This window comes from Dendrobates tinctorius, unplaced genomic scaffold (genome assembly GCF_039654945.1).
Source record: "Dendrobates tinctorius isolate UK_male_01 unplaced genomic scaffold, ASM3965494v1 ptg000046l, whole genome shotgun sequence".
NCBI lineage: Eukaryota > Metazoa > Chordata > Amphibia > Anura > Dendrobatidae > Dendrobates > Dendrobates tinctorius.
This window is the reverse complement of record NW_027361714.1, coordinates 51163464-51235552: the sequence shown is the minus strand read 5'-3', so window position 1 is coordinate 51235552 and position 72089 is coordinate 51163464.

Sequence of the window (72089 nt, the reverse complement as noted above, 5' to 3'; positions counted from 1 at the left end):
CCTGGGAGGTGCTGGGATTACTTCTATGGAGATTGTCAGACTGTGCAGGCTATAAACATAAAAGCAAAACATTATGTTGGATGTAGGCATATGTTTTGTGTGAACTGTGATGTATGATGATCTCTTTTTTATGTGTTGGGCGCACTGTGATGTCTGTAGGATCAGTTTCAGCAAAACTTACACTCTGCACGGCCGCTGCGGTTCCCACACTGTGACCAGTGGTTAAAAGGTTTCCTCTAGTCACACACATTGGCTGATGAGAGAGTACTACTTCCATCAGCCTACTCCTGCTGTTGCTAAGAACAGCGAGAGCTGCCACTGCTGAAGAATACAGTGGTCTCCACACAGTTTTTTTAATGATTTAAATAAATAATTTAAAAAAGGCATGGAGTCATCCCTCCATTTTTGACAACCAATCAAGCTAAACCAAACAGCTGGGGGCTGGTATTCTCAGGCTGGTAGCACTGATCAAAAAGAGCTATGTTACTTTTAACTGTATTGGAGTGTATTATACTACAGTATATGGAGGACAATGGGGTGCATTATATTGTATTTTGGGCTAAGGTAAGTGGATTATACTATAGGGAGGATAGTAGTATACTATATGGAGGAATATGTGTAGAGCATTATACTATATGAAGGACTACAGGGTACATTATACTATAGGGAAGGCAATTTGGAATATATTATAATATCTGCAGAACCATGTGGAAGTCTTTGCATCATATGCAATAAATAATATAGTGTGAAGCTTTGTGTAGGGTCCATCATACTGTGTGGAGTGCTGTGTGGAGGGTCATTATACAGTGTGGAGAGGTGTGAGGCCATTATTCTGTATGTAGGCTCTTTATACTGAACAGAGGGCTGGCTGGGGGTCATAAATGGGGTATCATACTGTCTTGGGATCACCAGACTTTTCCAGAGGAGTTAAGAGGTGGAGTATAGTAGGGTCATGATACTGTACAAAGTATAAAGGCTGTGGAATAATTCACTTAAGGGGTACTGTGGCACCCCTGTGGTCTCAGTCGCTACAGGGTACTGCACTTAATTCAGTGGTGTGGTACTCAGTTCCGAGGTAGGGAAGGGAGCATTGCCAGGACTCACACACTTACATCCAACACCAGACCTCTCAGAGCATGGGGAGTTAGGTAGAGGGTGTGGGTGGAGAAAGTTAAAGGGGGAGGAGTCAGAGTGTGGTAAGCAGAGAGCTATCAGACTAGAAGGACAGTCTAGAAGGGGAGCTGAAACTGACTGCAGCTTGTTTCCAAACTACAGAAAGAGAAGCAAGAGAGAGAGAAAGGCTCCAGTAGTGGAGAGGAAGAAGAGGTCTCAGGGGCATGGATAGTGAGAATCCATCCGTGAGGCCCGTATCCACCTGCCCTCACCAGGTAGAAGGACCAGGTTGCAGTAAGGGGACCGGCCCCAAAACTATTGGAGTAACTAAGGCATCAAGCAAACAGAAAAAATTAATAGCTATCATTGCACAAACATATCTGAAAGTTTTTTGCTTTCTCTTCTGTCTTGAACAATGGTAAAAGAAGATAACATTCATGTATAAAAATATTTTATGTGATAATAGGCATAATAATTGTAAAATAATAGAATATGAATGAAAGCTGAGAATTACAGGATAACCCTTACAGTCTCCATCCATAGCTCACAAGATGGACAACTCTTTTTACGGCAGCACTCTAGCTATAATGGATCATATAACAACTCCCAGCCTCCCATTTTCAGCGTTTGTATCTTGTCTCCCAATAGCATTTAAGAGTTTGTGATCCCGCTTTCTCATAGAAATATACTGACATCACAACCAACCATTGCCACCTACTGATTATTGCTGGTAGTGTGAATAAACCCTTATTCCTGTCACCGAGTAAGAGTAAAGAGTGAGAAAGTTATCTGTTCTAAATCAACAGAAAATTATACTTTGGCATAATTATCAGTGAAATTTTGCTTCTTACACACTGATTTACCTAATTTTTTAATGTGATGGCTCGTTCTGTTATGTGCAGTGTCTTAACATTTTTGTAACACTAAATAATTAAAATATGTCACATATTTTTAAGTAATAGAAAGAACAAGTTATGCAAAGTTGTTAAATCTTTTAAAGATTTAACAACTTTGCATAACTTGTTCTTTCTATTACTTAAAAATATGTGATACATTAGATTAATCTTCTAGATCATTTTATGGCTATAGTTTTATAATGTAATCTTCATGGCATGAACTTTAAAGGGATAGCTGGGGAATAGAAATTATTCCTTTGGGGAGGACAATACCTCTAATTAAACTTTACAATTTGATATTTAGCGACTGCACCTTAGATGGATGTTCTGGGGAATAAAAAAAAATTGTAGCTTTGTGAAAGCTATTGTTTCTTCTAATTTTTTTTTTTTTTTTTTTAAGAAAAAAAATGAACAGCACTCCCTGGTGTCTTACTGCAGAAATAAATAAGACATAGAGGTCCAATTTACTGCTCATCTCAGGTAGCTCTGCTACCAGCAAAACACCAAAACCTATGTCAAAATTCCAAAAAGGGATTCTTCTCTTTTTACACATTGGTCAATAAATCTTAGTACCGATCTATTTGTAGTGACTCAATTAAATATGCAAAACCAGAGAACTAAGAGTCAATGCTACTGTATAAAATAATTCATTTTATTGTAATTTACATTAAAAAGCAGAGAGAGAAGAAAGGGGCAAGAGGGCATACTTCCTGTATAAGTGAAAGATCCTAGAAAAAAGGGGTTAGCGATGCTGCTAAGGTACAATTGTGTCATATATAATGATGAATGAACCCGAACTGCAAAGTTTGGGGTCCGCACCCGATTCCTAGCGTTTGTGCACGGACCCCGAACACTAACATTTTCCTAAAAGTATGTCATATTGTTTGGGCTCACCAGCCAAATAAAGCTTGTTGAAAATCTGCTGTGCAACCATTCAACAAGCTTTCAGGCTGTGGCATGGTTGTGATTGGCAAGCGTACCATGTGACACTGCCTGTATAAAGGCTAGCTCATGGGTTGCTCCACCATTCTGTTCCTCATGCACTGTTAGTGTGGTTCTCTGTGACATATATGAGCCTCGTGTTGTGTGCCATATAAGCCTTGCGCTCTGTGCCTGAAAAAACTGTTCATGTGTGCCCAAACCTTAATGTGTAGACTGCCCTAGCAGCCTGTTGCTGTGTGCCATAGCAGCGTCTTGTAGATTGCCCTAAAAGCTGTTGATCTGTGCCATAAAAGCCTGTAGATCTGTGGCAAAAAATCCTATTGCTCTATGCCTTATAAACCTTGTTCTCTGTGTCAAAAAATCCTATTGCTCTGTGCCTTATAAACCTTGTTCTCTGTGTCAAAAAATCCTATTGTTCTTTCGCATAAACACCTTGTTCTCTGGCAAAAAATCCTATTGTTCTTTTGAATAAAAACCTTGTTCCGTATGGCAAAAAACTTGCTCTGTGCCATATAAACCTTGTACTATGAGGCAAAAAAATCTTATTGCACTGTTGCCTAAAAAGCTTGTTTCCTGCTGCAAAAAATCCTATTGCTCTGTTGCATAAAAACCTTGTTCTCTGTGGCAGACAAATAATATTGCTCTATTGCCATGTTAATCTTGTTCTCTGGGGAAAAAAAAAATATTGCTATTTCCCATATAAACCTTGTACTCAGAGGCAAGAAATCATATTCATCTACTGTATAAAAAGCTTATTCTCTGTTGCAAAAAAATCCTACTGCTCTGTTACATTAAAACTTTATACTGTGTTGCAAAAAATGCTATTGGTCTGTTACATAAAATTATTTTTCTCTCTGGTAAAAATCCTTTTGCTCTGAGCCATATAAACTTTATACTATGAGGCAAGAGGTCCAGACAAAGGATAGTTTTGGAGGCTGAGGAGGACTTGAGGAACCATGTTTCAAGAAGAGTGGGACTCCAAGCTGCTCAAGGGCAGAGTGGATACAGAGGACCCAAACCATACACTACCCATCAAGGACAGCTTGCCATTGACTCTGGGCACACGCCCCCAGAAGAAGCGAGCAGCGAAACGGCGCCCGTAGGGTGAGAGAGAGCCCCACTATACCTATTTGGCTAGCACCACTAGCCCTAGCCACATGATATATACTCTACCTATATCAAGTTAATATACGCATTTTAAGGGGACGTACTTTCAGCCCCACTCATCGGGACCTTGTGGCACCAGGTGCATAAAAGTATTAGACCGCACTCTTTAATCAGTTCTGGATAGACACCATATTTGGCATTGCTTATACTTTTGAATATAAATGCTTTTGTCTCTGCATTTTCTATGACTTATTGAATGTCACTTATGGATCTTTGTATGGAATACATCTGCATTTTTTGATAATTTATAGAAACTGTCTTTACTTACATAGTGGCTAAAACATACTTGCCATCAGTGTTATAATTAAACATATACAGGTGCATCTCACAAAAACAGAATATCATAAAAAAGTTAAGTTATTTCAGTTCTTCAATGCAAAAAGTGAAATTCATATATTACAGTATATAGCGTCATTACAAACAGAGTGATCTATTTCAAGTGTTTATTTCTATTAATGCTGATGATTATGGCTTACAGCCAATGAAAACCCCAAAGTCTTTATCTCAGTAAATTAGAATACTTTATAACACCAGCTTGAAAAATGATTTTAAAATTCAAAATGTTGGCCTACTGAAATGTATGTTCAGTAAATGTACTCAATACTTGGCCGGGGCTCCTTTTACATCAATTACTGCATCAATGCTGCATGGCATGGAGGCGATCAGTTTGTGGCACTGCTGAGGTGTTATGGAAGCCCAAGGATGCTTTGATAGCTGCCTTCAGCTTGTCTACATTGTTGGGTCTGATGTCTCTCATCTTCCTCTTGACAATACCCCATAGATTCTCTATGGGGTTAAGGTCAGACGAGTTTGCACGTCAATCATGCATAGTGATACTGTTGTTTTTAAACTAGGAATTGACAGGACTTTTGACAGTGTAGACAGGTGACAATTCCTGCTGGAGAATGAAATTTCCATCTCCAATAAGTTTGCTGTCAGAGGGAAGCATGAAGTGCTCTAAAATTTCCTTGTAGACGGCTGCGCTGACTTTGGTTTGGATAAAACACAGTGGACCTACAGCAGGAGATGACATGGCTCCCCAAACCATTACTGATTGTGGAAACTTCACACTAGACCTCAAGCAACTTGGATTATGGGCCCTTCCACATTGATTGTGGATACTTGACTGACCGATCACAGCAATCTGGGTGCGGGGACCGACAGCATGGGTCCCTGCACCCGTTACCGTGCCTCTCAGCTGTCACAGACAGCTGTTGGCACTGAACTACCACTGCGTGTTTATACGCAGTGATAGTTTGAATGCATGAAGGGCACAGTCCATCCTGGTGCGGGAACTGATACCCTGCTATGATGGACTGTGTCCGTCAAGGGACGTTAAGGGGTTAAACACAAACTTTTTTATTTTCACAAGGGTTACAAGTAAAGTACAAGTAAAATGGACCCTAAAATATGTTGCACAATTTCTCTTGAGTACTGTGACACCCCATTTGCAGAGGAAATCTAGTTTTGGGGCACAGCAGTGCTAGGAAGGAGCAAAATTAGATTTTTTTAACTCAAAATTTCCTGGAATCGAAAGCGGATCTTATGTTGCATTTGACAAGTCCCTGATGTGTCTAAATGGTGGAAGCACCCCACAAGTGACCCTATTTTGGAAATCACACCCCTCAAGGATTTTATCCATGGGTATACTGAGCACTTTGAACCCACAGATATGAGACAGAATTTGATAACATTAGATTGTCATATTTAATATGTCATCATTAGTGTTGAGCGCAAGTGTTCGCTACTCCAGTTTGTATCAGTTTCTCGGGTATGCACCGAATATCACGGGTGTTCAAGTGACAAGATTGAGTCCCTGCCCCACATTTTTTGCTTCTTTTAGGCTAGTTTCATGCCAGTGTTCTCAGGCGCAGCGCAGGGCCGCCGCTTAGCTCTGCCACCGGCTGCGCCCCCTCCAGTCAGCTCCTCCTAGGATCGCATGAGGCTGCATGCGATCAGCGTACCCTATACTTAGCATTGGGTACGCTGACCGTGCACTTGTCGTGCGCTGGTATGATTTTCCTGGTGCTACATAGTTTTGGCACTGTGCCCAGCACACAAAAATGTGCTGTGTTGCATATTTGTGTGCTAGGTGCAGCGCCAAAACTGCGCAGCGCCAGCACAATCATACCAGTGCACGACAGCGCACGGTCAGGGTACCTAATGCTAAATATAGGGTACGCTGATCGCATGCAGCCTCATGCAATCCTAGGAGGAGCTGACCGTAGGGGGCGCAGCCGGGGTGGAGATAAGATCAAATGGAATCAATAGGAAAAATTCCCTATTGTTGCCAGGTACTGGCCTGCAGATCTCGGCGGGCACACTGTTCATGCGCCTGCCATTTTTTTCCAGGAAGGTGATGCGAAGGGCTGGGATATGGAGCAGGAGGAACAGGAATGGAGGAGGTATTGGGGGTTCTCGTGGGAACTAATTTTTATCTTCTCTGATATGGTATGTTTTGATTGGTACAGTTTTTAGAATGGTGTCACATTTGGGTATCATCTGTCAACTAGACCCCGCAAAGTCACTTAATATGTGACATGGTCCCTAAAAAAAATATTTTTATAAATTTTGTTGGAAAAATGAGAAATCGCTGGTCAACCTTTAACCCTTCTAACTTCCTAACAAAAAAAATTGCATTTCCAAAATTGTGTTGATGAAAAGTAGACATGTGGGAAACGTTATTTATTACCTATTTTGTGTGACATAACCCTCTGATTTAAGGGCACAAAACTAACTTTTGAAAACTGCTAAATTTTCAAAATTGTTGCCAAATTTCTGTTGTTTTCATAAATACAGGTGCTTCTCACAAAATTAGAATATCATCAAAAAGTTAATTTATTTCAGTTCTTCAATGTGAAACGTGAAACTCATATATTATATAGACTCATTACAAACAGAGTGATCTATTTCAAGTAGAGTTGAGAGAAATGGGTTGGTCAATTTCAAAAATCGCCGACTTTCGCCAAAATCGGGTTTCATGAAACGAAACCCTACCATAGCGTGAGGTCGGCCATGATGTTGGCGACCCGAGCGCCAAAGTCGCGTTTGAAATGATGCTTCCAGCGCCTTTTTTCAGCCAATGATGGAGGACACACACTGTGGGCAACACGATGACATAGGCAGCAGCCACCACCATCTTAGAGAAGGGCATTGAAGTGATTGGCTGGCTTTGTGTGGCGTCACAGTGGGTATAAAAGGCTGTGACCGCCGACCGCCATCTTACTTCTGCCGATCTTAGCATAGGGAGTCGTTGTTGCTGCTGATTCTGAATAGGGAGAGCGCTAGGCAGGGAAGAAGAAAAAAAACTGCTTCTGCTGATAGCGCTTTTCACTGTACAGTTAGTGTGCAGTGAAAGGGGAGGATTTTTGCTTTTGTGCAGCAGCGCTGGTGGTGATTAGGCTGCATTGTAAGGCTACCTGCTATCTGCATTGCTGTGTGCACACTGGTGTCCAAACTGCTTTTTTCAAAGCACTCCAACTTTTATTATTTTGTCCTGGTGAGTTACTGAGCGTTCATTTTTTCACAGACCGTATAGCGGTGTACGCTCCTCACACACTACCGTGTACCGGCTGGTATCACGGACAAATAAAAGCTATCTGTGTGTTACTCTGGAAAAAAAAGCCGAGGAGTTTTTCCGTATTTCCAGTCCTACTCCTTAGAGTGCTGTCCGCTTTTCAAACAGTTTCATATATCTGCTGTTTGATTACGGTGAAAACTAGACAGAGACAGCGTGTGTCAGTCCCTATACAAATAAACGGAGATTGACAATTTTCCTTACAGACACCGTATAGTGGTGTACGATCCTCACACACTATCGTGTACTGGCTGGTTATAGAGCTGTCTGATTCTCAAACAGTATTGTATATCTGCCGTTCGCATTACAGTAGCATCTATGCAGAGTCAGCGTGTGTGTGTGAGACACTCCGTATATGTAGTTACACAAAAAACATATACAGCTGTACACTTCTGATACAGTTCCGTATATCTGCTTGTTGGATTACGGTCCAATACATACTGTGAGAGCGTCAGTGACTAACAAAATATATACGTAGATTTATTTTTTTCATACACCTTACACAGCTGGACGCTCCTCATACAATACCATCTCTCTGCTGGTATTTTTGGTACATTTTCCCAAACATGAGGATCTATGGTGGAAGAGTCCGCGGAAGTGGGCATTGGGGCACAGCTGGTACTGTTGGTGGTGGTGTATCGGCTGGTTCTCGCAAAAGCACAATAGCAGCTAAGGCAGGAAGTGTTGAGCCTGCATCATCGTCTGGCCCAAGAAGTCCTGTAAGGTTGCCTTTTCTTGGAGTAGGAAAACCACTTTTGAAGCCGGAGCATCAGGAACAGGTTTTGGCGTACATTGCCGAAACAGCCACCAGCTCTATTGCCTCCTCTTCTGAACGTTCGAAACCTGCAAGCACGGAGTCGTTAGTGCAGGGTACTGGTCAGGAAAAACACCTTTCCTTGTGTCCTTCACCCCCACCAAAAGTTAAGGATGCAGCAGCCCACACTTCAGATTACTCTATGGAGCTCTTTTCACATACCATGCCTGGGTTATCCAGTCAAATACAGAATTACCCAGTCCAGGATGAATCTGACATGGAGTGCACTGATGCACAGCCACTGCTAGATGATTCTGCTGGTACATTGACCCAGAGCACTACATTGCCCTCGCAGTCTACTGAGCCAGAATCTGACCCTGATGAAACCCAGGTGCCCCTTCCCACATACTATACCACCTTACATGGTGACACAGAGGAAGGTAAAGAGGAAGGTGCAGATGACTTTGAAGAGGAGGTGATGGATGTCCCAGTTCTTGACCCGGATTGGCATCCATTGGGGAGGAGAGTGGCGCTGGCAATAGTTCAGATAAGGAGAAGGATCCGCAGCAGGCATTGTCATCGCAGTAGCGGTTATCTGGCAGGCCCGTAGCTGTCCAAAAACGTGGACCAAAAACTAAAAGAGTTGCAGGGCAGCTTGGCCAGACGGTCAACTTAGCCCAGTGTGCAAGGCCAGAAAATGTATACCATAGTAGGAAGAGTGCAGTGTGGCACTTCTTTGTCCAAAATCCTACTGATGAGGCAAAGTTTACCTGTAAGAAATGTGGAAGGACCTTTAGCCGAGGTAAACAAGTCAGAAATTTGAATACCAGTTGCATGCTTAGACATTTAATCAACATGCACTTGCAAGCGTGGACGAACTACAAAACCTCAGGTAGCTCATGTGCACCTGCTCCGACTGAAGGTAGCCAGCAATGCTCCATCGCTTCCCCCACTGTAAGACCACCTCCACCGTTAAGCACACCATCAGCACTAAATGTGGAGGTGTAGTTGCAAGGCCAAAGCACTCAGGCAATCACAATGGTTTTGCAACACAACACTGAATCTAGGCTATCACCACCAATACCTTCACCAACCCCCTCTCACTCCATCCAGTCCACCGCTACTTCCCCATATGCAGCTCTCCAGTCTAGCTCACCCTACCAGACACTCTGAGTAGGATAAGAAAGTACTCATCGTCTCATCCGCGTACACTTTGTTTGAACGCCTACATTGCCAAACTAATCTCGTTAGAGATGATGCCCTACCGTTTGGTTGAAATCGAAGCTTTCCACGACCTCATGGCCAACACTGTCCCATGCTATGACCTACTCAGTTGGCAATTCTTTTCTCGAAAAGGTATCCCTGCCCTCCACCGCCATGTGAAAGACCGCATTGTCCATGCACTAAAACAGTCAGTGAGTGGAAAGGTGCACCTCACAACAGATGCATGGACCAGTAGGCATGGCCAGGGCTGTTAGGTGTCCATCACTGCGCACTGGGTTAATGTGGTGGATGCAGGCTCCACTGGGGACAGCGACGGTGGAACAGTGCTGCCTAGCCCACAGTATAGGAAACAGTTGGCTGTAGGCTTTCGCTCCTCCTCCTCTATCAGCGAAAGCTCGCCCACAGAGCGCAGTCGCACGATCACTCTATCCGCAGTTGGCAGTGTTGCACATGAGGTGTCCCACTATTGAACAGCTAGTGGTAAGCGTCAGCAGGCTGTGTTAAAGATGATGTCTTTGGGCAACAACAGACACACCGTGGAGGTACTGGCCGACTACTTGCAGGGACAAACAGAGTCATGGCTGGGCAGTCTACATATTGAGGCAGGCAAGGTAGTCAGTGTTAATGGCCGTAATTTTGTGGCAGCCAAAGCCCGTGCAAAACTCACACACATACCTTGCCTGGCTCACACTTTGAACCTGGTGGTGCAGTGCTTCCTTAATAATTATCCGGAGTTAACATCCCTGCTCCATAAGGTGCGAAGACTGTGTTCGCACATCCGTCGCTTGGCCGTACACTCCAGACGTATGCAGAAGCTGCAGCGATTGCTCCACCTCCCCAAGCACCACCTAATCATAGACGCTGCAGCAAGGTGGAACTCCACCCTGCACATGGATGAGAGGCTGTGCAAACAGAGACAGGCTGTAATGCATTTGTGGGAGAATACACAGGCAGGCAGTTTGCGGGAAGATATGGAATTGTTGGGTGTGCAGTATTGAAAGCTGAAAGACCTCTGTAAAGTCCTTCAGTGTTTTGAGGAATGCACATGGCTGGTAAGCGCAGATGACGCCATCATAAGCATGAGCATCCCACTTATGCGTCTGCTCATGCAAAGTTTGACGCACATTAAGGATCAGGCGTCTGCAGAGGAGGAGGAGGGAAGCCTTGATGACAGTCAGCCATTGTCTGGTCAGGGAACTGTCCTGGACGAGGTGGAGGGAGAAGAGGAACAGGAGGAGGAGGAGGATGAGGGGGATGATTATTTTGGGCAGGAGGATGCTTCTCAGGGGGCAAGAGAAAATGTTGACGTTCCAAGGTCAGGTACAGTGTTTGTGCGTGACTGTAGGGATGTGGACTTGCCAGAAAGTGCTCCTCCACCCATCACTGGCAGTGCATCATTGACACCTGGAACATTGGCCCACATGTGTGATTATGCCTTGCGGATCCTAAAAAGGGACCCCCGCATTTCCAAAATGATGAGAGATGACGATTACTGGCTGGCCAGCATCCTCGATCCACGCTACAAAGGCAAATTGCACAACATCATGCCACAGGAGAACCTAGAGATAATATTGGCTAACAAACAAGCAACTCTGGTAAACGGGTTGTTTGAGGCTTTCCCGGCACACAGCAGCGGTGCTGTTTCTCCCATGAGCCGTAGTGGGCACAATGGAAGAGGTGTTCGTGGTGTACACAGTCGAAGTGGTGTTGGAGACAGAGGTTTAATGACCATGTTGTGGAATGATTTCTCAAGTACCGCTCACTCGACTGCTAATACTTAGTGTTGAGCATTCCGATAATGCAAATATCGGGTATCGGCCGATATTCGCGGTATCGGAATTCCGATACTGAGTTCCGATACTTTTTGCATATCGAATACTGGAATCGGAAGTTCCCATAATGCTGTGAGCCAGTTTGATTTGATTCAGACAATGAGGAATCCTAAGAAGTGTGGGCACATCTTGTTAGGCATGTAGGCATGTTAACTATTGGCATGGCTGTGATTAGCTGCGAGCAGACCACCCAGCTGCTCCTCCCCCAGACACACGCTGAACAGTGATCTATGGAAAGTGAAACTAGTGAGGAAGGAGTTAACGACAAGTTCTCATTTCAATGCCGGAACACCCCCCCCTGGACGTTTATCTTAGAAGCAAGAGATGATATCTTGGAAACTGTGCAGACTAGCCACGGAAGGTAAATTACTTATTGTCAGCATTCTGCAGCCTAGATATGCACTGAGATTATGTGAAAAGCCCGGACAACCTGTTCTGTTATGTATTTCCGCCAAGTTGGATCGCCAAATTTTGAACATGTGGATAATGATTAAAGTTTATCAGTGAATGATTCGTGACGCCACCTGTGGTGTTCGGCAATGAAGATGTTAAGCCGACGCTGCAGACAGATCCTCTGGGACAGATGGTGTGGTGCAGCAATGATGTTGTGGCCCTCCACAGGTAGGGCTGTAGTCCCAGGGCAGTGTAGATGGAGAGGTAGTGAAGAGACGTAGATGGTGCAGTGCCAGGCACAGAGATGTAGCAGTGCTGAGTGTGTTGGCGCAGGAATAACTGGAGGACACCAGGGCATGTAGTTCCAAAGCTTTACTCACAGTCTGTTGTGCATACAGGTGACCGCATCCGTGCCGTGTCCTCCGGGTCAGGGGCTCAGTCAACCTCCAAGCTAGATGAAGCACTCTGTTCCAACACTCCGCCAACATGTGCCTTTTCTGAACATCTCCCTCTACACAACCCCTTTAACATAGTCAATATCTTTGTATCTCTGAACATTTAAAAAAAAAAATTAATTCCTGCTATTCCATTTGATTGGGCTAAACCTCTATGCCTTTAATGTCTCCTCCACCTCCCCCAATACATTCTACATTATTCTTAGTTGTTTTCCTTCATGTAGAATTAATCTACAAGGAAAGAAAGGGTTTATTTTAATTCCGATATTTCTGTCCCATTGACTTGCATTGGTTTCCGATATCCGATACTTTTTGGGTATCGGTCCAATCCAATTCAATCCGATATTTCCCGATATCGGAAGATATCGCTCAACACTACTAATACTGCATCGATTAAAAGTGACAGGAGACAGCAGTTGTCATCTATGGTTACAAACTACTTCTCCCATATCAATGTTCTCCCTCACAAGTCATTCCCCTTTGACTATTGGGCCTCTAAACTGGACACCTGGCCTGAACTGGCACAATATGCCTTACAGGAGCTCGCTTACCCTGCTGCAAGTGTGTTATCTGAAAGAGTCTTCAGTGCTTCTGGATCAATCCTGACATAAAAAAGGACCCGTCTGTCTACCCAACATGTTGATGATCTAACCTTCATTAAAATGAACCATGCGTGGGTTGCAAAGGATTTTGTCCCACCTTCCCCTGATGACACATAGGTTCCCAGAAAACTGCCTCGCTTTTGTCCTCCTCTTCCACGGACTTGCCCAATTCCACCCTTTGCAGCAGCTGAATGTCCAGCCAACACATCAACATATGCCATTTTTTAAACCTCCCTAAGTGGGCTGCCCCCCCCCCAAATGGCTGGGGTCAACACCTGGCGCACCCGGGCAAGTTCCGTTGCTCTGAACAGGTGGATGGGCCCACAGGTGACTGACGGCACTGGCACAGGGCTCCTCATAGTACAATACAGTGTCTCTGACGGTGGGGGGGCCCACTCACCGTCAGACACACCAGCGTATTATGAGGGGCCCTGTGCCAGTACCGTCGACCACGAGTGTGCCCCCCTGCTTGGTCATGGCCACAGCACTTGCAAGTTGCAATACTTACCTCTCCCTGCTCCACCGCTGTGTAATCTGGGCAGTTAAATTCTTCACAGGGACCGCCACTAGAAATTTGGTGTATTGATCGATGATGGTTAAGATGTAGCTCTGTTCTGTCCTGCTGGCCTCTACCTTCAGATGATCAATGGCTACCATTTGTAATGGACATCAACTTACAAGCAGATGCAGTGGTGCTTTATGATCACCTTTCACAGTTGTGATAGTCACAGACGTGTGACATTCCTGCCACCATTTTTCATTGTCTCCTCTCATGCCAATCCAATAGAATGGCCTACGGCCTGTGGCTTCTGTTTTTGGCACTCCAAAATGACCAGACTCATCATGATAGGCAGTGAGGACCATGTGTACATCTCTCCCTGTGATCACAGTTTGATGGAGACGAGGAACGGTGATGTGATCCACGCTACTGCAATAAAGCAATCCTTTCTTCACAAAGAACCGTTTTCGCTGTCTCCACAGACACAGTAATTGAGGGTCTGCATCACCTATGCAACATCTACCTGGAGGTTTTCCCACGATGAGTAATTCCCAAATTTCTGCTAACACTCGACTTTCCGTCTGTACTTGTATCCATTATTGTAATATTTTTTACTGCATGGTATTTTTGCACATTTGTTATTCTGTGCTTTCTTTTTGTGTTTCAGTCAGTGAGTGGTGTAAACACTGTCCGACCGACTTGTTCACTTTGTGCATGTCACATGTGTTTTTAATGCCTTTTTTTTCCTTGCTTTTGCATGGTTTGAGAGACCCCACCACTCTCTGGTGTGACAAGCACATAAAGAGCCGTCTTACACCACACGCCCATACTAGGAAGCGCCTGTCTTAATCCTGCTCATTTAGACACTGTTCATATGTTCAGGTTTTAAATACATTAGATAGGGACTGCTCCATTAAGGGTTACCTTGACGAGATGGAGTGGCTTGGTATACACTTTTTTGCAAAAAAAAGTATCGACTAAATACCCTGTATTTGTTGTCATCTTTTTACCAGCACTTGCTGATTATTGTCATATTTTTTACTGCAGGGTATTTTTGCACATTTGTTATTTTGTGCTTTCTTTTTGTGATGTAGTTTCCAGTATCGGAGAGTCTGGACTGGCTTACTGAGATTGAAATATATCCGAAGATTTAAAAGTACCACAACACTGTACACTGTTGTACGCTTTGACTACCTTTCCCTTTTTCTACTTGTTAAATTCTGGTGTAATACATACTGAGCCTGTGAGTGTCTCTGTCGGACTCCGGAAGTATAAACGGAAATTTACAATTACCCGTAGACTGGATACACCTGGTATGTGCTGATACAGTACCTTTGTTCAAAATTTTGTATTACGGTATCATCCATAGTGAGTGAGTGTGTGTGGTTTACGCCTTCTATATATACGGTGAATCGGAGATACCAATTTTTAACCTATACTCGATACAGCTTGTATCTTGTTATACAGTACCTTTGTTCGACATTTAGTATTGCGGTCAAATCCATACTGAGTAAGCGTCTGAGACTGACTATGGGACTATGTATACAGAGATTTCGACTGTACCCTAAAATATATATACGTGGTATCTTGTTATCCAGTACCTTTCTTCCAACATTTTTTATTATGGTCAAACCCAGACTGAGTGAGCATCTGAGGGTGACTCCGGAAATATATATCGAGATTTCAAATTTGGCCAACACTGTATACAGCTGTACGCTTGTGTTACATTACCCATTTACAGCTTTTCATATTCTTGTGTAATCCATACTGGGCCTGAGAGCATTTGTGTCTGCCTCCTGAAATGTATACGGAGATTCAGAATGTTTACTCTATACTTTATATACCTTGTATCTGGTGATACTGTACTCTTTTGCACCCTTTTATTTTATTGGGTAATCCATACTGAGCCTGTGAGCATCTGTGCATGACTCATGAAATATATACAGAGATTTACTGTTATCCCTAGACTGTTTAGAGCTGTACACATCTGATAAAGTACCATATAGCTGCTGGTATTTTGGGTCAATTTTCTAAAACATGAGGAAGTATGGTGGAAGAGGATGCAGACATCTGCGTGGGGGGGCCACCTGGTACTGATGGTGGTGGTGGTGCATCTGCTGGTGGTGCCAAAAGCACAATAGCAGCTAAGGCAGGAGGTGTTGAGCCTGCGTCATGGTGTAGCTCTGGAAGGCCTGTAAGGCTCCGTTTTCTGGGAGTAGGTAGACTGCCTTGAAAGCCGGAGCGTCAGGAACTGTTTTTGGCTCACATTGCTGAAACAGCCTCCAGCTCTATCGCCTCCTCTTCTGAAGTTTAAAAAATGCAAGCACTGAGTCATAAGTGCAGGCTTCTGGTCAGGAGCAACCACTTTCCTTGTGTCTTTCACCCACCCCAAAAGTGAAGGATGCGGCAGCACACACTTCAGATTACTCCATGGAGCTCTTTTCACATACCATGCTTGGGTTAATTAAAAATGGGGCCCATCATATACTGGAGCATTCAAAATGGGGGACATCTGACACTGGAGCATCATCCATGAGGCCCATCATATACTGGAGCATTCTAAATGGGGCAGATCAGACACTGGAGCAGCATCTATGGGGCCCATCATATACTGGATCATTCCAAGTGGGGGACATCTGACACTGGAGCATCATCCATGAGGCCCATCATATATTTGAGCATTCCAAATGGGGGACATCTGACACTGGAGCATCATCCATGAGGCCCATCATATACTGGAGCATTCCAAATGGGGCAGATCAGACACTGGAGCAGCATCTATGGGGCATATGATACACTGGAGCATTAGAAATGGGGCCCATTATATGTGGAGCATTATTAGGGCCCATAAGACACTGGAGCATTATCGATGGGGCCAATCATATACTGGAGCAATCTAAATGGGGCAGATCAGACACTGGAGCAGCATCTATGGGGCCCATTATGCACTGGAGCACTAGAAATGGGGCCCATTATATTTGGAGCATTGTTTGGGCCTATAACACACTGGAGCATCATCCATGGGGACCATCATATACTGTAGCATTATGTGGAGCTCATCATACACTGTATGGAACATTATATGTGACCAATTATTCTGTATGGAGAAATATATGGGGCTCATTATTCTGTATGGCGCACAATGTGGTGGCCATAATACTGTATGAAGTAATATACTATCCTTTTTTGAGCTATTGCAGAATTTAAAATAGATCAGTCATGTCATGTAAGCAGTGAAGTATTTGTCATTGAACTATACCTATATTTCTGTGCTGTATCGGAGCATCATGAGCTGTGGTATGTGTTAAACGGGCGCTCTTTGGCCCAGGGCACATGAAAACCTGGAGCCAGCCCTACCCCCCCACAACTTTATCCAAATAACACCCAGTTTTCAGGGCGTAACTATTATTATAAAGTAAATTAAGGTTGACAAGATTCAGTAATAAGAATTGATGTTTTTGGCATTGAAATGGGCACTGTAGGTGTGTTTACTGTCCTCCACTCCCTGCCGACTTTGCTTCCCCATTGACTTGCAATGGGTTTCGTGTTTCAGTCGGCCTCCGACTTTTCCCTATAGTTGACCAATTTCGTTCAACCCGACTTTTGAGAAAGTCGGATTTCATGAAACCCGACTTGACCCGAAAAAGGCAAAGTCGCTCATCTCTAACTTCAAGTGTTTATTTCTGTTAGTGTTGATGATTATGGCTTACAGCCAATGAAAACTCAAAAGTCATTATCTCAGTAAATTAGAATAATGGAAAAAAACACCTGCAAAGGCTTCCTAAGCATTTAAAAAGGTCCCTTACAGTAGTTTGCTTCAGTAGGTTCCACAATCATGAGGAAGACTGCTGACTTGACAGATGTCCAGAAATCAGTCATTGACACACTCCACAAGGAGGGTAATCCAAAAAAGGTCTCTCACAGGGCAGTAGGGGGGAAAACAGGAGATGTGGAACCAGGACCCCTGAACTGCCCCTCAGGCTAAGTGGGTGCCCTGACTTTCCTTAAGTCGGGGGTACACTTGATGGTAGTGAGGCCCAAGTCCCCGACGTGTCTCTATCTCCTGTTAAGCTTTGATAAAAACCCCCAACCCACTCCCCAGGAGGTGACACAGGGAAAAAAGTAGACTGCACCACAAACTAAAGGAAAGATCCAACAGACAGGGTAAAACAAAACAACACTTAGCATGCTCTGCTGCAATGCTCCTTAACAGCAGAGTTAGGCTAGTTTCACATTAGCGTTTTTTTGTGCAGCGCATCGTGCGCATAAAAAACGCAAAGAAAAACGCATGCACACGCAAAACAAACGCGCTTTTTTTAGCGTCATGTGTACGCTAATGCGTCAAAAAAACGCAGCGTTGCTTGCGTTTTACATGCGTTTTTGCATGCGTTTGCGTTTTTTATGCACATGCATTTTTAGGTGTGACATTTCACAATAGAAAAATCCTTGAAAAACAATAGAAACAGAGTACACCAATGGGACACCAGTGGGTGTGTGTCATTGGAATGTTTTATATAGACCCTGTTACAGCTGAATTCCTCAGATTTTGCTGTTGTTTCCTGTGTCAAGATGGACCTGCGTCTGGATAATTTCCTATTCAAGTTGGATCTTGACATCGCGTTGTCTCAGGCGTATGCCTTTTCTTGCCAGCAAGAAAGGGAGAGGGAGAGACAGCAGAGATGGCAGCGGCGTCGGTTTTGGAGGCATCCAATAATCGAACTCCGGGAAAGCCGTGGAGCGTATCACACGCTGTACAGTGAGCTCCAGGAAAACCTGGAGAAATTTGCAGACTATACCCAGATGTCCCAGGAAAGCTTCCTGGACTTGCTGGGTATGGTTGAAGGAATCATCCAGAGACGGGACACTCAGCTCCGGTGTGCCATTCCTCCCGAAGAAAGGCTCCTCGTCACCTTACGATATGTCATGTTTTTATGTTTGCATAATTTTTTTTTTGCTAAAAATTTCTGTGTTTTTTGGTAATGAATTTTAACATTATTTTTGGGAAATTGCTTTTTTGCATAATGGTTTTTCTTCTGTCATGTACTAATCCCAAGCCCTTATAAAATGTTTTTCTGCTATGTTGTATTAAAAAAACATGCAAAATAGTTATGCCATGTACTTTTTATTTTCAGTGTTTTTATTAAGACCCTAGACAGAAATATAAATTGTTTTTATTTTTTCTCCACTTTATCCGGGATTGTTGCCGACACCCACAGGGCTCTGTGGGATGTTCTGTGTCCGGAGTTTCTGCCCTTGCCCACCACCAAAAAGTGGCTTCAAATATCGGACAAATTCTGGGCAGTCTGCAATTTCCCGAACTGCCTAGGAGCGGTGGACGGGAAGCACATCCGCATCACAAAACCTGCAAGAAGTGGCTCTGAGTACTACAACTACAAGAAGTACTTTTCTACAGTACTCATGGCTAGAGTTGAGCGATACCAGCCGATGCTTGAAAATATCGGATCGGAATGGATCGGCCGATCTTAAAAAAAAGTATCGGTATCGCCGATTCCGATACCGGGAACCAATGCAAGTCAATGGGGCCAAAATATCGGAATTAAAAAAAACCCTTTCTTTCCTTGTAGGTTAATTCTACATGAAGAAAAACAACTAAGAATAATGTAGAATGTATTGTGGGAGGTGGAGGAGACATTAAAGCCATAGAGGTTTAGCCCAATCAAATGGAATAGCAGGAATTAAACTTTTTTTTAAAGACGTTAGGAGTTACAAAGATATTGACTATGTTAGCCTCATTTATATTTTGCCAGACATGTATGTCTTCTTCTTCTTTCTTCTTTCTTCTTCTTTCTTATTCTTCTTCCTTTTTTACCTTCTTCTTATTATTATTATTCCTTTTTTTACCTTCTTCTTCTTCTTCTTATTCCTTTTTTTACATTCTTCTTCTTCTTCTTCTTCTTCCTTTTTTTACATTCTTCTACTTCCTTTTTTTACATTCTTCTTCTTATTCCTTTTTTTACATTCTTCTTCTTCCTTTTTTTAAATTCTTCTACTTCCTTTTTTTACATTCTTCTTCTTCTTCCTTTTCTTACATTCTTCATATTCTTCTTATTCAACAATTATTATTGTACATATTCAACTTCTTCATCTTCTTCCTATTCTTCTTCATCATATTCTTATTTGTGTCAGGCATTCCTGTAGTTGTTATCTAGAAAAGTTAGAAGTTTACACCTTCCGTTCTGCCTGTCACAAAAGATTTACAACAGGATTTGTCCGCGTTCAGTTTGGCCTGCAGCAGCAGGCCTTTTCCAGGGGCACCACGAGGAGGAATGGACTCACCCCCATACACTGCTTAGTCTTCTTCTGCTTATAAATAAGATAATATCATTTTCTCAGAGTATTAGTCTTATGCTTAATGTTCTTCTGCTTTGTTTTTTTATGCTTCTTTGTCTTCTCTCTCTTGTTGTTCTGCATCTTGGTGGTTGTCTTCCTGTTCTTTGTCCTCTTGAACCAGCTGACGGTACTGGCACCCGGAGGGGCAGCAGAAGGAACAAGAGCCAATGGCACTACCGAGGACCAGCTGACGGTGCTGGAACCCGGTTACTAAGCAGGAGGTACCTGTGCTACAAAGCACTACCAAGGACCAGCAGACGTTGCCGGAACTCGGATACCGAGATGGAGGCACCTAGGCCAAAGGCTCTGCCGAGAACCAGCTGACGGTGCTGGAACCCGGAGGGGCAGCTGAAGTTACCTCTGAAAAGCAAAGTTGGCATGCCGCAAGCTGGCCGCAGTTACCGAATCACACAGTCCTACAGGGGGTGCTTGTCCTACTGGCACTAAGGAACAAGCCTTTCTTACCAGAACCCGCAGTCCACATAGGAAGCACCTAAACTGCTGGCACCCTAGCCTCGGCTAACCCAACCGCAACACGACATGGCAACTTGGGGTGGCAAACTGACATTGACACTTCCCGGAAACAGCAGGCAGGGCTGGAACCAAGTTGGGCAGGAGGGAGTACCCGTGCCAAAGTCAGTTATGAGCAGCAACTGGTGATGTTGGAGCCCAGGGACAAGCACTTAGCAGGCTGAGGCCTGATGTGCTGTCAATTGGGAGGCAGCAGGACAGATTGCCATCAAAACAGCAGGGGAACAGCTGACGTTACTGAACCCCACAAACACAGGAGCTAGTGTTTTACTCTGTGAAGACGGCACTTCCGAGCAACAACTGGCTGTGTTGAAGCCCAGGGACAAGCACGGAGCAGGCTGAGGCTGCATTGAAGAAATTTTAAGATCGGTTGTAGACTTCTACTAATTATAACCAAGCTCCACTTAGGCCTGTGGCTTCACTGATTTTCGTATTTCCCCTGTCCTCCAACCCTGCCAGTTACAGCTCCGAAGTGGCGACTGCACAATCCAAAATTGTTCCTGTGTTACAGGTGTTCAGTCCGGTCAGTTAATCCCCTGATGTGTGTCCGGCAATGTCGCCTGCTCTGTCCACATTCCCATAACTAGTTATGGGAATGTGGACAGAGAAGGGGACATTGCCGGACACACATCAGGGGATTAACTGACCGGACTGAACACCTGTAACACAGGAACAAGTGTGGATTGTGCAGACGCCACTTCGGAGCTGTAACTGGCAGGGTTGGAGGACAGGGGAAATACGAGAGACAGTGGAGCCACAGGCCTAATTGGAGCACGGTTAAAAATCAGTAGTAGTAGGACTGTGTAGGCAGCAGGAGACTTTGCCATCCACACAGCAGGGGATCAGCTGGCGTTACTGAACCCCACTGAGACACGGGAGCAAGTGTCTCTTTCCGTGTGGACGGCACTTCCGAACTACAACTGGCTGTGTTGAAGCCCAGGAAATAGGAGGGTGTAGGCAGAGGCCTACTGTCTTTGGAATGCGGAGACAGCAGGAGAGACTGCCATCCACACAGCAGGGGAACAGCTGGCGTTACTGAACCCCACTGAGACACGGGAGCAAGTGTCTCTTTCCGTGTGGACGGCACTTCCGAGCTACAACTGGCTGTGTTGAAGCCCAGGAAATAGGAGGGTGTAGGCAGAGGCATACTGTCTTTGGAATGCGGAGACAGCAGGAGAGACTGCCATCCACACAGCAGGGGAACAGCTGGCGTTACTGAACCCCACTGAAACACGGGAGCAAGTGTCTCTTTCCGTGTGGACGGCACTTCCGAGCTACAACTGGCTGTGTTGAAGCCCAGGAAATAGGAGGGTGTAGGCAGAGGCCTACTGTCTTTGGAATGCGGAGACAGCAGGAGAGACAGCCATCCACACAGCAGGGGAACTGCTTGAGTTACTGAACTCCACTGAGACACGGGAGCAAGTGTCTCTTTCCGTGTGGACGACACTTCCGAGCTACAACTGGCTGTGTTGAAGCCCAGGAAATAGGTGGGTGTAGGCAGAGGCCTACTGTCTTTGGAATGCGGAGACAGCAGGAGAGACTGCCATCCACACAGCAGGGGAACAGCTTGAGTTACTGAACCCCTCTGAGACACGGGAGCAAGTGTCTCTTTCCGTGTGGATGGCACTTCCGAGCTACAACTGGCTGTGTTGAAGCCCAGGAAATAGGAGGGTGTAGGCAGAGGCCTACTGTCTTTGGCATGCGGAGACAGCAGGAGAGACTGCCATCCACACAGCAGGGGAACAGCTGGCGCTACTGAACCCCACTGAGACACGGGATCAAGTGTCTCTTTCCGTGTGGACGGCACTTCCGAGCTACAACTGGCTGTGTTGAAGCCCAGGAAATAGGAGGGTGTAGGCAGAGGCCTACTGTCTTTGGAATGCGGAGACAGCAGGAGAGACTGCCATCCACACAGCAGGGGAACAGCTTGAGTTACTGAACCACACTGAGACACGGGAGCAAGTGTCTCTTTCCGTGTGGAGGCACTTCCGAGCTACAACTGGCTGTGTTGAAGCCCAGGAAATAGGAGGGTGTAGGCAGAGCCCTACTATCTTTGGAATGCGGAGACAGCAGGAGAGACTGCCATCCTCACAGCAGGGGAACAGCTGGCGTTAATCAACCCCACTGAGACACGGGAGCAAATGTCTCTTTCCGTGTGGACGGCGCTTCCGAGCTACAACTGGCTGTGTTGAAGCCCAGGAAATAGGAGGGTGTAGGCAGAGGCCTACTGTCTTTGGAATGCGGAGACAGCAGGAGAGACTGCCATCCACACAGCAGGGGAACAGCTGGCGTTACTGAACCCCACTGAAACATGGGAGCAAGTGTCTCTTTCCGTGTGGACGGCACTTCCGAGCTACAACTGGCTGTGTTGAAGCCCAGGAAATAGGAGGGTGTAGGCAGAGGCCTACTGTCTTTGGAATGCGGAGACAGCAGGAGAGACTGCCATCCACACAGCAGGGGAACAGCTGGCATTACTGAACCCCACTGAAACACGGGAGCAAGTGTCTCTTTCCGTGTGGACGGCACTTCCGAGCTACAACTGGCTGTGTTGAAGCCCAGGAAATAGGAGGGTGTAGGCTGAGGCCTACTGTCTTTGGAATGCGGAGACAGCAGGCGAGACTGCCATCCACACAGCAGGGGAACAGCTGGCGTTACTGAACCCCACTGAAGCACGGGAGCAAGTGTCTCTTTCCGTGTGGACGGCACTTCCGAGCTACAACTGGCTGTGTTGAAGCCGAGGAAATAGGAGGGTGTAGGCAGAGGCCTACTGTCTTTGGAATGCGGAGACAGCAGGAGAGACTGCCATCCACAAAGCAGGGGAACAGCTGGCGTTACTGAACCCCACTGAAACATGGGAGCAAGTGTCTCTTTCCGTGTGGACGGCACTTCCGAGCTACAACTGGCTGTGTTGAAGCCCAGGAAATAGGAGGGTGTAGGCAGAGGCCTACTGTCTTTGGAATGCGGAGACAGCAGGAGAGACTGTCATCCACACAGCAGGGGAACAGCTGGCGTTACTGAACCCCACTGAAACACGGGAGCAAGTGTCTCTTTCCGTGTGGACGGCACTTCCGAGCTACAACTGGCTGTGTTGAAGCCCAGGAAATAGGAGGGTGTAGGAAGAGGCCTACTGTCTTCGGAATGCGGAGACAGCAGGAGAGACTGCCATCCACACAGCAGGGGAACAGCTGGCGTTACTGAACCCCACTGAGACACGGGAGCAAGTGTCTCTTTCCGTGTGGACGGCACTTCCGAGCTACAACTGGCTGTGTTGAAGCCCAGGAAATAGGAGGGTGTAGGCAGAGGCCTACTGTCTTTGGAATGCGGAGACAGCAGGAGAGACTGCCATCCACACAGCAGGGGAACAGCTTGAGTTGCTGAATCCCACTGAGACACGGGAGCAAGTGTCTCTTTCCGTGTGGACATCACTTCCGAGCTACAACTGGCTGTGTTGAAGCCCAGGAAATAGGAGGGTGTAGGCAGAGGCCTACTGTCTTTGGAATGCGGAGACAGCAGGAGAGACTGCCATCCACACAGCAGGGGAACAGCTGGCGTTACTGAACCCCACTGAAACATGGGAGCAAGTGTCTCTTTCCGTGTGGACGGCACTTCCGAGCTACAACTGGCTGTGTTGAAGCCCAGGAAATAGGAGGGTGTAGGCAGAGGCCTACTGTCTTTGGAATGCGGAGACAGCAGGAGAGACTGCCATCCACACAGCAGGGGAACAGCTGGCGTTACTGAACCCCACTGAAACACGGGAGCAAGTGTCTCTTTCCGTGTGGACGGCACTTCCGAGCTACAACTGGCTGTGTTGAAGCCCAGGAAATAGGAAGGTGTAGGCTGAGGCCTACTGTCTTTGGAATGCGGAGACAGCAGGCGAGACTGCCAGCCACACAGCAGGGGAACAGCTGGCGTTACTGAACCCCACTGAAGCACGGGAGCAAGTGTCTCTTTCCGTGTGGACGGCACTTCCGAGCTACAACTGGCTGTGTTGAAGCCCAGGAAATAGGAGGGTGTAGGCAGAGGCCTACTGTCTTTGGAATGCGGAGACAGCAGGAGAGACTGCCATCCACAAAGCAGGGGAACAGCTGGCGTTACTGAACCCCACTGAAACACGGGAGCAAGTGTCTCTTTCCGTGTGGACGGCACTTCCGAGCTACAACTGGCTGTGTTGAAGCCCAGGAAATAGGAGGGTGTAGGCAGAGGCCTACTGTCTTTGGAATGCGGAGACAGCAGGAGAGACTGTCATCCACACAGCAGGGGAACAGCTGGCGTTACTGAACCCCACTGAAACACGGGAGCAAGTGTCTCTTTCCGTGTGGACGGCACTTCCGAGCTACAACTGGCTGTGTTGAAGCCCAGGAAATAGGAGGGTGTAGGAAGAGGCCTACTGTCTTCGGAATGCGGAGACAGCAGGAGAGACTGCCATCCACACAGCAGGGGAACAGCTGGCGTTACTGAACCCCACTGAGACACGGGAGCAAGTGTCTCTTTCCGTGTGGACGGCACTTCCGAGCTACAACTGGCTGTGTTGAAGCCCAGGAAATAGGAGGGTGTAGGCAGAGGCCTACTGTCTTTGGAATGCGGAGACAGCAGGAGAGACTGCCATCCACACAGCAGGGGAACAGCTTGAGTTGCTGAATCCCACTGAGACACGGGAGCAAGTGTCTCTTTCCGTGTGGACGGCACTTCCGAGCTACAACTGGCTGTGTTGAAGCCCAGGAAATAGGAGGGTGTAGGCAGAGGCCTACTGTCTTTGGAATGCGGAGACAGCAGGAGAGACTGCCATCCACACAGCAGGGGAACAGCTGGCATTACTGAACCCCACTGAAACACGGGAGCAAGTGTCTCTTTCCGTGTGGACGGCACTTCCGAGCTACAACTGGCTGTGTTGAAGCCCAGGAAATAGGAGGGTGTAGGCAGAGGCCTACTGTCTTTGGAATGCGGAGACAGCAGGAGAGACTGCCATCCACACAGCAGGGGAACAGCTTGAGTTACTGAACCCCACTGAGACACGGGAGCAAGTGTCTCTTTCCGTGTGGACGGCACTTCCGAGCTACAACTGGCTGTGTTGAAGCCCAGGAAATAGGAGGGTGTAGGCAGAGGCCTACTATCTTTGGAATGCGGAGACAGCAGGAGAGACTGCCATCCACACAGCAGGGGAACAGCTGGCGCTACTGAACCCCACTGAGACACGGGATCAAGTGTCTCTTTCCGTGTGGACAGCACTTCCGAGCTACAACTGGCTGTGTTGAAGCCCAGGAAATAGGAGGGTGTAGGCAGAGGCCTACTGTCTTTGGAATGCGGAGACAGCAGGAGAGACTGCCATCCACACAGCAGGGGAACAGCTTGAGTTACTGAACCACACTGAGACACGGCAGCAAGTGTCTCTTTCCGTGTGGAGGCACTTCCGAGCTACAACTGGCTGTGTTGAAGCCCAGGAAATAGGAGGGTGTAGGCAGAGCCCTACTATCTTTGGAATGCGGAGACAGCAGGAAAGACTGCCATCCACACAGCAGGGGAACAGCTGGCGTTACTGAACCCCACTGAGACACGGGAGCAAGTGTCTCTTTCCGTGTGGACGGCGCTTCCGAGCTACAACTGGCTGTGTTGAAGCCCAGGAAATAGGAGGGTGTAGGCAGAGGCCTACTGTCTTTGGAATGCGGAGACAGCAGGAGAGACTGCCATCCACACAGCAGGGGAACAGCTGGCGTTACTGAACCACACTGAAACACGGGAGCAAGTGTCTCTTTCCGTGTGGACGGCACATCCGAGCTACAACTGGCTGTGTTGAAGCCCAGGAAATAGGAGGGTGTAGGCAGAGGCCTACTGTCTTTGGAATGCGGAGACAGCAGGAGAGACTGCCATCCACACAGCAGGGGAACAGATGGCGTTACTGAACCCCACTGAAACACGGGAGCAAGTGTCTCTTTCCGTGTGGACGGCACTTCTGAGCTTCAACTGGCTGTGTTGAAGCCCAGGAAATAGGAGGGTGTAGGCAGAGGCCTACTGTCTTTGGCATGCGGAGACAGCAGGAGAGACTGCCATCCACACAGCAGGGGAACAGCTGGCGCTACCTAACCCCACTGAGACACGGGAGCAAGTGTCTCTTTCCGTGTGGACGGCACTTCCGAGCTACAACTGGCTGTGTTGAAGCCCAGGAAATAGGAGGGTGTAGGCAGAGGCCTACTGTCTTTGGAATGCGGAGACAGCAGGAGAGACTGCCATCCACACAGCAGGGGAACAGCTTGAGTTACTGAACCCCATTGAGACATGGGAGCAAGTGTCTCTTTCCGTGTGGAGGCACTTCCGAGCTACAACTGGCTTTGTTGAAGCCCAGGAAATAGGATGGAGTAGGCAGAGCCCTACTATCTTTGGAATGCGGAGACAGCAGGAGAGACTGCCATCCTCACAGCAGGGGAACAGCTGGCGTTACTGAACCGCACTGAAACACGGGAGCAAGTGTCTCTTTCCGTGTGGACGGCACTTCCGAGCTACAACTGGCTGTGTTGAAGCCCAGGAAATAGGAGGGTGTAGGCTGAGGCCTACTGTCTTTGGAATGCGGAGACAGCAGGCGAAACTGCCATCCACACAGCAGGGGAACAGCTGGCGTTACTGAACCCCACTGAAGCACGGGAGCAAGTGTCTCTTTCCGTGTGGACAGCACTTCCGAGCTACAACTGGCTGTGTTGAAGCCCAGGAAATAGGAGGGTGTAGGCAGAGGCCTACTGTCTTTGGAATGTGGAGACAGCAGGAGAGACTGCCATCCACAAAGCAGGGGAACAGCTGGCGTTACTGAACCCCACTGAAACACGGGAGCAAGTGTCTCTTTCCGTGTGGACGGCACTTCCGAGCTACAACTGGCTGTGTTGAAGCCCAGGAAATAGGAGGGTGTAGGCAGAGGCCTACTGTCTTTGGAATGCGGAGACAGCAGGAGAGACTGCCATCCACACAGCAGGGGAACAGCTGGCGTTACTGAACCCCACTGAAACACGGGAGCAAGTGTTTCTTTCCGTGTGGACGGCACTTCCGAGCTTCAACTGGCTGTGCGAAGCCCAGGAAATAGGAGGGTGTAGGCAGAGGCCTACTGTCTTTGGAATGCGGAGACAGCAGGAGAGACTGCCATCCACACAGCAGGGGAACAGCTGGCGTTACTGAACCCCACTAAGACACGGGAGCAAGTGTCTCTTTCCGTGTGGACGGCACTTCCGAGCTACAACTGGCTGTGTTGAAGCCCAGGAAATAGGAGGGTGTAGGCAGAGGCCTACTGTCTTTGGAATGCGGAGACAGCATGAGAGACTGCCATCCACACAGCAGGGGAACAGCTTGAGTTACTGAACCCCACTGAGACACGGGAGCAAGTGTCTCTTTCCGTGTGGACGGCACTTCCGAGCTACAACTGACTGTGTTGAAGCCCAGGAAATAGGAGGGAATAGGCAGAGGCCTACTGTCTTTGGAATGCGGAGACAGCAGGAGAGACTGCCATCCACACAGCAGGGGAACAGCTGGCGTTACTGAACCCCACTGAAACACGGGAGCAAGTGTCTCTTTACGTGTGGACGGCACTTCCGAGCTACAACTGGCTGTGTTGAAGCCCAGGAAATAGGAGGGTGTAGGCAGAGGCCTACTGTCTTTGGAATGCGGAGACAGCAGGAGAGACTGCCATCCACACAGCAGGGGAACAGCTTGAGTTACTGAACCACACTGAGACACGGCAGCAAGTGTCTCTTTCCGTGTGGAGGCACTTCCGAGCTACAACTGGCTGTGTTGAAGCCCAGGAAATAGGAGGGTGTAGGCAGAGGCCTACTGTCTTTGGAATGCGGAGACAGCAGGAGAGACTGCCATCCACACAGCAGGGGAACAGCTGGCATTACTGAACCCCACTGAAACACGGGAGCAAGTGTCTCTTTCCGTGTGGACGGCACTTCCGAGCTACAACTGGCTGTGTTGAAGCCCAGGAAATAGGAGGGTGTAGGCTGAGGCCTACTGTCTTTGGAATGCGGAGACAGCAGGCGAGACTGCCATCCACACAGCAGGGGAACAGCTGGCGTTAATGAACCCCACTGAAGCACGGGAGCAAGTGTCTCTTTCCGTGTGGACGGCACTTCCGAGCTACAACTGGCTGTGTTGAAGCCGAGGAAATAGGAGGGTGTAGGCAGAGGCCTACTGTCTTTGGAATGCGGAGACAGCAGGAGAGACTGCCATCCACAAAGCAGGGGAACAGCTGGCGTTACTGAACCCCACTGAAACATGGGAGCAAGTGTCTCTTTCCGTGTGGACGGCACTTCCGAGCTACAACTGGCTGTGTTGAAGCCCAGGAAATAGGAGGGTGTAGGCAGAGGCCTACTGTCTTTGGAATGCGGAGACAGCAGGAGAGACTGTCATCCACACAGCAGGGGAACAGCTGGCGTTACTGAACCCCACTGAAACACGGGAGCAAGTGTCTCTTTCCGTGTGGACGGCACTTCCGAGCTACAACTGGCTGTGTTGAAGCCCAGGAAATAGGAGGGTGTAGGAAGAGGCCTACTGTCTTCGGAATGCGGAGACAGCAGGAGAGACTGCCATCCACACAGCAGGGGAACAGCTGGCGTTACTGAACCCCACTGAGACACGGGAGCAAGTGTCTCTTTCCGTGTGGACGGCACTTCCGAGCTACAACTGGCTGTGTTGAAGCCCAGGAAATAGGAGGGTGTAGGCAGAGGCCTACTGTCTTTGGAATGCGGAGACAGCAGGAGAGACTGCCATCCACACAGCAGGGGAACAGCTTGAGTTGCTGAATCCCACTGAGACACGGGAGCAAGTGTCTCTTTCCGTGTGGACATCACTTCTGAGCTACAACTGGCTGTGTTGAAGCCCAGGAAATAGGAGGGTGTAGGCAGAGGCCTACTGTCTTTGGAATGCGGAGACAGCAGGAGAGACTGCCATCCACACAGCAGGGGAACAGCTGGCGTTACTGAACCCCACTGAAACATGGGAGCAAGTGTCTCTTTCCGTGTGGACGGCACTTCCGAGCTACAACTGGCTGTGTTGAAGCCCAGGAAATAGGAGGGTGTAGGCAGAGGCCTACTGTCTTTGGAATGCGGAGACAGCAGGAGAGACTGCCATCCACACAGCAGGGGAACAGCTGGCGTTACTGAACCCCACTGAAACACGGGAGCAAGTGTCTCTTTCCGTGTGGACGGCACTTCCGAGCTACAACTGGCTGTGTTGAAGCCCAGGAAATAGGAAGGTGTAGGCTGAGGCCTACTGTCTTTGGAATGCGGAGACAGCAGGCGAGACTGCCAGCCACACAGCAGGGGAACAGCTGGCGTTACTGAACCCCACTGAAGCACGGGAGCAAGTGTCTCTTTCCGTGTGGACGGCACTTCCGAGCTACAACTGGCTGTGTTGAAGCCCAGGAAATAGGAGGGTGTAGGCAGAGGCCTACTGTCTTTGGAATGCGGAGACAGCAGGAGAGACTGCCATCCACAAAGCAGGGGAACAGCTGGCGTTACTGAACCCCACTGAAACACGGGAGCAAGTGTCTCTTTCCGTGTGGACGGCACTTCCGAGCTACAACTGGCTGTGTTGAAGCCCAGGAAATAGGAGGGTGTAGGCAGAGGCCTACTGTCTTTGGAATGCGGAGACAGCAGGAGAGACTGTCATCCACACAGCAGGGGAACAGCTGGCGTTACTGAACCCCACTGAAACACGGGAGCAAGTGTCTCTTTCCGTGTGGACGGCACTTCCGAGCTACAACTGGCTGTGTTGAAGCCCAGGAAATAGGAGGGTGTAGGAAGAGGCCTACTGTCTTCGGAATGCGGAGACAGCAGGAGAGACTGCCATCCACACAGCAGGGGAACAGCTGGCGTTACTGAACCCCACTGAGACACGGGAGCAAGTGTCTCTTTCCGTGTGGACGGCACTTCCGAGCTACAACTGGCTGTGTTGAAGCCCAGGAAATAGGAGGGTGTAGGCAGAGGCCTACTGTCTTTGGAATGCGGAGACAGCAGGAGAGACTGCCATCCACACAGCAGGGGAACAGCTTGAGTTGCTGAATCCCACTGAGACACGGGAGCAAGTGTCTCTTTCCGTGTGGACGGCACTTCCGAGCTACAACTGGCTGTGTTGAAGCCCAGGAAATAGGAGGGTGTAGGCAGAGGCCTACTGTCTTTGGAATGCGGAGACAGCAGGAGAGACTGCCATCCACACAGCAGGGGAACAGCTGGCATTACTGAACCCCACTGAAACACGGGAGCAAGTGTCTCTTTCCGTGTGGACGGCACTTCCGAGCTACAACTGGCTGTGTTGAAGCCCAGGAAATAGGAGGGTGTAGGCAGAGGCCTACTGTCTTTGGAATGCGGAGACAGCAGGAGAGACTGCCATCCACACAGCAGGGGAACAGCTTGAGTTACTGAACCCCACTGAGACACGGGAGCAAGTGTCTCTTTCCGTGTGGACGGCACTTCCGAGCTACAACTGGCTGTGTTGAAGCCCAGGAAATAGGAGGGTGTAGGCAGAGGCCTACTATCTTTGGAATGCGGAGACAGCAGGAGAGACTGCCATCCACACAGCAGGGGAACAGCTGGCGCTACTGAACCCCACTGAGACACGGGATCAAGTGTCTCTTTCCGTGTGGACAGCACTTCCGAGCTACAACTGGCTGTGTTGAAGCCCAGGAAATAGGAGGGTGTAGGCAGAGGCCTACTGTCTTTGGAATGCGGAGACAGCAGGAGAGACTGCCATCCACACAGCAGGGGAACAGCTTGAGTTACTGAACCACACTGAGACACGGCAGCAAGTGTCTCTTTCCGTGTGGAGGCACTTCCGAGCTACAACTGGCTGTGTTGAAGCCCAGGAAATAGGAGGGTGTAGGCAGAGCCCTACTATCTTTGGAATGCGGAGACAGCAGGAAAGACTGCCATCCACACAGCAGGGGAACAGCTGGCGTTACTGAACCCCACTGAGACACGGGAGCAAGTGTCTCTTTCCGTGTGGACGGCGCTTCCGAGCTACAACTGGCTGTGTTGAAGCCCAGGAAATAGGAGGGTGTAGGCAGAGGCCTACTGTCTTTGGAATGCGGAGACAGCAGGAGAGACTGCCATCCACACAGCAGGGGAACAGCTGGCGTTACTGAACCACACTGAAACACGGGAGCAAGTGTCTCTTTCCGTGTGGACGGCACATCCGAGCTACAACTGGCTGTGTTGAAGCCCAGGAAATAGGAGGGTGTAGGCAGAGGCCTACTGTCTTTGGAATGCGGAGACAGCAGGAGAGACTGCCATCCACACAGCAGGGGAACAGATGGCGTTACTGAACCCCACTGAAACACGGGAGCAAGTGTCTCTTTCCGTGTGGACGGCACTTCTGAGCTTCAACTGGCTGTGTTGAAGCCCAGGAAATAGGAGGGTGTAGGCAGAGGCCTACTGTCTTTGGCATGCGGAGACAGCAGGAGAGACTGCCATCCACACAGCAGGGGAACAGCTGGCGCTACCTAACCCCACTGAGACACGGGAGCAAGTGTCTCTTTCCGTGTGGACGGCACTTCCGAGCTACAACTGGCTGTGTTGAAGCCCAGGAAATAGGAGGGTGTAGGCAGAGGCCTACTGTCTTTGGAATGCGGAGACAGCAGGAGAGACTGCCATCCACACAGCAGGGGAACAGCTTGAGTTACTGAACCCCATTGAGACATGGGAGCAAGTGTCTCTTTCCGTGTGGAGGCACTTCCGAGCTACAACTGGCTTTGTTGAAGCCCAGGAAATAGGATGGAGTAGGCAGAGCCCTACTATCTTTGGATTGCGGAGACAGCAGGAGAGACTGCCATCCTCACAGCAGGGGAACAGCTGGCGTTACTGAACCCCACTGAAACACGGGAGCAAGTGTCTCTTTCCGTGTGGACGGCACTTCCGAGCTACAACTGGCTGTGTTGAAGCCCAGGAAATAGGAGGGTGTAGGCTGAGGCCTACTGTCTTTGGAATGCGGAGACAGCAGGCGAAACTGCCATCCACACAGCAGGGGAACAGCTGGCGTTACTGAACCCCACTGAAGCACGGGAGCAAGTGTCTCTTTCCGTGTGGACAGCACTTCCGAGCTACAACTGGCTGTGTTGAAGCCCAGGAAATAGGAGGGTGTAGGCAGAGGCCTACTGTCTTTGGAATGTGGAGACAGCAGGAGAGACTGCCATCCACAAAGCAGGGGAACAGCTGGCGTTACTGAACCCCACTGAAACACGGGAGCAAGTGTCTCTTTCCGTGTGGACGGCACTTCCGAGCTACAACTGGCTGTGTTGAAGCCCAGGAAATAGGAGGGTGTAGGCAGAGGCCTACTGTCTTTGGAATGCGGAGACAGCAGGAGAGACTGCCATCCACACAGCAGGGGAACAGCTGGCGTTACTGAACCCCACTGAAACACGGGAGCAAGTGTTTCTTTCCGTGTGGACGGCACTTCCGAGCTTCAACTGGCTGTGCGAAGCCCAGGAAATAGGAGGGTGTAGGCAGAGGCCTACTGTCTTTGGAATGCGGAGACAGCAGGAGAGACTGCCATCCACACAGCAGGGGAACAGCTGGCGTTACTGAACCCCACTAAGACACGGGAGCAAGTGTCTCTTTCCGTGTGGACGGCACTTCCGAGCTACAACTGGCTGTGTTGAAGCCCAGGAAATAGGAGGGTGTAGGCAGAGGCCTACTGTCTTTGGAATGCGGAGACAGCATGAGAGACTGCCATCCACACAGCAGGGGAACAGCTTGAGTTACTGAACCCCACTGAGACACGGGAGCAAGTGTCTCTTTCCGTGTGGACGGCACTTCCGAGCTACAACTGACTGTGTTGAAGCCCAGGAAATAGGAGGGAATAGGCAGAGGCCTACTGTCTTTGGAATGCGGAGACAGCAGGAGAGACTGCCATCCACACAGCAGGGGAACAGCTGGCGTTACTGAACCCCACTGAAACACGGGAGCAAGTGTCTCTTTACGTGTGGACGGCACTTCCGAGCTACAACTGGCTGTGTTGAAGCCCAGGAAATAGGAGGGTGTAGGCAGAGGCCTACTGTCTTTGGAATGCGGAGACAGCAGGAGAGACTGTCATCCACACAGCAGGGGAACAGCTGGCGTTACTGAACCCCACTGAAACACGGGAGCAAGTGTCTCTTTCCGTGTGGACGGCACTTCCGAGCTACAACTGGCTGTGTTGAAGCCCAGGAAATAGGAGGGTGTAGGAAGAGGCCTACTGTCTTCAGAATGCGGAGACAGCAGGAGAGACTGCCATCCACGCAGCAGGGGAACAGGTGGCGTTACTGAACCCCACTGAGACACGGGAGCAAGTGTCTCTTTCCGTGTGGACGGCACTTCCGAGCTACAACTGGCTGTGTTGAAGCCCAGGAAATAGGAGGGTGTAGGCAGAGGCCTACTGTCTTTGGAATGCGGAGACAGCAGGAGAGACTGCCATCCACACAGCAGGGGAACAGCTTGAGTTGCTGAATCCCACTGAGACACGGGAGCAAGTGTCTCTTTCCGTGTGGACGGCACTTCCGAGCTACAACTGGCTGTGTTGAAGCCCAGGAAATAGGAGGGTGTAGGCAGAGGCCTACTGTCTTTGGAATGCGGAGACAGCAGGAGAGACTGCCATCCACACAGCAGGGGAACAGCTGGCGTTACTGAACCCCACTGAAACACGGGAGTAAGTGTCTCTTTGCGTGTGGACGGCACTTCCGAGCTACAACTGGCTGTGTTGAAGCCCAGGAAATAGGAGGGTGTAGGCAGAGGCCTACTGTCTTTGGAATGCGGAGACAGCAGGAGAGACTGCCATCCACACAGCAGGGGAACAGCTTGAGTTACTGAACCCCACTGAGACACGGGAGCAAGTGTCTCTTTCCGTGTGGACGGCACTTCCGAGCTACAACTGGCTGTGTTGAAGCCCAGGAAATAGGAGGGTGTAGGCAGAGGCCTACTGTCTTTGGAATGCGGAGACAGCAGGAGAGACTGCCATCCACACAGCAGGGGAACAGCTTGAGTTACTGAACCACACTGAGACACGGCAGCAAGTGTCTCTTTCCGTGTGGAGGCACTTCCGAGCTACAACTGGCTGTGTTGAAGCCCAGGAAATAGGAGGGTGTAGGCAGAGGCCTACTGTCTTTGGAATGCGGAGACAGCAGGAGAGACTGCCATCCACACAGCAGGGGAACAGCTTGAGTTGCTGAATCCCACTGAGACACGGGAGCAAGTGTCTCTTTCCGTGTGGACGGCACTTCCGAGCTACAACTGGCTGTGTTGAAGCCCAGGAAATAGGAGGGTGTAGGCTGAGGCCTACTGTCTTTGGAATGCGGAGACAGCAGGAGAGACTGCCATCCACACAGCAGGGGAACAGCTGGCGTTACTGAACCCCACTGAAACACGGGAGTAAGTGTCTCTTTGCGTGTGGACGGCACTTCCGAGCTACAACTGGCTGTGTTGAAGCCCAGGAAATAGGAGGGTGTAGGCAGAGGCCTACTGTCTTTGGAATGCGGAGACAGCAGGAGAGACTGCCATCCACACAGCAGGGGAACAGCTTGAGTTACTGAACCCCACTGAGACACGGGAGCAAGTGTCTCTTTCCGTGTGGACGGCACTTCCGAGCTACAACTGGCTGTGTTGAAGCCCAGGAAATAGGAGGGTGTAGGCAGAGGCCTACTATCTTTGGAATGCGGAGACAGCAGGAGAGACTGCCATCCACACAGCAGGGGAACAGCTGGCGCTACTGAACCACACTGAGACACGGGATCAAGTGTCTCTTTCCGTGTGGACGGCACTTCCGAGCTACAACTGGCTGTGTTGAAGCCCAGGAAATAGGAGGGTGTAGGCAGAGGCCTACTGTCTTTGGAATGCGGAGACAGCAGGAGAGACTGCCATCCACACAGCAGGGGAACAGCTTGAGTTACTGAACCACACTGAGACACGGCAGCAAGTGTCTCTTTCCGTGTGGAGGCACTTCCGAGCTACAACTGGCTGTGTTGAAGCCCAGGAAATAGGAGGGTGTAGGCAGAGCCCTACTATCTTTGGAATGCGGAGACAGCAGGAGAGACTGCCATCCACACAGCAGGGGAACAGCTGGCGTTACTGAACCCCACTGAGACACGGGAGCAAGTGTCTCTTTCCGTGTGGACTGCGCTTCCGAGCTACAACTGGCTGTGTTGAAGCCCAGGAAATAGGAGGGTGTAGGCAGAGGCCTACTGTCTTTGGAATGCGGAGACAGCAGGAGAGACTGCCATCCACACAGCAGGGGAACAGCTGGCGTTACTGAACCACACTGAAACACGGGAGCTAGTGTCTCTTTCCGTGTGGACGGCACTTCCGAGCTACAACTGGCTGTGTTGAAGCCCAGGAAATAGGAGGGTGTAGGCAGAGGCCTACTGTCTTTGGAATGCGGAGACAGCAGGAGAGACTGCCATCCACACAGCAGGGGAACAGATGGCGTTACTGAACCCCACTGAAACACGGGAGCAAGTGTCTCTTTCCGTGTGGACGGCACTTCCGAGCTTCAACTGGCTGTGTTGAAGCCCAGGAAATAGGAGGGTGTAGGCAGAGGCCTACTGTCTTTGGCATTCGGAGACAGCAGGAGAGACTGCCATCCACACAGCAGGGGAACAGCTGGCGCTACTGAACCCCACTGAGACACGGGATCAAGTGTCTCTTTCCGTGTGAACGGCACTTCCGAGCTACAACTGGCTGTGTTGAAGCCCAGGAAATAGGAGGGTGTAGGCAGAGGCCTACTGTCTTTGGAATGCGGAGACAGCAGGAGAGACTGCCATCCACACAGCAGGGGAACAGCTTGAGTTACTGAACCACACTGAGACACGGGAGCAAGTGTCTCTTTCCGTGTGGAGGCACTTCCGAGCTACAACTGGCTGTGTTGAAGCCCAGGAAATAGGAGGGTGTAGGCAGAGCCCTACTATCTTTGGAATGCGGAGACAGCAGGAGAGACTGCCATCCTCACAGCAGGGGAACAGCTGGCGTTACTGAACCCCACTGAGACATGGGAGCAAATGTCTTTTTCCGTGTGGACGGCGCTTCCGAGCTACAACTGGCTGTGTTGAAGCCCAGGAAATAGGAGGGTGTAGGCAGAGGCCTACTGTCTTTGGAATGCGTAGACAGCAGGAGAGACTGCCATCCACACAGCAGGGGAACAGCTGGCGTTACTGAACCCCACTGAAACACGGGAGCAAGTGTCTCTTTCCGTGTGGACGGCACTTCCGAGCTACAACTGGCTGTGTTGAAGCCCAGGAAATAGGAGGGTGTAGGCTGAGGCCTACTGTCTTTGGAATGCGGAGACAGCAGGCGAAACTGCCATCCACACAGCAGGGGAACAGCTGGCGTTACTGAACCCCACTGAAGCACGGGAGCAAGTGTCTCTTTCCGTGTGGACGGCACTTCCGAGCTACAACTGGCTGTGTTGAAGCCCAGGAAATAGGAGGGTGTAGGCAGAGGCCTACTGTCTTTGGAATGCGGAGACAGCAGGAGAGACTGCCATCCACACAGCAGGGGAACAGCTGGCGTTACTGAACCCCACTGAAACACGGGAGCAAGTGTCTCTTTCCGTGTGGACGGCACTTCCGAGCTACAACTGGCTGTGTTGAAGACCAGGAAATAGGAGGGTGTAGGCAGAGGCCTACTGTCTTCGGAATGCGGAGACAGCAGGAGAGACTGCCATCCACACAGCAGGGGAACAGCTGGCGTTACTGAACCCCACTGAGACACGGGAGCAAGTGTCTCTTTCCGTGTGGACGGCACTTCCGAGCTACAACTGGCTGTGTTGAAGCCCAGGAAATAGGAGGGTGTAGGCAGAGGCCTACTGTCTTTGGAATGCGGAGACAGCAGGAGAGACTGCCATCCACACAGCAGGGGAACAGCTGGCGTTACTGAACCTCACTGAAACACGGGAGCAAGTGTTTCTTTCCGTGTGGACGGCACTTCCGAGCTTCAACTGGCTGTGTCGAAGCCCAGGAAATAGGAGGGTGTAGGCAGAGGCCTACTGTCTTTGGAATGCGGAGACAGCAGGAGAGACTGCCATCCACACAGCAGGGGAACAGCTGGCGTTACTGAACCCCACTAAGACACGGGAGCAAGTGTCTCTTTCCGTGTGGACGGCACTTCCGAGCTACAACTGGCTGTGTTGAAGCCCAGGAAATAGGAGGGTGTAGGCAGAGGCCTACTGTCTTTGGAATGCGGAGACAGCAGGAGAGACTGCCATCCACACAGCAGGGGAACAGCTTGAGTTACTGAACCCCACTGAGACACGGGAGCAAGTGTCTCTTTCCGTGTGGACGGCACTTCCGAGCTACAACTGGCTGTGTTGAAGCCCAGGAAATAGGAGGGTATAGGCAGAGGCCTACTGTCTTTGGAATACGGAGACAGCAGGAGAGACTGCCATCCACACAGCAGGGGAACAGCTGGCGTTACTGAACCCCACTGTAAAAAGGGAGCAAGTGTCTCTTTCCGTGTGGACGGCACTTCCGAGCTACAACTGGCTGTGTTGAAGCCCAGGAAATAGGAGGGTGTAGGCAGAGGCCTACTGTCTTTGGAATGCGGAGACAGCAGGAGAGACTGCCATCCACACAGCAGGGGAACAGCTGGCGTTACTGAACCCCACTGAAACACGGGAGCAAGTGTCTCTTTCCGTGTGGACGGCACTTCCGAGCTACAACTGGCTGTGTTGAAGCCCAGGAAATAGGAGGGTGTAGGCAGAGGCCTACTGTCTTTGGAATGCGGAGACAGCAGGAGAGACTGCCATCCACACAGCAGGGGAACTGCTTGAGTTACTGAACTCCACTGAGACACGGGAGCAAGTGTCTCTTTCCGTGTGGACGGCACTTCCGAGCTACAACTGGCTGTGTTGAAGCCCAGGAAATAGGTGGGTGGAGACAGAGGCCTACTGTCTTTGGAATGCGGAGACAGCAGGAGAGATTGCCATCCACACAGCAGGGGAACAGCTTGAGTTACTGAACCCCACTGAGACACGGGAGCAAGTGTCTCTTTCCGTGTGGACGGCACTTCCGAGCTACAACTGGCTGTGTTGAAGCCCAGGAAATAGGAGGGTGTAGGCAGAGGCCTACTGTCTTTGGAATGCGGAGACAGCAGGAGAGACTGCCATGCACGCAGCAGGGGAACAGCTGGCGTTACTGAACCCCACTGAAACACGGGAGCAAGTGTCTCTTTCCGTGTGGAGGCACTTCCGAGCTATAACTGGCTGTGTTGAAGCCCAGGAAATAGGAGGGTGTAGGCAGAGGCCTACTGTCTTTGGAATGCGGAGACAGCAGGAGAGACTGCCATCCACACAGCAGGGGAACAGCTGGCGTTACTGAACCCCACTGAAACACGGGAGCAAGTGTCTCTTTCCGTGTGGAAGGCACTTCCGAGCTACAACTGGCTGTGTTGAAGCCCAGGAAATAGGAGGGTGTAGGCAGAGGCCTACTGTCTTTGGAATGCGGAGACAGCAGGAGAGACTGCCATCCACACAGCAGGGGAACAGCTGGCGTTACTGAACCCCACTGAAACACGGGAGCAAGTGTCTCTTTCCGTGTGGACGGCACTTCCGAGCTACAACTGGCTGTGTTGAAGCCCAGGAAATAGGAGGGTGTAGGCAGAGGCCTACTGTCTTTGGAATGCGGAGACAGCAGGAGAGACTGCCATCCACACAGCAGGGGAACAGCTTGAGTTACTGAACCACACTGAGACACGGGAGCAAGTGTCTCTTTCCGTGTGGACGGCACTTCCGAGCTACAACTGGCTGTGTCGAAGCCCAGGAAATAGGAGGGTGTAGGCAGAGGCCTACTGTCTTTGGAATGCGGAGACAGCAGGAGAGACTGCCATCCACACAGCAGGGGAACAGCTGGCGTTACTGAACCCCACTGAAACACGGGAGCAAGTGTCTCTTTCCGTGTGGACGGCACTTCCGAGCTACAACTGGCTGTGTTGAAGCCCAGGAAATAGGAGGGTGTAGGCAGAGGCCTACTGTCTTTGGCATGCGGAGACAGCAGGAGAGACTGCCATGCACACAGCAGGGGAACAGCTGGCGCTACTGAACCCCACTGAGACACGGGATCAAGTGTCTCTTTCCGTGTGGACGGCACTTCCGAGCTACAACTGGCTGTGTTGAAGCCCAGGAAATAGGAGGGTGTAGGCAGAGGCCTACTGTCTTTGGAATGCGGAGACAGCAGGAGAGACTGCCATCCACACAGCAGGGGAACAGCTTGAGTTACTGAACCACACTGAGACACGGGAGCAAGTGTCTCTTTCCGTGTGGAGGCACTTCCGAGCTACAACTGGCTGTGTTGAAGCCCAGGAAATAGGAGGGTGTAGGCAGAGCCCTACTATCTTTGGAATGCGGAGACAGCAGGAGAGACTGCCATCCTCATAGCAGGGGAACAGCTGGCGTTACTGAACCCCACTGAGACATGGGAGCAAATGTCTTTTTCCGTGTGGACGGCGCTTCCGAGCTACAACTGGCTGTGTTGAAGCCCAGGAAATAGGAGGGTGTAGGCAGAGGCCTACTGTCTTTGGAATGCGGAGACAGCAGGAGAGACTGCCATCCACACAGCAGGGGAACAGCTGGCGTTACTGAACCCCACTGAAATACGGGAGCAAGTGTCTCTTTCCGTGTGGACGGCATTTCCGAGCTACAACTGGCTGTGTTGAAGCCCAGGAAATAGGAGGGTGTAGGCAGAGGCCTACTGTCTTTGGAATGCGGAGACAGCAGGAGAGACTGCCATCCACACAGCAGGGGAACAGCTGGCGTTACTGAACCCCACTGAAACACGGGAGCAAGTGTCTCTTTCCGTGTGGACGGCACTTCCGAGCTACAACTGGCTGTGTTGAAGCCCAGGAAATAGGAGGGTGTAGGCTGAGGCCTACTGTCTTTGGAATGCGGAGACAGCAGGAGAGACTGCCATCCACACAGCAGGGGAACAGCTGGCGTTACTGAACCCCACTGAGACACGGGAGCAAGTGTCTCTTTCCGTGTGGACGGCACTTCCGAGCTACAACTGGCTGTGTTGAAGCCCAGGAAATAGGAGGGTGTAGGCAGAGGCCTACTGTCTTTGGAATGCGGAGACAGCAGGAGAGACTGCCATCCACACAGCAGGGGAACAGCTGGCGTTACTGAACCCCACTGAAACACGGGAGCAAGTGTCTCTTTCCGTGTGGACGGCACTTCCGAGCTACAACTGGCTGTGTTGAAGCCCAGGAAATAGGAGGGTGTAGGCAGAGGCCTACTGTCTTTGGAATGCGGAGACAGCAGGAGAGACTGCCATCCACACAGCAGGGGAACTGCTTGAGTTACTGAACTCCACTGAGACACGGGAGCAAGTGTCTCTTTCCGTGTGGACGGCACTTCCGAGCTACAACTGGCTGTGTTGAAGCCCAGGAAATAGGTGGGTGTAGGCAGAGGCCTACTGTCTTTGGAATGCGGAGACAGCAGGAGAGACTGCCATCCACACAGCAGGGGAACAGCTTGAGTTGCTGAATCCCACTGAGACACGGGAGCAAGTGTCTCTTTCCGTGTGGACGGCACTTCCGAGCTACAACTGGCTGTGTTGAAGCCCAGGAAATAGGAGGGTGTAGGCTGAGGCCTACTGTCTTTGGAATGCGGAGACAGCAGGAGAGACTGCCATCCACACAGCAGGGGAACAGCTGGCGTTACTGAACCCCACTGAAACACGGGAGTAAGTGTCTCTTTGCGTGTGGACGGCACTTCCGAGCTACAACTGGCTGTGTTGAAGCCCAGGAAATAGGAGGGTGTAGGCAGAGGCCTACTGTCTTTGGAATGCGGAGACAGCAGGAGAGACTGCCATCCACACAGCAGGGGAACAGCTTGAGTTACTGAACCCCACTGAGACACGGGAGCAAGTGTCTCTTTCCGTGTGGACGGCACTTCCGAGCTACAACTGGCTGTGTTGAAGCCCAGGAAATAGGAGGGTGTAGGCAGAGGCCTACTATCTTTGGAATGCGGAGACAGCAGGAGAGACTGCCATCCACACAGCAGGGGAACAGCTGGCGCTACTGAACCACACTGAGACACGGGATCAAGTGTCTCTTTCCGTGTGGACGGCACTTCCGAGCTACAACTGGCTGTGTTGAAGCCCAGGAAATAGGAGGGTGTAGGCAGAGGCCTACTGTCTTTGGAATGCGGAGACAGCAGGAGAGACTGCCATCCACACAGCAGGGGAACAGCTTGAGTTACTGAACCACACTGAGACACGGCAGCAAGTGTCTCTTTCCGTGTGGAGGCACTTCCGAGCTACAACTGGCTGTGTTGAAGCCCAGGAAATAGGAGGGTGTAGGCAGAGCCCTACTATCTTTGGAATGCGGAGACAGCAGGAGAGACTGCCATCCACACAGCAGGGGAACAGCTGGCGTTACTGAACCCCACTGAGACACGGGAGCAAGTGTCTCTTTCCGTGTGGACTGCGCTTCCGAGCTACAACTGGCTGTGTTGAAGCCCAGGAAATAGGAGGGTGTAGGCAGAGGCCTACTGTCTTTGGAATGCGGAGACAGCAGGAGAGACTGCCATCCACACAGCAGGGGAACAGCTGGCGTTACTGAACCACACTGAAACACGGGAGCTAGTGTCTCTTTCCGTGTGGACGGCACTTCCGAGCTACAACTGGCTGTGTTGAAGCCCAGGAAATAGGAGGGTGTAGGCAGAGGCCTACTGTCTTTGGAATGCGGAGACAGCAGGAGAGACTGCCATCCACACAGCAGGGGAACAGATGGCGTTACTGAACCCCACTGAAACACGGGATCAAGTGTCTCTTTCCGTGTGAACGGCACTTCCGAGCTACAACTGGCTGTGTTGAAGCCCAGGAAATAGGAGGGTGTAGGCAGAGGCCTACTGTCTTTGGAATGCGGAGACAGCAGGAGAGACTGCCATCCACACAGCAGGGGAACAGCTTGAGTTACTGAACCCCACTGAGACACGGGAGCAAGTGTCTCTTTCCGTGTGGAGGCACTTCCGAGCTACAACTGGCTGTGTTGAAGCCCAGGAAATAGGAGGGTGTAGGCAGAGCCCTACTATCTTTGGAATGCGGAGACAGCAGGAGAGACTGCCATCCTCACAGCAGGGGAACAGCTGGCGTTACTGAACCCCACTGAGACATGGGAGCAAATGTCTTTTTCCGTGTGGACGGCGCTTCCGAGCTACAACTGGCTGTGTTGAAGCCCAGGAAATAGGAGGGTGTAGGCAGAGGCCTACTGTCTTTGGAATGCGTAGACAGCAGGAGAGACTGCCATCCACACAGCAGGGGAACAGCTGGCGTTACTGAACCCCACTGAAACACGGGAGCAAGTGTCTCTTTCCGTGTGGACGGCACTTCCGAGCTACAACTGGCTGTGTTGAAGCCCAGGAAATAGGAGGGTGTAGGCTGAGGCCTACTGTCTTTGGAATGCGGAGACAGCAGGCGAAACTGCCATCCACACAGCAGGGGAACAGCTGGCGTTACTGAACCCCACTGAAGCACGGGAGCAAGTGTCTCTTTCCGTGTGGACGGCACTTCCGAGCTACAACTGGCTGTGTTGAAGCCCAGGAAATAGGAGGGTGTAGGCAGAGGCCTACTGTCTTTGGAATGCGGAGACAGCAGGAGAGACTGCCATCCACACAGCAGGGGAACAGCTGGCGTTACTGAACCCCACTGAAACACGGGAGCAAGTGTCTCTTTCCGTGTGGACGGCACTTCCGAGCTACAACTGGCTGTGTTGAAGACCAGGAAATAGGAGGGTGTAGGCAGAGGCCTACTGTCTTCGGAATGCGGAGACAGCAGGAGAGACTGCCATCCACACAGCAGGGGAACAGCTGGCGTTACTGAACCCCACTGAGACACGGGAGCAAGTGTCTCTTTCCGTGTGGACGGCACTTCCGAGCTACAACTGGCTGTGTTGAAGCCCAGGAAATAGGAGGGTGTAGGCAGAGGCCTACTGTCTTTGGAATGCGGAGACAGCAGGAGAGACTGCCATCCACACAGCAGGGGAACAGCTGGCGTTACTGAACCTCACTGAAACACGGGAGCAAGTGTTTCTTTCCGTGTGGACGGCACTTCCGAGCTTCAACTGGCTGTGTCGAAGCCCAGGAAATAGGAGGGTGTAGGCAGAGGCCTACTGTCTTTGGAATGCGGAGACAGCAGGAGAGACTGCCATCCACACAGCAGGGGAACAGCTGGCGTTACTGAACCCCACTAAGACACGGGAGCAAGTGTCTCTTTCCGTGTGGACGGCACTTCCGAGCTACAACTGGCTGTGTTGAAGCCCAGGAAATAGGAGGGTGTAGGCAGAGGCCTACTGTCTTTGGAATGCGGAGACAGCAGGAGAGACTGCCATCCACACAGCAGGGGAACAGCTTGAGTTACTGAACCCCACTGAGACACGGGAGCAAGTGTCTCTTTCCGTGTGGACGGCACTTCCGAGCTACAACTGGCTGTGTTGAAGCCCAGGAAATAGGAGGGTATAGGCAGAGGCCTACTGTCTTTGGAATACGGAGACAGCAGGAGAGACTGCCATCCACACAGCAGGGGAACAGCTGGCGTTACTGAACCCCACTGTAAAAAGGGAGCAAGTGTCTCTTTCCGTGTGGACGGCACTTCCGAGCTACAACTGGCTGTGTTGAAGCCCAGGAAATAGGAGGGTGTAGGCAGAGGCCTACTGTCTTTGGAATGCGGAGACAGCAGGAGAGACTGCCATCCACACAGCAGGGGAACAGCTGGCGTTACTGAACCCCACTGAAACACGGGAGCAAGTGTCTCTTTCCGTGTGGACGGCACTTCCGAGCTACAACTGGCTGTGTTGAAGCCCAGGAAATAGGAGGGTGTAGGCAGAGGCCTACTGTCTTTGGAATGCGGAGACAGCAGGAGAGACTGCCATCCACACAGCAGGGGAACTGCTTGAGTTACTGAACTCCACTGAGACACGGGAGCAAGTGTCTCTTTCCGTGTGGACGGCACTTCCGAGCTACAACTGGCTGTGTTGAAGCCCAGGAAATAGGTGGGTGGAGACAGAGGCCTACTGTCTTTGGAATGCGGAGACAGCAGGAGAGATTGCCATCCACACAGCAGGGGAACAGCTTGAGTTACTGAACCCCACTGAGACACGGGAGCAAGTGTCTCTTTCCGTGTGGACGGCACTTCCGAGCTACAACTGGCTGTGTTGAAGCCCAGGAAATAGGAGGGTGTAGGCAGAGGCCTACTGTCTTTGGAATGCGGAGACAGCAGGAGAGACTGCCATGCACGCAGCAGGGGAACAGCTGGCGTTACTGAACCCCACTGAAACACGGGAGCAAGTGTCTCTTTCCGTGTGGAGGCACTTCCGAGCTATAACTGGCTGTGTTGAAGCCCAGGAAATAGGAGGGTGTAGGCAGAGGCCTACTGTCTTTGGAATGCGGAGACAGCAGGAGAGACTGCCATCCACACAGCAGGGGAACAGCTGGCGTTACTGAACCCCACTGAAACACGGGAGCAAGTGTCTCTTTCCGTGTGGAAGGCACTTCCGAGCTACAACTGGCTGTGTTGAAGCCCAGGAAATAGGAGGGTGTAGGCAGAGGCCTACTGTCTTTGGAATGCGGAGACAGCAGGAGAGACTGCCATCCACACAGCAGGGGAACAGCTGGCGTTACTGAACCCCACTGAAACACGGGAGCAAGTGTCTCTTTCCGTGTGGACGGCACTTCCGAGCTACAACTGGCTGTGTTGAAGCCCAGGAAATAGGAGGGTGTAGGCAGAGGCCTACTGTCTTTGGAATGCGGAGACAGCAGGAGAGACTGCCATCCACACAGCAGGGGAACAGCTTGAGTTACTGAACCACACTGAGACACGGGAGCAAGTGTCTCTTTCCGTGTGGACGGCACTTCCGAGCTACAACTGGCTGTGTTGAAGCCCAGGAAATAGGAGGGTGTAGGCAGAGGCCTACTGTCTTTGGAATGCGGAGACAGCAGGAGAGACTGCCATCCACACAGCAGGGGAACAGCTGGCGTTACTGAACCCCACTGAAACACGGGAGCAAGTGTCTCTTTCCGTGTGGACGGCACTTCCGAGCTACAACTGGCTGTGTTGAAGCCCAGGAAATAGGAGGGTGTAGGCAGAGGCCTACTGTCTTTGGCATGCGGAGACAGCAGGAGAGACTGCCATGCACACAGCAGGGGAACAGCTGGCGCTACTGAACCCCACTGAGACACGGGATCAAGTGTCTCTTTCCGTGTGGACGGCACTTCCGAGCTACAACTGGCTGTGTTGAAGCCCAGGAAATAGGAGGGTGTAGGCAGAGGCCTACTGTCTTTGGAATGCGGAGACAGCAGGAGAGACTGCCATCCACACAGCAGGGGAACAGCTTGAGTTACTGAACCACACTGAGACACGGGAGCAAGTGTCTCTTTCCGTGTGGAGGCACTTCCGAGCTACAACTGGCTGTGTTGAAGCCCAGGAAATAGGAGGGTGTAGGCAGAGCCCTACTATCTTTGGAATGCGGAGACAGCAGGAGAGACTGCCATCCTCATAGCAGGGGAACAGCTGGCGTTACTGAACCCCACTGAAACACGGGAGCAAGTGTCTCTTTCCGTGTGGACGGCACTTCCGAGCTACAACTGGCTGTGTTGAAGCCCAGGAAATAGGAGGGTGTAGGCAGAGGCCTACTGTCTTTGGAATGCGGAGACAGCAGGAGAGACTGCCATCCACACAGCAGGGGAACAGCTGGCATTACTGAACCCCACTGAGACACGGGAGCAAGTGTCTCTTTCCGTGTGGACGGCACTTCCGAGCTACAACTGGCTGTGTTGAAGCCCAGGAAATAGGAGGGTGTAGGCAGAGGCCTACTGTCTTTGGAATGTGGAGACAGCAGGAAAGACTGCCATCCACACAGCAGGGGAACAGCTTGAGTTACTGAACCCCACTGAGACACGGGAGCAAGTGTCTCTTTCCGTGTGGTCGGCACTTCCGAGCTACAACTGGCTGTGTTGAAGCCCAGGAAATAGGAGGGTGTAGGCAGAGGCCTACTATCTTTGGAATGCGGAGACAGCAGGAGAGACTGCCATCCACACTGCAGGGGAACAGCTGGTGTTACGGTACCCCACTGAAACACTGGAGCAAGTGTCTCTTTCCGTGTGGACGGCACTTCCGAGCTACAACTGGCTGTGTTGAAGCCCAGGAAATAGGAGGGTGTAGGCAGAGGCCTACTGTCTTTGGAATGCGGAGACAGCAGGAGAGACTGCCATCCACACAGCAGGGGAACAGCTGGCGTTACTGAACCCCACTGAGACACGGGAGCAAGTGTCTCTTTCCGTGTGGACGGCACTTCCTAGCTACAACTGGCTGTATTGAAGCCCAGGAAATAGGAGGGTGTAGGCAGAGGCCTACTATCTTTGGAATGCGGAGACAGCAGGAGAGACTGCCATCCACACAGCAGGGGAACAGCTGGCGTTACTGAACCCCACTGAGACACGGGAGCAAGTGTCTCTTTCCGTGTGGACGGCACTTCCGAGCTACAACTGGCTTTGTTGAAGCCGAGGAAATAGGAGGGTGTAGGCAGAGGCCTACTGTCTTTGGAATGCGGAGACAGCATGAGAGACTGCCATCTCCACAGCAGGGGAACAGCTGGCAGTGCTGAACCCCACTAACACTGTAACGAATGTGTTTGGCTCTGTGGAGACGACACTTCTGAACACCAACTGACGCTGTTGGAGCCCAGGATTAGGCGAGGAGCAGGCTGGGGCCTGTTGCTTTTGGCAGGTGAAGGCAGCAGGAGACTTGCCATCTCCACAGCAGGGGAACAGCTGGCAGTGCTGAACCCCACTAACACTTGAACGAATGTGTTTGGCTCTGTGGAGACGACACTTCTGAACACCAACTGACGCTGTTGGAGCCCAGGATTAGGTGAGGAACAGGCTGGGGCCTGTTGCTTTTGGCAGGTGTAGGCAGCAGGAGACTTGCCATCTCCTCAGCAGGGGAACAGCTGGCAGTGCTGAACCCCACTAACAATTGAACGAATGTGTTTGGCTCTGTGGAGACGACACTTCTGAACACCAACTGACGCTGTTGGAGCCCAGGATCAGGCGTGGAGCAGGCTGGGGCCTACTGGATTTTGGCAGGTGTAGGCAGCAGGAGACTTGCCATCTCCACAGCAGGGGAACAGCTGGCAGTGCTGAACCCCACTAACACTTGAATGAATGTGTTTGGCTCTGTGGAGACGACACTTCTGAACACCAACTGACGCTGTTGGACCCCAGGATTAGGCGAGGAGCAGGCTGGGGCCTGTTGCTTTTGGCAGGTGTAGGCAGCAGGAGACTTGCCATCTCCACAGCAGGGGAACAGCTGGCAGTGTTGAACCCCACTAACACTTGAACGAATGTGTTTGGCTCTCAGGAGACGACACTTCTGAACACCAACTGACGCTGTTGGAGCCCAGGATCAGGCGTAGAGCAGGCTCGGGCCTACTGGATTTTGGCAGGTGTAGGCAGCAGGAGACTTGCCATCTCCACAGCAGGGGAACAGCTGGAAGTGCTGAACCCCACTAACACTTGAACAAATGTGTTTGGCTCTGTGGAGACGACACTTCTGAACACCAACTGGCGCTGTTGGAGCCCAGGATTAGGCGAGTAGCAAGCTGGGGCCTGTTGCTTTTGGCAGGTGTAGGCAGCAGGAGACTTGCCATCTCCACAGCAGGGGAACAGCTGGCAGCGTTGAACCCCACTAACACTTGAACGAATGTGTTTGGCTCTGGGGAGACGACACTTCTGAACACCAACTGACGCTGTTGGAGCCCAGGATCAGGCGTGGAGCAGGCTGGGGCCTACTGGATTTTGGCAGGTGTAGGCAGCAGTAGACTTGCCATCTCCACAGCAGGGGAACAGCTGGCAGTGCTGAACCCCACTAACACTTGAACGAATGTGTTTGGCTCTGTGTAGACGACACTTCTGGACACCAACTGATGCTGTTGGAGCCCAGGATCAGGCGTGGAGCAGGCTGGGGCCTACTGTCTTTGGAATGTGGAGACAGCAGGAGAGACTGCCATCCACACAGCAGGGGAACAGCTTGAGTTACTGAACCCCACTGAGACACGGGAGCAAGTGTCTCTTTCCGTGTGGACGGCACTTCCGAGCTACAACTGGCTGTGTTGAAGCCCAGGAAATAGGAGGGTGTAGGCAGAGGCCTACTGTCTTTGGAATGCGGAGACAGCATGAGAGACTGCCATCTCCACAGCAGGGGAACAGCTGGCAGTGCTGAACCCCACTAACACTGTAACGAATGTGTTTGTCTTTATGGAGACGACACTTCTGAACACCAACTGACGCTGTTGGAGCCCAGGATTAGGCAAGGAGCAGGCTGGTGCCTGTTGCTTTTGGCAGGTGAAGGCAGCAGGAGACTTGCCATCTCCACAGCAGGGGAACAGCTGGCAGTGCTGAACCCCACTAACACTTGAACGAATGTGTTTGGCTCTGTGGAGACGACACTTCTGAACACCAACTGACGCTGTTGGAGCCCAGGATTAGGTGAGGAGCAGGCTGGGGCCTGTTGCTTTTGGCAGGTGTAGGCAGCAGGAGACTTGCCATCTCCTCAGCAGGGGAACAGCTGGCAGTGCTGAACCCCACTAACACTTGAACGAATGTGTTTGGCTCTGTGGAGACGACACTTCTGAACACCAACTGACGCTGTTGGAGCCCAGGTTTAGGCGAGGAGCAGGCTGGGGCCTGTTGCTTTTGGCAGGTGTATGCAGCAGGAGACTTGCCATCTACACAGCAGGGGAACAGCTGGCAGTGCTGAACCCCACTAACACTTGAACGAATGTTTTTGGCTCTGTGGAGACGACACTTCTGAACACCAACTGACGCTGTTGGAGCCCAGGATCAGGTGTGGAGCAGGCTGGGGCCTACTGGATTTTGGCAGGTGTAGGCAGCAGGAGACTTGCCATCTCCACAGCAGGGGAACAGCTGGCAGTGCTGAACCCCACTAACAATTGAATGAATGTGTTTGGCTCTGTGGAGACGACACTTCTGAACACCAACTGACGCTGTTGGACCCCAGGATCAGGCGTGGAGCAGGCTGGGGCCTACTGGATTTTGGCAGGTGTAGGCAGCAGGAGACTTGCTATCTCCACAGCAGGGGAACAGCTGGCAGTGCTGAACCCCACTAACACTTGAACGAATGTGTTTGGCTTTGTGGAGACGACACTTCTGAACACCAACTGACGCTGTTGGACCCCAGGATTAGGCGAGGAGCAGGCTGGGGCCTGTTGCTTTTGGCAGGTGTAGGCAGCAGGAGACTTGCCATCTCCACAGCAGGGGAACAGCTGGCAGTGTTGAACCCCACTAACACTTGAACGAATGTGTTTGGCTCTGTGGAGACGACACTTCTGAACACCAACTGACGCTGTTGGAGCCCAGGATCAGGCGTGGAGCAGGCTCGGGCCTACTGGATTTTGGCAGGTGTAGGCAGCAGGAGACTTGCCATCTCCACAGCAGGGGAACAGCTGGCAGTGCTGAACCCCACTAACACTTGAACGAATGTGTTTGGCTCTGTGGAGACGACACTTCTGAACACCAACTGACGCTGTTGGAGCCCAGGATTAGGCGAGTAGCAGGCTGGGGCCTGTTGCTTTTGGCAGGTGTAGGCAGCAGGAGACTTGCCATCTCCACAGCAGGGGAACAGCTGGCAGTGTTGAACCCCACTAACACTTGAACGAATGTGTTTGGCTCTGGGGAGACGACACTTCTGAACACCAACTGACGCTGTTGGAGCCCAGGATCAGGCGTGGAGCAGGCTGGGGCCTACTGGATTTTGGCAGGTGTAGGCAGCAGGAGACTTGCCATCTCCACAGCAGGGGAACAGCTGGCAGTGCTGAACCCCACTAACACTTGAACGAATGTGTTTGGCTCTGTGGAGACGACACTTCTGAACACCAACTGACGCTGTTGGAGCCCAGGATCAGGCGTGGAGCAGGCTGGGGCCTACTGGATTTTGGCAGGTGTAGGCAGCAGGAGACTTGCCATCTCCACAGGAGGGGAACAGCTGGCAGTGCTGAACCCCACTAACACTTGAACGAATGTGTTTGGCTCTGTGGAGACGACACTTCTGAACACCAACTGACGCTGTTGGAGCCCAGGATTAGGCGAGGAGCAGGCTGGGGCCTGTTGCTTTTGGCAGGTGAAGGCAGCAGGAGACTTGCCATCTCCACAGCAGTGGAACAGCTGGCAGTGCTGAACCCCACTAACACTTGAACGAATGTGTTTGACTTTGTGGAGACGACACTTCTGAACACCAACTGACGCTGTTGGAGCCCAGGATTAGGCGAGGAGCAGACTGGGGCCTGTTGCTTTTGGCAGGTGAAGGCAGCAGGAGACTTGCCATCTCCACAGCAGGGGAACAGCTGGCAGTGCTGAACCCCACTAACACTTGAACGAATGTGTTTGGCTCTGTGGAGACGACACTTCTGAACACCAACTGACGCTGTTGGAGCCCAGGATTAGGTGAGGAGCAGGCTGGGGCCTGTTGCTTTTGGCAGGTGTAGGCAGCAGGAGACTTGCCATCTCCACAGCAGGGGAACAGCTGGCAGTGCTGAACCCCACTAACACTTGAACGAATGTGTTTGGCTCTGTGGAGACGACACTTCTGAACACCAACTGACGCTGTTGGAGCCCAGGATCAGGCGAATAGCAGGCTGGGGCCTGTTGCTTTTGGCAGGTGTAGGCAGCAGGAGACTTGCCATCTCCACAGCAGGGGAACAGCTGGCAGTGCTGAACCCCACTAACACTTGAACGAATGTGTTTGGCTCTGTGGAGACGACACTTCTGAACACCAACTGACGCTGTTGGAGCCCAGGTTTACGCATGCCGCATGCAGAGGCCAATGGGCAGCGGTTTTTATGGAGGTTGTTGACTGCTACTGATTCTAACCATGCTCCACTTAGGCCTCTGGCTCCACTGTCTCTACTATTTACCCTGGCCTCCAACCCTGCCAGCTACATCTCTGAAGTGGCGTCAGCACAATCTACACTTGTTCCTGTGTTACTGGTGCTCAGTCCCGTCAGTTGATCCCCTGATGTTTGTCCGGCAAGTTCGCCAGCTCTGTCCTCATTCCCACTACTGGTTATGGGAATGTGGACAGAGCAGGAGACCTTGCCGGACACACATCAGGGGATAAACTGATGGGACTGAGCCACAGGAACACAGGAACAAGTGTAGATTGTGCTGACGCCACTTCAGAGATGTAGATGGCGGGGTTGGAGGCCAGGGGAAATAGTAGAGACAGTGGAGCCAGAGACCTAAGTTGGGCACGGTTAAAAATCAGTAGTGGTTTGAATGTTGATGGAGCTGGTGACTTTGCCGTCCACACAGCAGGGGATCAGCTGGCGTTACTGAACCCCACTAACACAGGAGCTAGTGTGTTTCTCTGTGCAGACGACACATCTGAGCGACAACTGGCTGTGTTGAAGCACAGGGATTATAGTTCAGGTGGTAGAAAAATGAACACACCAGCAGACCTGGATACAGTTGCCATCCACTAATTTAGTCTGTAAGAGGAATGGCAAAGTCTTTGGAGATCCAGGCCTTGTTCATTTTCAGAAAAGTCAGCCGGTCAACATTATCGGAAGATAGTCGCGTGCGACGGTCTGTTAGTACACCACCTGCGGCACTAAAGACGCGTTCCGATAATACACTGGCAGCAGGACAAGCCAGTACCTCCAATGCATACTGGCTAAGCTCTGGCCATGTATCCAGCTTAGAGACCCAAAACTTGAAGGGGGAAGAGCCATCTGGGAGTACAGTGACAGGGCAAGACATGTAGTCTGACACCATCTGACGGAAGCGTTGCCTCCTGCTGACTCGAGGTGTCGCTGATGGTGTAGACAATTGTGGTGGACACTAGTGTTGAGCATTCCGATACCGCAAGTATCGGGTATTGGCCGATACTTGCTGTATCGGAATTCCGATACCGACTTCCGATATTTTTTCAATATCGGAAGTCGGCATCGGAATCGGAAGTTCAAAGTTGATTGACAGCCTGACGTCATCATGATGCGCGGTGTGTGCGCATCATGATGCGCCATCATTTCGGGCCTTCCGGGGGTCTCTGCCGGCCTGCCGGGGGGCTGTGTGGACTGCCCGGGGTCTGTACCGGCCTGCCGGGGGGCTGTGCCGGCCTGCCGGGGGGCTGTGTGGACTGCCCGGGGTCTGTACCGGCCTGCCGGGGGGCTGTGCCGGCCTGCCGGGGGGCTGTGTGGACTGCCCGGGGTCTGTACCGGCCTGCCGGGGGGCTGTGCCGGCCTGCCGGTGGTCTGTGCACCCTGTGGGGGTCTGTACCGGCCTGCCGGGGGGCTGTGCCGGCCTGCCGGGGGGCTGTGCTGATGTCCGGGGGTCTGTGCAAGCATCGTCCGATGGGACTATAAGTCCCATCTGGCGATGCCTGCTACCATGACAGTGATTGACACATTAGCCAATGATGGGACAGTAGTAGTCCCATCATCCGGCTAATGTGTTAAATGTTAAAAAAAAAAAAATACTACATACATACTACATGCATGCTACATACATACTACATGCTACATACATACTACATATATACTACATGCATGCTACATACATACTACATGCTACATACATACTACATATATACTACATGCATGCTACATACATACTACATGCTACATACATACCACATACATACTACATACATACTACATACATACTACATGCATGCTACATACATACTACATGCTACATACATACTACATATATACTACATGCATGCTACATACATACTACATGCTACATACATACTACATATATACTACATGCATGCTACATACATACTGCATGCTACATGCATGCTACATACATACTACATACATACTACATGCTACATACATACCACATATATACTACATACATACTACATACAATACATTCATACAATACATACATAGACATACAGTACATATAACATAGAGTAACATACTTACCAATACTTGTCACATTGTTCCCCGAAGCCATTGTCTTTTACGGAATAAATATTAACATAACAAACCACAAAAACACTCACCCACGATCCGAAGCAGTCCACGAGTGTGTCCCACGACGATCTTGGGTAGAGAACTTCAGCATCAGCTGATGCTGCCGTTCTCTACGGGCTGCAGGAATCCAATGACGGAAGGAGGGTATCCTTCCGCACTGTATTCCTCCGCCACTTAAAAAAAAAAAAGTCCCTAGTCTCACTTTATGCCATTGCTGCGTGGGAAATTCCCACACAGCAATGGCATAAAGTGAGACTAGGGACTTTTTTTTTTTTAAGTGGCGGAGGAATACAGTGCGGAAGGATACCTACCTTCCGTCATTGGATTCCTGCAGCCCGTAGAGAACGGCAGCATCAGCTGATGCTGCCGTTCTCTACCCAAGATCGTCGTGGGACACACTCGTGGACTGCTTCGGATCGTGGATGAGTGATTTTGTGGTTTGTTATGTTAATATTTATTCCGTAAAAGACAATGGCTTCGGGGAACAATGTGACAAGTATTGGTAAGTATGTTACTCTATGTTATATGTACTGTATGTCTATGTATGTATTGTATGAATGTATTGTATGTAGTATGTATGTAGTATATATGTGGTATGTATGTAGCATGTAGTATGTATGTAGTATGTATGTAGCATGCATGTAGCATGCAGTATGTATGTAGCATGCATGTAGTATATATGTAGTATGTATGTAGCATGTAGTATGTATGTAGCATGCATGTAGTATATATGTAGTATGTATGTAGCATGCAGTATGTATGTAGCATGCATGTAGTATATATGTAGTATGTATGTAGCATGTAGTATGTATGTAGCATGCATGTAGTATATATGTAGTATGTATGTAGCATGTAGTATGTATGTAGCATGCATGTAGTATATATGTAGTATGTATGTAGCATGTAGTATGTATGTAGCATGCATGTAGTATGTATGTAGTATGTATGTAGTATGTATGTGGTATGTATGTAGCATGTAGCATGCATGTAGTATGTATGTAGTATATATGTGGTATGTATGTAGCATGTAGTTTGTATGTAGCATGCATGTAGTATATATGTAGTATGTATGTAGCATGCAGTATGTATGTAGCATGCAGTATGTATGTAGCATGCATGTAGTATATATGTAGCATATATGTAGTATGTATGTAGCATGTAGTATATATGTAGTATGCATGTTGCATGCATGTAGTATATATGTAGTATGTATGTTGCATGTAGTATATATGTAGTATGAATGTAGCATGTATGTAGTATGTAGTATGAATGTAGCATGTATGTAGCATGTAATTTTTTTTTTTTTTTACATTCAACACATTAGCCGGATGATGGGACTACTACTGTCCCATCATTGGCTAATGTGTCAATCACTGTCATGGTAGCAGGCATCGCCCGATGGGACTTGTAGTCCCATCGGACGATGCCTGCACAGACCCCCGAAGCCTGCACAGACCCCCGGCAGGCCGGCACAGCCCCCCGGCAGGCCGGCACAGCCCACCGGAGCCTGCACAGACCACCGGCAGGCCGGCACAGCCCCCCGGAGCCTGCACAGCCCCCCCGGCAGGCCGGCACAGCCCCCCGGCAGGCCGGCACAGCCCACCGGAGCCTGCATAGACCACCGGCAGGCCGGCACAGCCCCCCGGAGCCTGCACAGCCCCCCCGGCATGCCGGCACAGCCCCCCGGCAGGCCGGCACAGACCACCGGAGCCTGCACAGACCCCCTGGCAGGCCGGCACAGCCCACCGAAAGGCCCGTACAGACCCCAGAGAGGCTGTACAAGGCAAAAACAGGGTTTTTCTTATTCCGATACCGGAAGTCCCATAGACTTGAATGGGACTTCCGGTATCAGAATCGGCGATACCGATACTTTTTTTTAAGATCGGCCGATCCATTCCGATCCGATACTTTGAAGTATCGGACGGTATCGCTCAACTCTAGTGGACACACAAAACTTTGCCACATTTGGGCCATAGTGGTCTTGCCTTGTGCTGCGGCGCTGCCCCTGCTCCCTCTTTGTGCAGAGTTTCCTCCACTGCCTCGACGCACAGAGCTGCTTTGTAAAGCACTAGCAACAATGCTGTCGGGTGGAATGGAAAACATTATGGACTGCACCAGTGACTCTTCGTACTCCTGCAGTTTACGCTCCCGGTTCAACGTTGGTATGAGCCTTTGTACGCTGTCCCGGTAGCGAGGATCTAGGAGGGTGTACACCCAATAATCAGCCGAGACGAGAATGTGGGCGATGCGGTGGTCGTTTCTCAGGGACTGCAGCATGAAATCAACCATGTGCTGCAGACTCCCAACTGCCAAAGAACCGCTGTCCCCTGTTTGAGGCGTGACCTCGGCCTGCTCTGCTTCACCCCACCCTCGCTGTACATACTGAGTAGAGGTTTGTGTACCTCCCTCCTATGGAGAGATGTCTTCCTCCTCCATCGACTCCTCCTCATCCTCCTCACAAAGTGTCCCCTGCCTAGGCCTTTGTGAGGAAACACGTAGCGCAGACTGTCCAGAAGCAGATGGCATTTGGGACTCCTCATCCTCCACCTCTTCCGAAACCTCATCCCTTAGTGCTTGCAGTGTTTGTTGAAGCAGGCAGATAAGGGGGACAGTCATGCTGACTAGTGCATCATCTGCACTCGCCATCCACGTGGATTCATCGAAGGCACGCAAAACGAGGCAGATGTCCTTCATAGAGGCCCACTCAATGGTGCTGAAGTGTGAACGGCGCACAGTGCGACTTGTTTGCGCCTGATGCAGCTGGTACTCCATGACTGCTGCCTGCTGCTCACACAACCGCTCCAACATATGTAACGTTGAATTCCACCGGGTGGGTAGGTCACATATGATGCGCTGTTCCGGAAGGCCAAATCGTCGCTACAGAGCAGCGAGGAGCGATCTTGCCGTGCTGGAACGCCGCAAGTGAGCGCACTCTATGCGGACCTTGTGCAACAGTGCATCAAGATCCGGATAGTCCCTCAGAAAGCTCTGCATGACCAAGTTAAGCACATGTGCCAGACATGGGATGTGTGTGAGGTTGCCTAGGCCAAGAGCTGCCACCAGATTTCGGCCATTGTCACACACTACCAAGCCCGGCTGGAGATTCGCTGGCCCAAACCACACATCGCTCTCCTGCTTGATAGCATTCCAGAGCTCCTGCGCTGTGTGGCTTCGATTCCCCAAAGAAATTAATTTGAGTACAGCCTGTTGACGTTTGGCCACGGCTGTGCTCATATCGGTCGTAACAGGCTCCTGCTCTGCTGTTTCTGAGGAACTTGAGTAGGAGGAGGAGTCTATGTGTACAGACTGGACTCCTGCAATCCGTGGCATTGGAAGAACACGTACAGTGCCACTCTCCAGATCTGTACCCGGCTCCACAACATTGACCCAGTGGGCAGTGAGGGAAAGGTATCGTCCCTGTCCATGGTTACTGGTCCACGCATCGGTGGTCAGGTGGACCTTGCTACTAACGGCGTTTAGTAGCGCATGTTTTATTTTGCCCTCAACATGTTTCTGCAGGGCAGGGACGGCTCGCCTGCTGAAATAAAAGCGGCTGGGCACATTGTATTGGGGGACTGCCAATGCCATTAAGTCCCGGAAGGTGTCAGTGTCCACCAGCCTGAATGACAGCATTTCAACTGCCAGAAGTTTGGCAATGCCAGCATTCAGAGACTGTGCTCGGGGATGGTTTGCCGAGTAAGGGCGCCTTTTATCCCATGCCTGTGCTACCGATGGCTGTGATGGATGGGAACGTGCTGCTATGGGTGGAATCTGACAGGGTCTCCGGACAACAGTGGCAGAGGTTCTTCCTTGGCGATCCTGTGAGGAAGCCGAACCAGCAGTGTGTGAGCTGGAGGAAGAGGCCCCAACACGAACTGAAGAGGTGGTAGGTGGTGCTGTACGTTGGCCTACGTCTTCAGGGTGTCTCTGCAACTCCAACTCGTGCTTGGTGCGCACATGTTTCCACATATTTGTGGTATTGAGGTTGCTGACATTTCTCCCTCTTTTGACTTTCTGATGACACAGCTTGCATTTGACAAAGCAAATGTCATCTGCAACTGTGTCAAAAAAGGACCACACACTGCAAGTCTTGGGAGCGCCCGTTTTGCCTTTGGAATGAGGAATGCTCCTAACGGGTGCCGAAGTGGAGGGTACAGGCAACCAAGTCTTCCCCCTCCCTCTGCCTCCTGTTTTGGCCGGTAGGGGAATCTCTTCCTCCGAGCTGCTCCCACCACCTTCCTGTTCCTCACGCCATGATGGGTCAAGGACCTCATCATCTTCCCTCCCCTCTTCAAACAGCTGCTTCTCCGGGGTTGTCTCGCCAGCACCGTACGCACCAGAAAGTGGCAACTGAGTCTCGTCATCATCTGATGCGTACTGAGGTGTGCTGACCATAGGCACTGGCCCACTCGCCTCTTCAGATTCAGAGGGACAAAGAAGTTACGCATCACTGCATACTCCCTCTTCTTCACATTCAGGAATGCTGCTTGGCTGGCCCCCTCTTTCCAAGCCAACAGATTCCGAGAACAGAAGTAGAGACTGTGATGGCTCCTGTCCATGTCTCTCTGACTGCCTGGGCACTTTGGCAGGTGGTGAAGAGACAGATGGTTGCTCTTCGGTGCTCTGGTCCTGAGAGGCTGTGGAAGTAATTGAAGTCGATGCGTTAGCTGCCATCCATCCGACAACGGCTTCAATTTGTTCCTCCCGCAGCAGTGGGGTACGTTGAGGTCCTACAAAGCTGCGCATAAAGGACTGTTGCCTGCTAAAACTGGGGGATGCTGATCCACTGGTGCCCGCAGCAGGCCCAGAATCCCCACGTCCTCTACCTGCAGAATCCCCACGTCCTCTTCCTGCTGAAACTCCACGCCCACGCCCACGCGCCTTACTCCTTGCCTTCTTCATCTTGCCAGACTGCTTAAGATAGGCAGAAAAGTACAAAGGGGGGCCTTAGTGTGCTTATTCCTGAACAGCTGGTTACAGGTACAAGAAACACTAATTTTATGAAGTGTGTGTGTGTGGACTACACTTTAATAGGAGCTGATGTGGCCTACACAAGTTCCAAATGTAGTGTTTGGTGAACTTTTTTTGTGGTTTCTTTGTTGGAAACAAACTCAAAGTATGTGAACAAAGAATTGAAACTGATAGTATCACCAACTTTAGAGCTATTACAATGCAGGCAGGTAACCTACAATGCAAAAGATGAGGCTCCAAAAAAATTGGGTAATACTAATCTGGCTGCGCCGGCAGGGCACAAGCCAGAAAAAAAGGCTCCTCTATCTACTCCTATATAGTGTTTGCAACCAACCAATGTTGATGGATACGGATGGATGCACACTAATAGGAGAAGAAAAAATGAGCTGCACTCAAAGACAAATATGTGTGAGGCAGTGACGCACGTTGAGCGTCCTACAACCAGACGTAGCTGCAGGACACTCTACTCAGCGTGAGCTGCACTCACACACAGTCAGAGACCTCTCAGACAGCCGTGAACAGTGCAGCTAAGTGGGCACTGGCACTGACAGGCTGCAGAAAGGCTCCGCTGTGTACTCCTATATAGTGTTTGCAACCACCGTAGATGGAGACGGATGGATGCACACTAATAGAAGAAAAAATGAGCTGCACTCAAATAAAAATATGTGTGAGGCACTGACGCACGCTGAGCGATCCTACAACCAGACGTAGCTGCAGGACACACTACTCAGCGTGAGCTGCACTCACACACAGTCAGAGACCTCTCAGACAGCCGTGAACAGTGCAGCAAAGTGGACACTAGCACTGAAAGGCTGCAGAAAGGATCCATTGTCTACTACTAGTGTTTGCAACCAACGTATATGGATACGGATGGAAGCACACTAGATTGAAATTATGCAAAAAATGCAGCTCAAAAATTAAAAGATGTATGAGGCAGCAGTGATCACACTGGGTGGCCTACAGCCTGACGTGGCTGCAGGACCCACTCCACAGCGTGAGCTGCACTCACACAGCCCTTGCAGACAGCTGTGAACACTGCTGCTAGGGCAAAGAAGGCTACAGTGGTGGTTTATGTAACCTGGGTAAAGCACTAGATGTTTGGTGGAATCGCTATTTCTAACTGTCCCTCACAGTCTTCTACAGCAGCCTGTCCCTAACTGAATTCACAGCAGAGTGAACCAGAAATGGCGGCTGCGGTGGCTTTTATAGTGCATCATGACATCATTTCGGCAGCCAATCACAGCCATGCCAATAGTTAACATGCCTACATGCCTAACAGGATGTGCCCACACTTCGGAGGATTCCCATTGGCTTAATCAAAGCAAGCAGGCTCATAGCATGATGGGAACTTCCGATTCCGGTATCCGATATGACAAAAGTATCGGAAGTCAGTATCGGAATTACGATAGCGCTAATATCGGCCGATTTTTGGCAACAATAGTCCCATAGATAAAGGGTATGAGGGAGACAAGGGACAACCCAGCTCCAACACCCTAGCGCAAGCTCAATAACATATAATACTTAGGAGAAGAAACACAAGAGCACGCAATAAATTCCATATAGAAAAGTGTAAATTTTTATTATTAAATAGTTTACAAAAATGGATAGCAAGAGATGTGCTCATGAACAATTAGGACAATAGATCCCATGTACCAACCAAATCCCCTCCAGATGGAAAACCAGGTGAGAGTATACTAAGAGCCTCAAATCATGTCTAGGATCCAAGTACCGCCCCAGCAAATATGAAATCCATAATCAGGGTAGCGGTGACTGGTGTTACCAGTGTCAATACACGCTAACAGCGGAGATCAAAATGCTGGTGGAAGTGAGAGATGACCATCAGATCATGTTATACATCAGAATACCACCCCAGCAGATGTGGAGTGAATAGTCATAGAAGCAGTGACTGATGATACAAGTACCAACACACACTGCCAGTGATAGTCAAAAATGCTGGTAGTGATACAGAATCAAATAGATAACAGCTCACCAGGGAGGGGAGGAGGAAGGGGTCCAGCAGTGGGGCCTCCGACGCGCGTTTCGCGACGTCCCCCGCCGCTTTATCAAGGAGGAGAGTGAATAAAAAGATCCCAGTAGGGCCTTCAAATAGCCCATGACCCCGGTCACGTGACCGGCGTCAGCCAATCAAAATGGCATAAACGGCGCATGCGCCGCGGTGTCTGCAGGTCCTATGCTGCAGCCCGGCGTCCACACACTGCGCATGCGTCGAGACCCGAGGCAGGGTGCACTGTGTTGAAGGACGCCGACCGCAGCATGGAGCCGCACACAGCACGGCGATGCGCACAGCCATATAACGATTAAACTAGGACACAATGTATGTGATCCCTGATCCAAGATTTCCTGTCAAGGGGCCAGAATTATATGAAAATAAGCCCCATAATGTTAAAGGCAGACATGCTGTATAGAAGTACTAGAGGCACTATAAACAATGTACCAGAAAACCCCCATCCAATAATATGTATATAATATAGTACATTATAATTCCATACTGATTGTAATGAATGAGCATAAGGTCATTAATACATAAAAAGTGGAATGCAAAAATATATAACAAAAAGAAAAGAAAAAGAGGGGAAAACACATTCAAATATACAGCATGTTAGATGATGTTCAACCTATAGATATATCCATAGGTATTCTTGATTGTAGACAAAGGACAATCGGATCCAGTGTATAGGGCTACTTGAGGCAAAACCGGGACATATAAGATGATACTGAAGATAACAAAACACATATATCAGGGTTAAAAACAATAAAATTAAAAGAAAAAATCTTAAAATAAAAACAACCACTACAGGAAAACATAGGAAATATGGAGTCCTGCGGGAACCTGATACAGACTAGGGAAACCATGTTACAATGAGCTTAGACTGATCCTGGAGAGGGCATTTGAGAGCGGTGTCATAACTAAAAAGGTCTTGGATGGCTTGGTGGTAAAATTCCCCAGAACCCCCACTTTTTATCTTCTACCTAAGGTCCACAAGGATGCCCTTGACCCCCCAGGGCGTCCCATAGTGTCAGGGATTGGCAGTATGTGTGAGCCCGTATGTCGTTTTATTGATTTCTATTTGAAACCATTAGTAGAGGCACTGCCATCCTATATACGTGACACGACGGATGTCCTGGCACGGGTTGATGGCATCCTTGTGGAACCATCCACTCTTCTCGTTACTGCCGATGTAGAGAGCCTTTACACATGCATCGATCATTCGGTTGGAGTTGATGCTGTTCGCCTGTGTTTGGGGGCCTCCGACCTGGATGGCCCGCTATGTGAGCTGGTTCTTGAGCTGGTCGGCTTCATCTTAACCCACAATTTCTTTGTTTTTAAGGACCAATTCTATCTGCAGAAGCGGGGCACAGCCATGGGAGTGGCCTGTGCGCCTTCGTACGCCAACCTCTTTTTGGGGGCTTGGGAGAGGGATCTCTTTGGCGACGGGGGCCCACGTGACGCTTCCCATGTGCTGTGCTGGTACCGCTTTATTGATGATATTTTATTTTTGTGGGATGGTGGGGTCGACCGGCTCGGGAACTTCATGAGGTCGTTAAATGTCAATAATTATAATATTCGTTTGACATATAAGCATGATGACAGGGTTGTGGATTTCCTGGACGTCCGCCTGGAGATCGACATTGATCGGCGCATCCAGACGGACGTCTTCAGGAAACCCACCTCTGTCAATTCTTTACTACATGCATCTTCGGCCCATGATCCGGCTACTGTGCGGGCCATCCCGGTCGGACAGTTCCTCCGCATGCGACGCATCTGCTCCACCAATGATCGATTTGAAAAACAAGCCCAAGACATGAGTGATCGCTTTCTCAAAAGGGGCTATAGCCGTAGGTGCATCAAGAGGGGCTATGATCGAGCAAGATGTACCCCGCGCAATGGTCTCCTACAATCCATTACGAAGACTGGCAGACGAGATAGAGATGGACCTATACGTTTTATATCAACATACAATCATGAATGGCCCAATATGCGCACTATTTTACAAAAACACTGGTCCATTTTGGAGACAGAACCAGCCCTGAGGACCGCCCTTGGACATTCCCCCTCTATGACACCACGTAGATCTAGGAACCTGAGGGATCTCCTGGTTCGGAGCCACTATGTGCCCACTCCCAAAAATTTCTTTGGGACAAGTGGCCCGGTCTGGGGATCTTTTCAGTGTGGACACTGCCTGGCTTGCGCTAATGTCCTGCGCTGTTCCACCTTCAGCTCCTCTGATGGTATAAGGGAGTTTACAATTAGACAACGGATATCATGTGGTACGTCTAATGTTATCTACTACGCAACCTGTCCGTGCCCCAAAATTTATGTGGGCCTTACCACGAGAGAGCTGAGGGTGCGGACACGTGAACATGTGCGGGACATTGGCGCAGCCAGGACTATATCTGATCCCACTGAATTGAAAACTATCCCTAGACATTTCCGGGCCCATCATAATTGTGAGGCAGGCCTATTGAAGATCAGGGGGATTGATGCATTGCATATGGGCATAAGGGGTGGGGATCATAGAAAGATTCTTGGGCAAATGGAGGTTAAGTGGATCGTCCGATTGGACACCATGAGACCTAGAGGACTAAATGAGTCCTTAAGTTTTACTCCATTCTTGTGACACTCCATTTGACCCAACTAGATTCTATGGTTTCCCTTCCTTTGTTGACCCTTTGTTATTTATAACATCTCATTTAATGTGAGATTCCCCTTTCCTTTTTGACTCAATCTGAATTAATTGTAACATGGTTTCCCTAGTCTGTTTCAGGTTCCCGCAGGACTCCATATTTCCTATGTTTTCCTGTAGTGGTTGTTTTTATTTTAAGATTTTTTCTTTTAATTTTATTGTTTTTAACCCTGATATATGTGTTTTGTTATTTTCAGTATCATCTTATATGTCCCGGTTTTGCCTCAAGTAGCCCTATACACTGGATCCGATTGTACTTTGTCTACAATCAAGAATACCTATGGATATATCTATAGGTTGAACATCATCTAACATGCTGTATATTTGAATGTGTTTTCCCCTCTTTTTCTTTTCTTTTTGTTATATATTTTTGCATTCCACTTTTTATGTATTAATGACCTTATGCTCATTCATTACAATCAGTATGGAATTATAATGTACTATATTATATACATATTATTGGATGGGGGTTTTCTGGTACATTGTTTATAGTGCCTCTAGTACTTCTATACAGCATGTCTGCCTTTAACATTATGGGGCTTATTTTCATATAATTCTGGCCCCTTGACAGGAAATCTTGGATCAGGGATCACATACATTGTGTCCTAGTTTAATCGTTATATGGCTGTGCGCATCGCCGTGCTGTGTGCGGCTCCATGCTGCGGTCGGCGTCCTTCAACACAGTGCGCCCTGCCTCGGGTCTCGACACATGCGCAGTGTGTGGACGCCGGGCTGCAGCATAGGACCTGCAGACACCGTGGCGCATGCGCCGTTTATGCCATTTTGATTGGCTGACGCCGGTCACGTGACCGGGGTCATGGGCTATTTGAAGGCCCTACTGGGATCTTTTTATTCACTCTCCTCCTTGATAAAGCGGCGGGGGACGTCGCGAAACGCGTGTCGGAGGCCCCACTGCTGGACCCCTTCCTCCTCCCCTCCCTGGTGAGCTGTTATCTATTTGATTCTGTATCACTACCAGCATTTTTGACTATCACTGGCAGTGTGTGTTGGTACTTGTATCATCAGTCACTGCTTCTATGACTATTCACTCCACATCTGCTGGGGTTGTGTTCTGATGTATAACATGATCTGATGGTCATCTCTCACTTCCACCAGCATTTTGATCTCCGCTGTTAGCGTGTATTGACACTGGTAACACCAGTCACCGCTACCCTGATTATGGATTTCATATTTGCTGGGGCGGTACTTGGATCCTAGACATGATTTGAGGCTCTTAGTATACTCTCACCTGGTTTTCCATCTGGAGGGGATTTGGTTGGTACATGGAATCTATTGTCCTAATTGTTCATGAGCACATCTCTTGCTATCCATTTTTGTAAACTATTTAATAATAAAAATTTACACTTTTCTATATGGAATTTATTGCGTGCTCTTGTGTTTCTTCTCCTAAGTATTATTTAATATCGGCCGATACCCGATACTTGCGGTATCGGAATGCTCAACACTACTCATGGCCATTGCTGATGCAGACTGCCGGTTTGTGGCAGTGGACATAGGGGCATTCGGATGGGCCAACGATTCCCAGACTTTTAATAACTCTGATATGGGCCAGAGGTTGTACGGCAACCAGTTCAATTTTCCACTGGCACGGCCTCTTCCCCAAACCTAAGCTTCACCACTGCCATTTGTAGTGGTTGGGGATGAGGCATTTCAGATGTGCCAAAACCTGCTCAAGCCGTACTCGAGCCGTGACTTGGACCACTCCAAGAAAGTATTTAACTACAGGCTTACAAGGGCACGCAGGACTGTAGAATGCGCCTTTGGCATTCTAGTGTCCAGATGGTGAATTCTGAGCACCGCCATCAATCTCAAACTGGAAACAGAGGATGAGGTGGTGAAGGCGTGCGTCGTTCTGCACAATTTTGTTATGGCAAAGGAGCGGCTGAACTTTGACATGGATGAACCTGCTACCAACCCTTTGCCAGATTTTACTCAGCACCCTCTTCGGTCATCAGTCGATGTTGCCCAAATGAGGGACCAATTTGCGGACTTCTTTTTATCCGATGTGGGTCGTGTAGCATGGCAGGATCAATTGGTGTAATAGTTTTGTTGTTTGTTAATAATAAAATACCTGTTTTTTTATACCTGTACCCAGTGTACTGTGTCTTAATACACTCCACTACTCACCTGCCCAGGTGTCCAGTAAAATCAGGATGCTGTGCTTCCTGACTTTACTAGGACTCCTGACCAGGTGACCCTACATATAAAAGTAGTATGAACCTTCCTCATTTCTCCAGTCCGTGTTCATAAGGCATATTGCAGAGAAGCTGGAGATAATACAACTTATATTTATATCACCTGGCCTGAGTATATTGATTTTGGGATGCAGTAGCATCCTTCACTCTGTCTGATAACTGACCATGTGATTAAAAATATTAGTTGTAGTATCTCCACTGTCGCACACAGACTGGAGAGATGATAAAGGTTTATACAACTTTTACAATCCCCTGGCCTGGTGTCATGATGATGTGATGATGGCCCAAAAAAATGCATCCTGACTTCAGAAGTTTTGGACACCTGGCCAGGTGAATACACATAGGAGTTAACCTCCAGCATCTCTCCAGTTTGCATGCAATAGATAATGCAGACTGAAGCGATGCTGCAGATTACAACTCATAGATATACTCACCTGGCCAGGTGTGCTAAATAGTTATGACACCAGGCCAGGGTATTTGTAGATATGGCCTGTATTTTCTCCATCATCTATTCAGTCTATTTGCCACAGACTGAATAGATGATGTGGTTCATTACAAGGTATCTAGAATCCCCTGGCCTTGTGTCACAAAGAGTGAAATGAGGATGGGCAAAGCACACCATCCTAAATTCACTCTTTATGACACCTGGCAAGGTGAGAATAGATATGCCTTGCACCCTCCACCATCAGTCTGACCAATATTAGCAGACTGAAGAGACTGGTGGATGAAAATACAAGTCATATATTTGTGTTTTTGACATCACATAGCTCCAGGACTGACACAAGAAACGTGTGTCAGTACTGGAGCTATGAGGTGTCAAAAACACAAAGTGTACAGCGCAGTGTGTGCAGGCAGCGAAAGACACAATAACCAAACATTATTTTCAAATCAAACTTTAACATTTATTTACATAAAAGAAATTAAGATTTAAAAAAAAAAAATAAATAAATTTAGTTCGGGTCAGTTGGTGGAAACTGGGGGGTGTGGAGGGATGAGGAATGGCTTAGGGTGGAGGAAGGGGTTCTAGGGGAAGGAGGAACCAAAGAAGTGGAGGAAGGGAGCGGAGGCAAGGAAAGTTGGGAAGTGGGAGGTGAGGGAGTAGGGAGGGTTAGAGTCCTCCTCTTTTTTTTATGATGGTGGCCCGTCGGCATGCTGCTGTCCTGTCTGGAGCGCCTGGAGCCTGAGGACTGGCTCGACCCCCGGGACCGCCTTGAGCCTGTGGACCGCCTGGAGGCCGTGGACCGGCTGGAGCTGGGGGACCGCCTGGAGCTTGTGGACCGCCTGCCAGGATCCTGTAGCTGCTGTGGCATGCTGGTGGTGGTGGTTGATGTCCTGGCAGGGGCCATAAAGAGTGAATGCAGGTCCTCCAGCTGACGCTGCTCTGAGGTGGTGGTGCTGGTGGTGGTCCATGCAGGCGTGGTGGCGGTGGTGGTCCATACCGGGGTGGTCCTCCCGCTGGTGGTGGTGGTGGTGGCGGCGGTGCTGCCCCAGTCAGGGGTGGTGCTCTGGGTGGTTGTGGTGGTGGTGGCGCTCCAGGCAGGGGTGGTGACGACGGGTCATCTGGTGGTGGTGGTGGTGGCGGCGGCAGCAGTGGTGGGCCAGGCAGAAGCAGCACTTGGTATGGTGTTGGCGGGGAAGTGTCCAGCTGCACTCGGACTAGGGGCGGTATATTGGTGTCCGGCGTGGCTTGGAAGTGGGGTGGCCATGCAGTGATATGCAGCAGAAGTAGGTAATGCTGTGAATCGAGTCAGCGGTGGCACTGGTGGAAATGCCACCACTGACTGCTGCATATACCTACTCTGCTGCATAGCCTGCATAAATGCATTGTTGCAGGCCTGCATGACAGTCAACTGGAGGTCAGGGGTAAGGTGTTCCGCCATGTCCCGAGCTATTTGGGTATAGAATTGATGCGCTGGTCTGGGGAGGTCGACTTCCAGGCGCTCAAGGCGACCCTCGATAGACTTGTAGCGTTGGTCCAAAAGGAGGAAACCGCTCTCAAGTCTATCGGCGAGTGCCTTGAGGCTACTCTGAAAGACCTAGCTCAATTGAACGAACTCGGCATGACAGGCCTGTCCGAGGTCCTCTGCTGCTGCTGGTGGGAAGTGCCCGCAAAACCAGTGGCAGAGACCTGGGACAGGGGAACACCTGAGCGACCAGCTTCCTGGTCTCCAGATGACTGTGGTGCAGACCTGCAAGGTGCTTCCTCGCTGATGGATGGCTGGGACGGATCCGGGGCAGCTTGATGAAGGACTGCTTTGGGCCCAGGTTGCAGGGTGCTGCTCCAGGTGCTGTGAAAAGAAAATAAAGAAATTACTACCATAAATTAACAATCGCCAACTCCTGTGGAATAGAAAAGCACAGAATAAAACACAATACAACTAGAATATACTTACATTCGGGTGGCAAGGACCGGTCTTAAAAATGCCAAGGCACGATGATATCTGTATTTCATGCTGATCCTTGCAGCATCACCACTGCGAACCTGGTTCTCCTGACGGATATCCCTGTTGAAGCGGTCCTTCATTGAGCGCCAACGGGTTCTGACTTTGTTCACTGTGGAAAAAAAAAAATAAGACTATGCGCTGGAGGCCGTGATCACCAAACTGTGTGTGATGCTAGAAACTCCATGGAGTTACTAGCATCACACACAGTTGGGTGATCCCAGCCAAGATCACTGCTGCATCACACTGCATTTAAATACTTACGAAATTCCTTGCGGACCCGGGGAGAGGCGTTGCCCCAGCCATCCATCAGCGATTCGGCCACCTCGTACCAGAACCGCCGGATCACCACGTTGTCCGAGTGCCGTTGGTGACGGGTGTCCCACAACGGGACTCGCTCCTGGACTAGACGGATGAGCTCGTCATTGTCCAGGGCGAGGTCTTCCGCCCGTTGTGGAGCCTAGAAAAGAAAGACAAACATTAATCTTTGAAAGATTTTAAAATGAAAAATATAGAAAATAAACAAGCCATGAAAAAAAATTTTTCAAATGAAAATAAAAGCAAAAAAAGCATGAATAAAAAACACAGAAAAAAAGCTAGCATGAAAACTTTAAAAAAATACATTAAAAAATGATTACCAAAAAACATAGAAAATAAACCAGCATAGAAATTAACATAAAAAAAATCAGTACCAAAAAAAGAACCAAAAAAAACCAACAGGAAAATTACCAAAAAATACTAATAACAAATTACCAAAAAACATAAAAAATAAACACCAGAAAAAATTATTTCAATATAGTTCCAAAAAAAAAAGAAAATAAACCAGCATAGAAATCAATTAAAAAAAAAAAAGAAAAAAAAAGCAGAGGAATCAACCCCCCCAAAAAATTGAAAAAAATATTGAAGAAAATGAAACAAATAAATGAAGATGAAAAAAAAGGCAGAAAAAAGGAATGAAAAAAAAAATTGGGCTGTCTGTACTTACATTCCGTCTTCCTGCCCGCATTTGGCCTTGCTGCTCCTGCCATTCCTCCGTTGGTGGTGGTGTGGTGGAGGATTAGATCTGAAAATTAAACAAAAAAAATTAGCCACATGTGTATATTTTTATCAAGCCATAGGGAAGCATGGTACTCACTTCTTGTGCCTCTTGCCCTGTCCCGGGGACATATTCTTCACCAGATGAAGATGACATGCTTCAATAAAAAAAAGAGACATAAGTACATAGAAATGTATTGAAAATTCAGCCAGACATTAGGTTTTATACTTACATTTGTACAGCTTGGGGTTTTTGCTGTTTTCAGTCTTGCAGCAGTCTGTAGAGTATTGGGGAATTCCAGTGCCCACACAATCTTTTATCACCTTGGTTTTTGGGAGTGGTTTTCCATTGTCTAGACCACATTCCAGACTTGTTTACCTCAAAAACGCATGCGCACAAAAACGCACGCGTTCCCATAGACTTCAATGTGTTGTTTTTGCGCATTACATGAGTATGCGTTTTTTTGATGAGACAGGGCGGACCAAAAAATGCAACATGTTGCATCTGGCGCGCCTAGTGCGAAAGACAAGAAAATGCGCACGATGCGCTGCGCACAAAAGCGCTGCGCACAAAAGCGCTATTGTGAAACCAGCCTTAGACACCTGACTACAGCATATAACTGAAGCACCACAGAACTCTGTCAGCTCCTGACTCCAGCTCGGTTGGTCTCAAAGAGGAAATTTGTCACCAACAGTGAGCTGCAGCACCTGGTGACCTTTTAAAGGAAGGTGAGAGTGGTCAACCACCTGCATTGCAAAAACAGACCAGCCATGCAATAACACCTGCGGCCACCAGGGGGAAAATACTGATATTAACCCCCAATGGCCTGAAAGGAAAAAAGTTTTAATATGCAAAGGAAAATCTGCCACAGATCCAAAAATAGATCATGACAGTACCCCCCTTACAATGAGGGGCCTCTGGACCCTCAACACTGCACCTCACCAGAAAACCACCTACAGTGAGGATGCCTAGATCCACCAGAGTTTACCTCAGCAACCACCTGACTCACAGGTTTATGGCAAATGCGGTTATATATATGTTCAGGAGGCGACACACATCTCCAGAGTGGCGACCTGGGGAACGAATTGTGTATGGGCATAACAGAGGGTAACTCCAGCTGGTAGGACACTGGGCCAAGAATGGCAGACACCTGATAAGGACCGATGACTTGAGAATTCCAGTATCCAGCAGCACACTTCCACCGGATGTGATTGGTGGACAACCATACATACTCGTTCACACACAGGTCCGGACCTGAACGTTTATTGCCACTTACGCGTTTGCCACAAAATGATGAACTCTTCGAAGGACTGACAACAGAGGCATCCCCCTGTCTCACCACACTCACACCCCCACGATTTTCAGAGGAAACCACCACCCTCCGCTGACCCTTCCTCCTAAGGCTGGTTTCACATTTGCATTTTTTTGCACTGCACTTTTGCACATGCGTGCGCATGCGTTTTTTCCCCTATATTTAACATGGGTGCGCATACGTGCGCGTTGGCATGCGCACGTATGCGTTTTTCGTGTGCTGCGTTTTTTTCCAGTGTGCGTCCTTACTTTCCAGACTCTACATGTTGCATTTTTTGGTCGGCCCAACCGCTTAAAAAAACGCATGCGCACATTTTGAGCAAAAAATTACCATTATGGTCTATGGGTGCGCATATATGCTCATTGGCATGCGCATGCATGCGTTTTTTTGCGCATGTATTTTTTTGGTGTCCATTGGTTAGACTAGTTATAAAAATTCCCACCTAAAAAAACTTTATGTCTATATAAAAGGAGGTGTCTGCCAACACTGTACCATAACTATAGAGACAGCCTGGAGGGCAGAAAGACTGCAAAAGAAGACCCCATTTTCAATTCCATCTTCAGCGGACAGAATGTGAGTATTATTACATCTAAAAAATGTATGCCTGTCCTTTTAAATTGTATATGTACTAATGTTTTGTATTATTTTTACTTGCAGTATGTCTTCGGAATTGGAATATTCACCATCCCGGCAGGAACTGGCGCAAGCAGACCGTGAGGTGATTTTTTTCGTGCGTTTGGTAAGTATATCTGCTGCTTCTCAAAATCTCTAACGTTTGTTGTTTTTTTTTCAGACATCGTCATCTTCAGTGGATGCGACTAGTGAGGGCGAATGGCATGAGCAGCCAAGCCAAGTCCCGGTCGTGATACGGAATGTAAGTATCAAATGATTTGTAATGTTCTTTTTTTTATCTTCTATATTTCCTCTTTTCAGGATCTTTTTTGTAACATTTTATTCACACAAAATTCGAATATTCTAATGAATGTGTTTTGCCTAGGTTCCACAACGGGATGAAGACATCTACCTGCATAATGAGCACCTTATCTGCCTGGTCCAGGAGCGTGCCCCATTGTGAGACAGCCGTGACCGGCTGTACAAGGACAATGTGGTGAACCAGCGGCTATGGAATGAGGTGGCCGCAGCGTTGATGGATGGCTGGGACAGCGCCACTGCATCCTCCAAAAAGGCGTTTAGTAAGTATTTCCCTGCTCTGTTATGCCGCAGTAACTATAGTCCTTGATGGCACTGTTGGGTTTCGCGCTAGATATATTCTAGCAGGAAACCAAACAGTGTCATCTGGCTCAACAGTGACTGCTTTGGGTATTGCATTGCTGTCTTGTGCCGCAGTGACTATTGTCCTTGATGGCACTGTTGGGTTTCGTGCTAGATATATTCTAGCAGGAAACCCAACAGTGTCATCTGGCTCAACAGTGACTGCTTTGGGTATTGTATTGCTGTCTTGTGCCACAGTAACTATTGTCCTTGATGGCACTGTTGGGTTTCATGCTAGATATATTCCAGCAGGAAACCCAACAGTGTCATCTGGCTCAACAGTGACTGCTTTGGGTATTGTATTGCTGTCTTGTGCCGCATTGACTCTTGTTCGTGATGGCACTGCTGGGTTTAGTGATAGCATATGTCGTGCATCAAACACAATTGTTAAATGTTGTTTGTTTGTTTTTCCAACAGTCGACAAAGTCCGAACACGATGGCGCTCGATCAAGGACCGCTTCAGCAGTGATGTTCGGGCTGAGGGCCAGGTTCGCAGTGGTTCAGCGTCAAGGACAAGAACAAGATACCGGTACTATCAAGTGTTGCAATTCCTAAGACCGGTCCTTGCCACCAGATCATAAGTATTATAATTTTTTGGTTTTTATTTTTCTTAATCTGTGTTTTTCTAATCCACAGCTGATGCTTCTTGTAAAGGCATGATAGTAATGATTTTCCTTTCTTCCACAGCACCTGGAGCAGCACCCTGCAACCTGGCCTTGGAGCGGTCCTTCATCGGACGTCCTCTGACCCGTCCCAGCCATCGGACAGCCTGGAAGCACCTTGCAGGTCATCCACACTGACAGCTGGTGACCAGGAAG